This window comes from Elgaria multicarinata, chromosome 1 (genome assembly GCF_023053635.1).
Source record: "Elgaria multicarinata webbii isolate HBS135686 ecotype San Diego chromosome 1, rElgMul1.1.pri, whole genome shotgun sequence".
Classification (NCBI taxonomy): domain Eukaryota; kingdom Metazoa; phylum Chordata; class Lepidosauria; order Squamata; family Anguidae; genus Elgaria; species Elgaria multicarinata.
This window is the reverse complement of record NC_086171.1, coordinates 161,194,105-161,266,193: the sequence shown is the minus strand read 5'-3', so window position 1 is coordinate 161,266,193 and position 72,089 is coordinate 161,194,105. Positions and strand designations below refer to the sequence as shown.

The 72,089-nt window shown below is 45.2% G+C and overlaps 1 protein-coding gene across 1 annotated transcript; it reads right to left on the bottom strand.

Annotated features, from left to right (window-relative positions):
- Positions 1 to 36,529: 36,529 nt before the first annotated feature.
- On the bottom strand, positions 36,530 to 51,871 carry LOC134408845 (blue-sensitive opsin). The gene is made up of 5 exons (XM_063141336.1): positions 51,511 to 51,871; positions 44,654 to 44,822; positions 39,133 to 39,298; positions 37,435 to 37,674; positions 36,530 to 36,661 (listed from the first exon to the last, which is right to left on the bottom strand). The coding sequence occupies exons 1-5, from the start codon at positions 51,869 to 51,871 to the stop codon at positions 36,530 to 36,532; spliced, it is 1,068 nt and encodes a 355-aa protein (XP_062997406.1).
- Between the last annotated feature and the right edge of the window lie 20,218 nt (positions 51,872 to 72,089).

Genomic DNA, 72,089 nt, shown 5'->3' with positions numbered 1-72,089 from the left:
GTTTGTGGTCTGACACACATCATGACAAGACACTGTGGGTTAATTCATCTGTGGAGTTCCAAGATGCATGCTGGCTGCTATTTGCATATGCAAGCCATGGTGGAGGCAACATCACACCTTTTTGAGTCATGGCAAAGGTGGGTTGTTGGCTTAGTTAACAAGTCACCCACAACCCTAAAAGAATTGATGGCTTGTGGGTAATTTGTTAACCATACCAAAACCCCATCCTCGCCAATATTGCATGACACAACAAGCCACAGTGTACCCCCACCATAGCTTTTGCATATGCAAAATGGCAGCTGGCTTGCAGTACAGAGCCCCCGGATGAATTAATCCATGGTAGTTTATTATGTTGTGCGAACCGTGTCACTATCTGCTATACTGCATAGTCTGTCTGTCTGTCTGTCTCTCTCTCACACACACACACACACTTCAATATCAAAACCATTTTTAAAATCTCATTTTGTTATTGACCTTTGCCAAACCCTGTAGCAGAGAATTTTATCTTCCACAATTTCGCAAAATTATTTTTGAGTTTTGAATCAGCAAAATTCCCAAGCCAAAACTGAAACCGATGGTGCCTCTACTACAGAACACCAGAGGTTGAACTTTTAAGATCAAAATCCAAATTTCACAAATTGAAATTGACAGATCCCATCCTCACCACTCCCACCACTCTCTTTTAGCTCTAGTAAGTAAAGTAATGTGCCATAAGCCCTAGATAAATGTGTTGGTATAGCAGCACATCCATATTTATCCTGAACAATTAAATGTCTAATACTGCTATGCTACATTGCTGCTATCTCTTTTCAGCATAGGCAAAAACGCTCAACTCTTGGCTTTGATAGTCAATGGGAAACAGCATAACATGTGGAATGATTTTTTTTTAACTGTTTGTTTTGGGGGGGTTCAGTTAAAGGAATATATCACAGAGTCTTGTGCTGGGAACCTGATTAAACAGAATTGTATGACTCAGTCTGATTTGCTATGTCGTTATTACGGTGTAATCACTCAGACCATGTGACGTAGTGATTGATGGATGGGTCCTTGTGACCAATTCTGTCACTGCTGGCTTGATCTATTTGTGTGTGCCATGTTCATTCTGAGGCCTATCCACATATATTCAAAATCCAATAATCCATGTCCTCGTTGCTGTTGATTTGTATTATTACAAGTGTCATAGAAAGAAGTTTACAGGCTGGATTTCATCTGATGTGTGTCAGGCCTCCTGTGCATTTTCTTTTAAAGAGCCCAGACTCTGAGACCATGGTAGCTGCACATTTTACTCACCTGCTTTCCTGCTCAAGTGTAGAGTATCCTGAATCAGATTTCACAAACAAAAGGGGAGAAGGAGAGGAGCATGGTGGTTCCGATGTCAGTGGAACAGTGAATCCATTCCAGGTTTCAGTCAGAACTCGTCAGAACTCTAAAGGAGCTCTCCAAGGTGCTTTGGATAGCTCCTATAGAATTTTGTCTGAAACCTGGAGCAGATTCACTATCCCACTGACATTGGTGCCACCAGCTTCCATTGAGAAGAAGTCACCTTGGCAAGCAAAATCTATTTCTTTCTGTTTTGTCCAGGAGTAGTCAATCTTTACCTTAAGAAGAAAAAACAACAATATCTGAACTGTAAAGCTAAGGACTTCATCCCACGTAGCCATTTCCCTCGAATTATCCCCATAGCGAAAAGCTGTTGTTAGCTAAATCACACCATAGGCAGTGGCACTCCTAAGATCCTTTGCACACCAGGATAAGGGGTTAAGGGGGAGAAATGTAAAAAAATCATTAAAAAATCTACAGATGACCCAATCCGATTCAAATTTGGTATGCTTAAAGCCCTCCTTAATATCTATTACTGTGCCAATCTTGATGTCTTTATCTTTAAAACTTGCGCAGATGTAACCATTTGTTTAATTGGTAGTTTAAACATATCAAATCCTCCTCCTGCGCCCCCAGTGGCCGTTTGGAGAACAACAAAAGATTAGCTCTTAAAGGGGTGGTAAAATAGGATGGTTCTTTTAGCTAAGAAGCACAATTAAAGCAGGATGCATGGGAGTGCTTCACAGTAAAAGCAGATTATAAGCTGGAAAACTTCAGAGTCCTTTGCACGCAATTCACAGTGATTTCACAGTATAACACTGGTGTGATGAAGCTCTAAGCCAACGGGATATTCTGCCAAAGGTTTTCAAGAAGATGTTCAGGAGGGATCTGTTGGAGATAACTTACTACATTATCTGTTGAGTTCTTCCCATCACTATGATTTTTGTGAATCACCTAGAGAGCTTCAGCTATTGGGCTGTATAAAAATGAAATAAATAAGTCTCTACCTATAAAGCGGAAGGTAGGTGTGTGTGGTATATCTTAAAATATTTACCCATTTCAGATGAGTTAGAAACTTGAATTTTGGCATGCTGATGGGTCTGGCTGTACAATGTAACAGAAAAATCTAAAAACACTGAATTTGGGTTTTAAGTACTTTTTAAAGAAATTAATAAAAACTAAGGCTTACACCTACAACTCCCAGCATACCTTAGGCAGAACTCCCAACATGCCTTGGGTGAGAGGCCAGACTTACTGGCCTTTGGCAGCCATTGTGAGTGCATGGGTGGGTTACTGCTGTGTGTCTTTCACAACCCTGACCCCTAAGGTTGGTCTCGAGCAGTCAACCCAATTCCACATAAAAGGAAACTACCCACATAAATGGGCTGTGTCCATTTGCAGTGCCTCCTCCTGCCCTCTGTGTGGTTTTAAAATTGTAACTAGATACAACGGCATGACTTTGAGGGGCCAAGCATGCTCAAAGGCACTCCATCCTGATCTCACTGTTTTCTCAGAATCTAGGGGAAGCAAGTGCACAGCCTTTGCCCTTAAGAGTGAGGGAGAAAGGGGAGGCACTCTGTGCATGCTCAGAAACAGACCTGATGAAGGGGGGAAAGTGCCCAGCCCTGGCCCAGCCCTTCAGCACAGGCTCCTGATGGAGCACTTGGTGGGTGAGAAGCACAGGCCAAGGCAGTCCCAGCAGGATTGGCCAGAGCTGGGCAAGTCCACTGACAGCCGCTTACCTCCCCTTCTCAGCCATGCTACTCCTTGACACTCTATTGAGGAGCTGCACTGGCAGCAAGAGGATGTCTCAGAGGATGTGGGCACCTGCAGGCATCCAAAGGCATGTTGGGATGTGTAGTACCAGCATGTAGAGTGGTCGATTTAAAATAAAGTATGGTTGAGAAAATCAGGTCACTATCTCTCAATCCTAACTCAGCACACACTTTCTTGAACTCTCACTAACTGTCTTCGGCCCTTTCTACACCTGAATTTTCACCCAGGATCATCCCAGGATCATCCCTGTGCATCCAGATGATCCACAGGGAATCCCAGGAGCAGGGAGGGATGATCCCACCATTTCCCCAGGATTTCTGGGACCACTGTTATCCTGGTTTTACCCGTGTCCCAGAAACCACACTGTGGGGTTTTAGTGTGGTAAAGTGGCACCATGAAGACAGTGCCTGAGACATTTGCTTCAGCTGCACCCCACCATCCAGCCTAATTTGTGTTCTACCTTTAATCACCACTGTACCATTGATTTCAATGGGAAAATTGTCTGGTTGTCATCAGTGAAGGAAGGAAAACATTATTCTTGGGTGAGGGTGAGTTCATGGCTGCAAAACCGGTTTTCACCATCATTAAATGAAATATCAGTTTATACCTGTGGATGGACCAATGCCCTTGAGGCATTGACCAAGTAAGATGTTCGTGCAGGGCTCAGATCCTGCTGGGTGGGATGAAGGAATGTGCATGACGTGGAGGCAGAAGGACTCCTTTCCATCTTCTAGTGTGATCAGCAGGAGTCTGTCTAAGGTCCAATGAGTACATTGGATTCCCTGCAGCTGCCAGCTGTTGATATACAAACTGTCATCCCAGGAGGCTTTCATCATTGTCTTCCTGCTGCCTTGAAGGTACTGCCAGATTGGCCTTCCGAGGGGTGAATTACCAAGCAGGGGAAGATAAATAGGACTGTGCCAGACACATTGCTAACCTTCCAGCATCGCAGAGATGATACCTCTTCTGCTTTCAAACAAGATAAATACTGGGGCTTTGTGGGCAATTTGAGAAAATAACATCCCAATCCAGAATTATCCATCATCTGGCCAGGGACAGAGGGGGATGTACGTTGCTGGCACTAATATAGGTACCTCTGCAAACCAGTCCAAGTAAACAGCAGGATGAAAAGGAGCAAGAAGATAGGAAGGGAGGAGTGGTTTGGGAGATGAGAAGAGACTCTCTCAGGGGCTGAGCAAATTGTTAGAGTAAAGCCTGGGAGTTGAATAATCTTCAATACCCTGCTCTTTCCACTGGATGTTCAGTTTAGATCGATGGAGACTCATTCAGGTAAGAACTAGCCCCTGAAATGCACCTATGGCCATGGTTCTCTGGGGGACCCTAAGATTTTTCAATGGGAAGACCAGTAATGCCAGACAAGCTTCCCTGGAATATAGCTTGCCCTGTGCTAGTGATCTTCCTCTCTATGGTGCACAACCATAACATTTGTTCTAGAATGTGATTTCGGTTCACACATATTGATGGTGAAGTCCAACCAATCTAGTCTGCATGCTAAAACGCATCCCAAAATGCTCATGGAGACTAAGGCTGTTCCTACACCAGCCTGAAAATCAGGGCTGGTCACAGCTGAGTCTCTGGGAGTCCAAATGACACACAGGGACTCCTGGGGGCAAGGGGGGAAACCTGATTCTTCCCACAGACTGCGGGACATGTGGGTGCCTGCCCCAGCTTCTTCACTCCTCCCCGTGAGTAGTGGGGATCAGTAGAGGGAAGGAGCTGGGCAGGGAGAAATTGGGGGTGGGGGGAGCAGAGTAAGGGCTTTTTCTTTTTTTTCTTTTTTTTCCCAACTTACCTTGAGCCATAACACGAGTGTGCTCTAGCTCCTGTATCCTTAAAAAAAAATGGCAGCTGCGACTCGCACAACGTCCCTCCTCCCATCCCAGATGTCACGCTTCCTTCTGAACATGTGGGACGATCCCGGAAAAAGGTAAGTCCAGGATCGCCCTTCTCCCTCCCTCCCTCTACACCCATATGGTGTAGAAAGGGCCTAGAGGTACTAGTCATGGTGGCTACATATTGTTTGCATATACAAGCAATAAAAACAAAAGCCAGTACAATCCAGTGGGTAAGCCAGACCAGTGGGGGAGTTCAGCAGCACCTAAAATTATAACAGGCCTAATATTCTCCCCTCCTTAAGCAACATTCCACAATTATGCAGCCACACAAGGCTGTCATCCAGGCTATGGCTAGTCTCTCACCCTGGCCAATTGCCCCCACCCCTCAGCTCTCACCTAAGGGATGGCTAGGTGTCAGCCACACCAGCTATCCTATGCTCTCATCCTCTGACAGCTCATGCACACAGCACATTCATACGTACACACATACAGACCTGGCCCTTGTCATTCCCCTTCAGAGGTGCCCCCGACAGGTGGCGAACCTCAGCCAGCCAGCTTATATATCCCTTCCAGGAAGGGGGGCAGGTAGAGCTGGCCAGCAACAGCTGGCTCAGTACCTGGGGGACTAGTCCTGCAGGAGTGGTGGCAGTCTGCCAGGCAGAAAGTCCACAGGAAGAGTGCAGCACAGTGGAGATGATAGTGGTGGCAGCAGCCGCAGGAGCCATTGTTCTAAATGGGGGGGATGTTGTTGTTGCTGTTGTTGTTGTTATTCCTGAAGTTCAGAGCCCTTAACTACATTTTTAATTTTAAGAGATATAATGTGTGCTAAAAATACCTGAATACATTTTGGGTTTTAATTGTTTTATATTTATATATTGTAAGTCAAGGGTGGGCAGAAAGTACTAGGTCTGGGGCGTACAAAATGGGTGATACAAAATGGCAGCTAGGCTGGTATCATGGGAGTTCTGTTTCTGCTGCTTTCAACAGCAGCATTGAACAACAACTACAAAAGTAAAGGAAGGAAGGAAGAGAAGGAAGGACAGAAGGAAGGGAGGGAAGGACAGAAGGAAGGGAAGCAAGCTGCTGCTATTGCTGCTGGTACCACCACCACCCATGCCTGAAACTGTTGGAGAACTTTTTCCCCCACCAGAGAATACTTGGCAAAATCCCACCCACTCATCCCAATTTCAAGAATCTCTTTTCACTCGCCTTTTTAGAGCCCTAGAGAGCAGTGAAAATTATAGTCTATACAACCCAAAAGATGTACATCATCTGTTCCCTGTCCGCCAAACCCATGAGTGCTTCTTGGGAAAAGAACTAAGGGCCCATGTGTCAAGTCATGTCAAATGCGGTGTCAAGTCAAATAAGGGTCATGTTGACTTGATTGCTTCCTTATTAATCTTACAAGTATTTAGATGACTTGGTCTTGATGTCCACTTACCAGTCCCTAGCTGAAAGACTTTAGAATTAAGCCCCACGTGGGGCCTAAATCCTTCATTTCATGTATTCCTAGACAAATTTTGTTAATTTAGGGAGAGTAGCATCACTATTGAAAACAAAAGATGAAATGTCGCTTCTGATAACAGAGTGGATGTTTGAGTGCTCTTTGACATATGGAGATTCTGGCTTATCATGCTACTGAAAATAATTTTTCAGAAGCGTTTGTAATTGCACTGTAAATGGGGGACTCTGTGCATGCAAGAGCATTCGGACAACTAAACAGAGGACTTTGTGCATACAAAATGTGTGCCATGCACACATTAAACCTGGACTGGTGCAAAATTCAGAATGGGTAATTATAGGAAGTAGCTGTGTGAACCAGATGCAAATGTTCTCTTCCCTCCCCCCACCGTATATGTTCTAAAATGGCTGATTCATGTTATGTCTGTGGGGCTCCAGAGCCTGACTCCAGACTGTATTTGTGGATGGTGTCTCTCTGCACACTGTGTAGATTAGCTGCTCTGCAGCCTCTCCCGAGTGATTTGTGACCCTGACAGTTTGAATTGTGGGCAAACTGCACTCCAAATGGGCAGCAAATTGGAAAACTTTGGCTCCCCGTGGAACTGCCATTCATCATGCTACTGTGAAGCTGCTGCCACCCTCTAAACAGCCCTCTCTTGGGATTATGGAAGAGTGTAAGGGGGGGTTCCATAATTTATGTCATGCCTGTCACTATAGCAAATACCCACAACCTCCCCCTTGCTCTGATCTAACTCCCAGCTCTCACTCTCCCTTCTGCTCAAGAACTGATGCTGTGATACACTGAGCTATGGATGAGCATAATGGATAGAGTAGAGAGGAGAATCAGTTGCCCCAGGGCTCAGCGACCCGCCCACACCAACTACTGAAGTAGTGGGAAAGGGGCAGAACTGCAGGCCACCAGCCCAAAGGGCCAGTTATTTGCACCCTGATGCACACTGATGCTATTGAGTCCACCAATGTGCCCACACCATTCATTCATGTGCGGATGGAGGCTACCCCTGCAAGGGACTGTCTCAGATTCCGAGCTTTATCACACCAGCGTTATACTGTGCAATCACTGCGAATTGCATGCAAAGGACTCAGAAGTTTTCCACCTTATAATCTGCTTTGATTGTGAAGTACTCCCATGCATCCTGCCTTAATTGTGCAATAAAGCAAAAAGATTCGCCGTATTTAGCCCCTACTTTTTGAGCGTATCTTCTGAGCCGCCGCTGGAGCGCAGGAGCAGGATTTTAAAGAAATGCTGACATCTGCGTAAGCTTTAAAGATAAAAACACCAAAAATTGGGACAGAAATAGATATTAGGGAGCGCTTTAAGCATACCAAATTTGAATTAAATTGGGTCATCCGTTGATTTTTTTTATGATTTTTTGCATTTCCTCCTTAAACTCACTTCCTTAAACTCCCCTTTAAACTCACTTTCCCCTTAAACCCCCTTAAATGCAAAGGATCACTGTCACCTGGTAGCAAAAACAACAACAATGGCGAAAGCTTAGCACTACGGGGATAATCCGAGGGAAGCAGGTACATGGGATGAAGCTTTCTGTCTCCTCCAGGGCCAGATCTACACCAAGCAGGATATAACAGTTTGAAAACGGTTTGAAAACTGCATGTGGAGTGTGTCCTGGGCCTAAATACTTGTCACTACTGTTATAAACCATTATAAAGCAGTAGTGTAGATCCTGCCCAGAATTTGCAAACTGTGTTGTTGATCCCGGCCTGTTTCCTACAGCATCTGATGTCTGAGACAGGACTAGTTGGGCCCTCCCATGGAAGCAAATATTCTTGCTGTATTCCATTGTTGAAAGAATCTGAGTGCCCACTAGCCTGTGTTTTCAAGGATATGTCTATTTGGAGCTTTCATTTTTCTGGTTATAGTTTTTGTTTATTTAGCACTTCTCTGATGGCTCCAGTTCTAAACCCCTTGTCTGGCATGCTGCTAACCATGGTGGCCTTCCCCATTTCTATCAATACTGCAAGTTGGCATGAGCAGCTAATTCATAGGTATCAGCAGCACCAGGAGTGATGGCAATACTAACAGCAGCAAATAGTAAGTCCCATTGAACCCAATGGGCCTGACCTCTAAATAGATACACATAGGATTGCACTCTGGATCAGGGGTGGACAGAAAGCTGATAGCCAGGTGTTTTGGACTTCAACTGCCAGCATTTCTGACCATTGACCATGCTGGCAGGGACTTCTAGGAATTAAAGGCCAAAACATCAGGAGACTGACTTTCTGCCCACCTCTGCTCCAGATAACCCAATTTTGACAAGGAAAGATCTAAAAGCACATTCTAAATCTTGTACTTGCAATCTGCACCCCAGGTCTCCAAGCAGTGAGAACTCCAGGGGTGTGATCAGTTTACGAGAGTTTTGCCCAGGGTTTTACAAGGAGGTGTAAGCCTCAGGTCACTGTAGGCTTATGGTGTTTTTGTGATATATGGTTGATACATACATCTCAACAGATATTCCAAAGTTTGCTGCTACCACGTCAGACAAGACGCCACCCCAAAATGCTGTTAGAGGGCTCAAAATGCAACCCTCTGGCCATAGCCAGATGGGGCAAAATCCCGGGACGATCCCCGGGATCATCCCTGTGCATCCACATGATGCATGGAGGATCCCAGGAGCAGGGAGGGATGATCCCTCCCTTGCCCCAGGATCTCGCCCTCCCATTTGAGCCCACTTTTTCAACAGTCTCGGGCTGATCCTGAGACCGCAGAATGTGTGTGCGGGTGTTGCAGTTTGTCCCAGCTCTTCGCAGTTACTCGCAAGGAGCCGGGACCTGTGCCCATCGGGGTGGGGTGGGGGACAGGGAAAATTAATTTAATTTTTTTAAAAAAACTAACCTTTTGCGCACAAGCGTTCATGCGCTCTTCTTCTTTAACAAAAAACAAACAAAATGTCGGGCACAACATCCTCTCCCTCTGAGGTCGTCATGTGCTGCATGTAAACAGAGGGGGAGATCTTGCGGTAAAAATATTGCCAGATCCTCACCCCTCCGTCGCACCAGAACTGGTAGGTCTAGCGGAGGCCCAAGTCTGAGGGTGCTTCTAGATGAGGCTTTTATCGTGTGCTGGCCGTGCCTCATTCAGGAAATTTTACAGGGGGTTCTAATGATGCTGTATTCCATCTGAAGCTTAGGATGTATGAGGATTCCATTTAGGAGATGAAATCCTGAGCGAAGGGCAGGGAGACTGCAGAATGGGAGGATGGAATTGGCAAGTTCTTTGACTAGTACAGAATATGGCTCTGCTGGGCTAAAGGAAGTAATGTGTGGAGAGGATGAAACTGGCAAGGATATTTATGACAGGAACACATACTGGGCAGGTGAACTTGCGAAAGATCACCAATTAAAAAAAACAAAATTACTACCCCATTTGCACAAATTTAAAGACAACAACAACAACACATGTTCCCATTTGCACAAATTTAAAGTCCTAGAAAACAATTATTAAAAAGAAAAAAATAAGATCCCATTTGCAGAAATCATGGGACCCGGGGGAGGGGGGCAGAAAAGCATCCATTTATTTAACGTGCACACAAAAAATACAAACATTTCCAGAATCTGCTACAGTGAGCCATTGCTTTTAGCAATGGAAACACTGAAAAATCCCATTAGGCTTAAATGGAATGGAATTCCCAGCTTCACACATCCCTATTTGTACCCCTCCAGTGCTGCTTCTGTCTTTCTCATTACTACAAAAAATAAACAAACCCGTTTAGGAGGGAGCAATGGAATAGCTGTACAATGCCTTTGAACAGGAAGCACAAGGAGCCATCCAGCTGCAAACAACCTCTGTCTTCCACAAGAAATGTCACTAAGGGGCTTTTATGGTGCCTTCTCCCTGCCTATTCCACAGAGATTTGCTGGTGGGGGTGGGGGCAGTCCAGACCTAACCTTATTCTACTCATTAACCTCCCATGTTTTCTTACCGCTTCTTCTGTCTATCCCCCTAGCACAGAAAACCCATTAAGGAAGAAAAAGATGAAACAGCTGCACAATGCCTTTTAACTGGAAGTGCTAGGAGCTGTCCCTCTGGAAGCACCCTAACTCAAGCTGCTGCCTTTGTCCACACTGGACACCAGCCAAAATCAGCACATTTTTCAGAAAGGGGACAGGCAGCCCCCCTTCCCTAAAGGCTGTCTTGTGCCAGAAGAGCCCATCCTTTCAGAGAGTTTTCTTTAGCAAAAGCAGGGCACCTGGCCACCCTATCAAAGCCCTCCAGATTACCCTCAGTGGTCCTCCTGCTTCCATGAACCCTCTGTGGCCAATCTTGCAACCAAGAAGCATAGAGCTGTAAGGGATCCCTGAAAGGTCATGCATCAACTCCAATTCACCTTACAGTAAATGGGGGGATCTAAAGCAGGAGTGAGTGACTATGGGAGGTCTGGGGGATAATTTTTCACACACACATACACACACACACACACAGAGATTCCCCACAGTCCTCACTCCCCTCCACATCAGAGGTGGCATTTTTTTACCCCCACTGTCCTCCTGCCTTGCCACAGAATTCCTTTTAAAGGAAAAAATGGCACTCATAATGCTACAAAGTTGTCCAACGGTCAGACTTAGCTTGTTTCCAAGCTAAATTTGACCGTAGCAGCTTCAGAGCACTGCAAGGGCCAAATTCAGCTTGGAAACAATATAAGGAAATACTTCCTGATGGTAAGATCTGTACGACACTGGAATGCTCTACCTACGGTGGTTGTGGATTCTCCATCTCTAAAGGTTTTTAAGAAGAAGCTGAACTGCCACCTCTCAAACAGGTAGCACAGAAGTGCCAAAATGATGTCAGGAAGGCTAAAGCTGAGAATGAGCTGAGACTAGCGAGGGATGCTAAAAGCAATAAAAAGGCTTTCTTCAGATACATGAATAGTAAAAGACAGAGGAAAGAAATGGTGGTTCAACTGCTTAATGAGGATGGCAAATTGATAACAGATGACAAAGAAAAGGCCAAAGGGCTGAATTCCTACTTGGGCTCAGTCTTCTCCCAAAAGTGGGTTTATGACACACACCCCTGGAAAAAGTGAAGTACAAGCTGGATTGCCATTTGAGATTGATAAACAAATGGTCAAAGAACACCTAATTTCCTTGAATGAGTTCAAATCTCCAGGGCCCGATGAACTGCATCCTAGAGTAATAAAGGAGCTACCGGAAGAACTCTCAGAACCACTGTCTATTATCTTTGCAAAATCTCCTGTTCTGCCCTTGGTGGAATATCTGTAGGGCCTGCATTGGTGGGAACTTCTATTATCTAGAAGGGAACTTCTATAATCAGAATGTGGTACTCACCATACCTGTGTTTCAGAACAAACCCAAATCTCCAGATAGGGAAGGCAATAGTTCTCTCCTCTCCTCAGCTCCCTGCCAACTTGAGAAGATCTCAAATTAATTACACTGCGAGAGAGACAAGCCAGGAAGTCTGCAGCAAAATCAATTAATGATAAAAGCCCTTCAGCAAATACACATGCACACAGAGAGAGTGAGAGTGAGTGAGAGACAGACACAAAATCTCTGTGGCAACAGGTCAGGTATCTGGACTCTTGCAGACTGCTTTTTAATCTCCTATTAAACTACATATCTTCTGATTGCTTTTGTCAGCGCTCTAAATTTAATAACTGAACTAACCATCTTCTTTCACTGTTCGCATATAAATTAGTGTCTGATCGATAAAGAGCATTTTTAAAGCAGCAAGATGTGAAAAATGAGGTGTGCAGAGCCTGCCGATGGGTGCAAGAAAATGATGGCTTCAAGTCTCCAGTGCGGTGTTTAAAAACAAGACAAATCTTACATTAAATGTTCTCTGGCACTAAAGAAATCCCATCAAAGGAAGTCATAGGCCTTTGTGTCTACTTATCTGGAAATGACAACTGAGATGGAATGTACCACTTTTGCTCCATGCCTTTATGAGGCCTGTGGCAAGGCAGAAATTCAACAGGTGCAGTGTTCCAGCAGGATGGTGATGCAGCGATGATTCACATAAAAAAGCTTTTCACACTTGGCTCTAATACTATCCTGGAGTCTCATTGGAATGATTTGTAGACACATGGGATAGAAAGTAGATCTATTTTCATTCTACATTCTAGCTTATATATGATTTTTATTTGAGTAATCAAGTCAGAAAAGGCTGAACGAATCAAAGGCTCAATACTATGCATGTTTAGACAGAAAAACATCCTGCAACTCCCAGCATGCCCCCAGCCAGCATGGTTGACTGGGGGCATGCTGGGAGCTGTAGGACTTGTTTCTGTCTAAATATGCATAAGATTGTGCACTAAAGAAGCCTTCCCCAACTTGATGCCCTCCAGATGCATTGGACTACCACTCCCATCATGCCCAGCCAACACCTGGAGGACACCAGGCTAGAGAAGGCTGGATTAAAGCATCACTTTTTAATATGTGCCCTTCATTTTTATTTATTGCATTTTTATCCCACCTTTTTTCCTCCAAGGAACCCGGCGGCATACATAATCCTCCTCCTCTCCATTTTTCTCCTCACAACAACCCTGTGAGGTAGGCTGGGCTGAGAGTCTGTGACTAGCCCAATGTCACCCAGTGAGCTTCCATGGCCCCGTGGGGACTCGAACCGAGATCTCCTGACTCCTAGTCCAACACTCTAGCTGCTATGCCACACACCCTTGTGGTGGTAAAAATAAATGGTAATAACTTTAAAAATGGGCAATTTGCTTCCCGTAACTGGGCCCCGAAATCTACTGCTTCAGCAGGGCCAGCCTTGAGTGCCGCATGATCTTTGCTTCGTGGTTAGGATCATTCCAGCTGAATCTCTTTGTGCCTGTGAAGTACTTGAACAGAAGGGCAGCGTTTTAATACTCCCAGAAGAATCATACCTATTCAGAGTGTTTATTGGTGGGGAGAATATAGCCCCCTGGTGAGCCGTTCATCAGGATTGAATGCTGAAGAGGGAAATGGGAGAGGTGTCTGTTGGCCTGTCCGATCACTGAGAATAAATATGGCTCCTCCAGGGGATTCCCTCCAGAGCAGTCTCTTCAGCTCAACATGAATCACTCCAGGTCAGCTGGATACGTTTAGAACCCTGATAGTAATGGACAGGATAATTGTGACCTGTGCCTGCTTGGCGAATGCGTAATTGATTTATCCCCAGCTTTCCACCGGCATCCTCCGTGCATTCCGCTTTATTGAAACAAATCACGCCAACAGCTGTCCATTTGTCAGTGGCGAAGCAGTGCTGATGTACGCTTGGCAGGTGGCTGGTGGTGTAACTTGGGGACACACGGGGCAGCTCATGAAGCAGGAAGAGTGTTTCGGCCTGGCTGATAAGGCAGGGTCAGAATCAAGGCCGCGTGGGTGACAGTTGAGAAGTGGCTTTGGCACGGAGGTCAAGTTGCAGGGAGTTGAGCTGCATGGCTGGGGCACACAGCAAAGGACAACTTGCTACAGAAGAGACCTGGTACTGTGGTTCAGGTGCCAGCCTCAATCTTAGGACAAAGGTCACTGCTTTGGATGTCCCTGGAACAAAGGTCACTGCAGTAGGGGGCAGATACTTGGGGAGAGCAGCACTGCAACACTTTGCAAAAAAAAAAGTAGGCATCTAAGCCAATGGTGGAGGATCCTGGGATTATCTCCAGCTCTGTCCCACCAATACTCACCTTAAGAGGTATCTGGCCATTTTCTGACCATTCTGAGAGAGGAAGGGGGCGGTTATCAGAAGATGCAGGGTGGATGTGACGATTATCACAGCCTGATACTTAGCACTGTTGCTTGCTGATATGTCTTCCAGTGGGAAAGATGGCTACTTCCTGCCATAACCTCTCCATTTCCCATCTAACAACTGGAGATGTTGTACACCACCATCCTAACCTGGTTATGAACCTCCAGGAGGCATTTGCCTGCCATTTTGAACCCCACAATAGGAAGGGGTGCAATTTGAGGGGATTTGGAATGGAGAAATGGCTAGAGAAAGGAGTTAAGCATCCCTTCTCTGCACTGATTCTCTCCTCCCCAAATGGCTTTGCTTTGAAAAAGGAGGTTTCATCGCTGCTATTGGAAGGAGCATGTTGCATGTCTCAAAAACCATGTTGGGTTTTCTTTATTTATTTATTTTATGAAACACAATATAGAAATGCTCAGAAATAAATAAATAAATAAATAAATTTCCTGTATTCTTACCCTTCAAGGCCTGTCCTAAGACATGGCCATGTGCTTATAATGACTGGCCTTTTTGATATAATGCTCATGTGGCCCATAGGTGTGTGGGTCCTTACCATGGTCCAGCTTTCCCCAATGTGGTGTCCTCCAAATGTGTTGGGTTACAACTAGAGCTGGGCCGAATCCTGCCCCCTATTTTCGGGAACTCTCTCTCTCTCTCTCTGTCTCTCTCTCTCTCTCTCTCTCGTAAAGAGGCATTGGTTTTTCTGCCTGTTTCGCAGGGGGGAAGGGTTTACAGTAGGGGTGTGCATGGACCCCCCGCTCCGCTTCACTTCCAGATCCGCGATTTTTGGATCAGGCCGCTTCGCCCCACCCCCGCTCCACCCATTTCCGCTCCTCTCCACTCGGAGCTCCGGATCCGGATCAGAGCTCCGTTTTTTCCCCCATAGGGTTGCATTGAAAGCTAAAAAAGTAAACAACTTTTTTTTGGTTCAAGTTAGAAACCTCACGTTTGGCACCATGACACCTCATGGACGTATACCCACACATGCCAAGTTTTAAGGCAATCCCATCATCCCCTGATTTTTGGGGAATTTATGAAAATCAGGCACCCCATTCAGACCCCTTTCCATAGCTCTGTCAATTTGCACGTTAGAAACCTCAAACTCGGCACCATGAAAGCTTATCCAGGGATACATACGCACGCCGAGACTCAAGGCAGTCCCATCATCCCCTGATTTTTGGGGAATTTATGAAAATCCAACACCCATTCACACCCCTTTCCAATAGCTCCGTCAATTTGCACGTTAAAAAAAAAACCTCAAACTCACCACCATGACAGCTTATCCAGGGATACATACGCCGCACGCCGAGACTCAAGGCAGTCCCATCATCCCCTGTTTTTTGGCAGGGCTTAAACCTGCAAACCTCTCAATGGGGCCATTTCAAAGGAAATCCCAACATGCCATGAATTGGGGAGTAGAGATCAACCTATATGAATCTTCTTCCACACATGAAAAATGGATTTGGAACTTCCAAAACTCCAAGTGAGCGCAGGAAGGACTTCTCCCCTGAGTCAAAGCCAGACACACACAACATCCCTGCAAGGCGGGCAGGGGAGGAGAGAGGGAAGGCAGGCAGGCAGGCAGCAGACATTTCTGGGTGCATAAGGAAGTGAGCCAAGGATAAGCCAGTAATGCATATAAAATGGAATAAATAAATAAATAAATAAATAAACGAAGGAGGGGTGGAATTAAAAGCAGCAGTGTTGCTGAATAAACAAGAAGAAGAACTTTTTTAAAAAGGTTATATCTGTCTTTTACCAGTAATAGGGGGACGTGCCCTGGGGGGGGGGGGGAAGCAGCTGCCAATTTGACTGGTCCTAGTAGTGACCATTCTTTTAAGAAGCAAGGCTGTCAGTTCAACTCATGAAAGCCATTGCTCCACCGCTAAGAAGTGGAACTGTCACTTCAACTCATGATAGGCATCGCTCCACCAGGTTACTCTCTTTGGAAGGCTCTGATGGCCTTCCAAGTACAGGAGAGAGTGGGGGCACGTCCACAATGAGATGCCCTAGGGGAGCTCATCCCCTTGCACCACATCTTTTCAGTTGTTCCCCAAAGTTAGGGTGGGTAGCAGTGCTGTGTTTCTATCTCTTATTATTGGCTTAGTATATGATTTCACAGGTTGTGTTTGTGTATTTGGTGGGGCTACTGTTTTAAAAAACACTGGGAAAAGTCCGTTCAGACTAAGAAAGAGAAGTTTCCCAGAATCCCAAGTTTCCCGTTTTGCCTATCCCCTCCTCCAACTTTGGGATCATGTGATCATGACCGGGAGTTGACTCTGCCCCTCAGCAATCGAAAAGGTAATCTTTTTCCCGCCTTTACCCTACTTTTTAAAAAATTCTAGCGCGCAACCCGCACCACGCAGAGAGGTGAGAGTAGTCTCAAAATGACCCCCATCCACGACTGTCTAAGCACAAGAATTTTCAGAACGATAGCTTAAAAATCAACCCAGTTATCCCCGCTTCTTTTCCACAATGCAATCCTATGGGCGAAAACCGCCGTTTGACCCGCGCTGTCCCTGTTTGTTGACCCGATTTTTTAAAAAATATAGCACGCGACCCGCACGACGCAGAGAGGTGAGAGTAGTCTCAAAATGACCCCCATCCACGACTGTCTAAGCACAAGAATTTTCAGAACGATAGCTTCAAAAACAACCCAGTTATCTATGGGCGAAATGTTTCAAGATGGCGATCGGAGCGGTCCGCCTGAAAGAGGAGCTCCGAAAAATGGGCGCTTCTCTTCGCCTTGCTTCTAGGGGTCCGCGGTCCGCTTCTACTCCGCCTCTGGGCAAGGCGGAGCAGGCCAATTCGCTCCTGCTTCTGCGCTTCTAATAGGAGCGGAGCACATGCCTAGTTTACAGATACATTTTTAAGTGTAGCTGGTTGCTGAGGGGGCCTTCTTACTGTTTTTTTTTTAGTTTTTCAAACACACATACACACAAACCCCTTTCCTGGCATTTGGAGGAGCCCAGCAGTTCTAAGTGAATGCTATTGGAGACCATGTGACCTCACCCTCTCCAGTAAGCACTCAGGAAGAACTCCTGGGCTCTTGAAAATGCCAGGGGTGTTTTGAAAAAAAAAATAGAAAGAAAGAAGACACCTCACCAACTGGCTACATTTAAAAAGGCATGTGGAAACCCTGTCCCCCTCCCCAAGGAGAAAATTCTCTGAAATTCTCTCCTTTGCCTGAGTTTTCATTTTTCCTTCACCCCCAATGAAATGCTGGAAATGAATGGTCAACATTTTTGGCCCAGCACTAATTACAACTCCTGGCATTCCGCAGCCAGCCATGATGGCTTGGGGATGCCTGGAGTTTTAGTCCAACCCATCTGGTGAGCACCAGGTAGGAGAAGGTTGCCATAGTCATTCAAAACTGGGCTTCTTTGCCATAAAACCACTATAATGTAGCAGGCAGGTGGTTTGAAGTAGATAATTGCAGCTTCCCCATTGGCTCTGCCAGCGACTGCTGTAATGGCTTGCAATTGCTCCTTAGTAAATCCATCCCCTTCCCAGTGCTGGCAGTGATTCAGTAGAGTGTTGCTGTGGAGTGGTGCTCCAATGCAGACTGAGCCTCTGTCCTATTCCTGTGTGTGTATGTGTGTGTGTGCTTCTGCAGGCGAGCACATCTCAATATACCCAAGGGCTCTTATTTATCCTGCCACTTCTCAGCCCCTGTTATTACCTTCCTGTGGTGTTTGCTTTCCTGGTTATGAATTTCCCCAAAACACGCTGTTCATCAGGAAGCTGAACAGTAGCCCTCACCTGCAACAGCAGCGGTCTTTAAATGAGAAAACAGAGAGAAATCATTCTCCCATTCAACGACGGAGAAATCTGCAGGATGGGGGAGCCAAATTCAGATAATAGATTACCCTGAAAAGTCTATAGGGCAAGATAAACAATACTGACAAGGTCTCCTTTGAATGCTGCATTTTCAATCCCGAGACATAAAATAGCCTGATGGCACCTCCATTGCTTTGCTTGTCCCTGACTTCAAAGACCAGAAGAAAATATGTTTTTCCTTTGTAGGCAGAGTTAGAAGTTTCTTTTTAAGCAAGAGAAGCGGGGGGGGGGGGCAGGGGGCTGGGGCTGGACTCAAAGAACAACTCCAAAGAGAGAGCCAGGGAGGAATTCTATCTGTCTTGCCTATTGCCCTCTACTGACTCAAGACATATATTTACAACGGTAAACACACATCTGGAACTCTGCAGAGGGAAAACTGTGATGGTTTTGAACAGAGTAACAGCTAAATGCTGTTGTTCTGCTCAAAGTTGCAGCTATGCAAGGCTGCTTTTCAGAACACACAGCCGCCGCCACTACTACTACTACTGGAGCTTTATTCCATGCATTTATGTGTAATGCTGGGGTCCCCAGCATGTGGTCTGTGCGCACCAATGTGCCTGTACATGCCTTCCTTGGTGCCCACTATGCTCCCTGCCCCATTTGATTTATTTCTTTTCTAAAGTATTTTTATCTAAAAAATATTAACTGGGAAGCCAGCATACCACAAAGCAAAGTGCCTGCCTCCAGCATCATGCTGTCTTTATTTCCAAGAATGCCTCTGGTTCCCATGGGAGAACCAAACGCATTCTTACAAAATACAAAATGGTGAGTGGCTGCAGCCCGGAGCTGTTTTGAAGTGTGCCCAGCCGCCCAGAAAAAGGGGCAGAAATAAGCTGGGGGTTACAAGAGTAGTAGGGAGCAAAGGGGTGCTTTGCCTGTGTTAAGTGTGCGTGTGTGTGTGTGTGTTGCCTGTTTTTTAATGTTCTGTGTGTGGTAATTCATTTAAAGCTAGTCTACCATCCATTAACCCATTCTCACCAACAAAAGAATTGATGGGCTTGCAAGTAAGATGAGAGAGCCGTCCAGATAGGGGAAACTAACACTGGCGTTAGGGTCCAGGATGTGATTACCTGAGAAATCTCTTGTGGGAACTGAGCCTATGCAGGGGAGTGGGGCTCAGGGGTGTTACCCAGGTTCCGATGCCAACTGGAAAGGACGGAACAGAGATGCCCCCTCAGACACAGTGATGGTTTGTGAGCCTGGTTCTCCTGCCAGGAGAGATCATCAGAAGGGGAGCTTTAGCAGGCCCTCCCCTGTATTTAAGTTGGGGTACAGACTGAAGAAGCTCTGCTGAGAACAGCATCATCTAAATTGCTTGAAGTACTTTCTGGCCTGGATTTAATTTTATTTATTTATTTTATTTATTTATTTATTTATTTATTTATTATACTTTTATACCGCCCAATAGCCGAAGCTCTCTGGGCGGTTCACAAAAATTAATCACATGCGTAATTCCACTTGCACAACATTGGATTTTGCTCAGTGTTAACTCAGCTAGCATTTTATTCTGCTATATTTAAATCTCTGCCTTATGGCATTGTGTTTTTGATAAGCTTAAACAGCAGCAGAGCCTATTAGCAAATTCTTGATCTCTGCAAGATTAACATGAATCTTGAACCATTGTCTGCCTTGAATATTGTATCATTAAGACTCTGACTTCCAATATATTGATGGGACTCTGACTCTGTATGAATCCTAGCCTTGGGACTGTCTTTTGAACAAAGCAATATGCCAATAGCCTTTGCATAGGCTATTTAATTTATTGGGGGATTATAAATGCTGTAAGCTGTAGCACAAATTCTGGAAAGCTGATCTGTGTAACCTGAGCTACCGCAATAAAGTGTTTTGTTGTGATCTGTGTCGACTTGCCAGAGAGCATCAGAAAACCAGGCCTGTCAGACCACCACTGTTCCTTTGCTCAATATTGCAACTACATTTGCATTACATCCATTTGTATATAACACATCTGCTTTGGCCTTTAAAGCATCTTAGGTGCACATCCTAAAAATGTGAACCCGAATTCTCAGATTTCCACTGAACACTTAGCACTGTGCATTCGTTGGGAAACTTGTGCACAAATATCATGTGGAAAGAGAGAGAGAGAGAGAGAGAGAGAGAGCTGTTGTGCAATAAGTCCACTATGGATGTCAAGACCTGTTTGTTGTGACTGTTGAGCTCCTAGAGTTGAATGTCTCCCCATGCAAAGCAGTAGATGAGGTTGGGATCCTTATAGCCTCATCAGCCGGTCCTCCAGTCTAAGAATCACACTGACTAACATGCTTGGTCACACGCCTGCCAAACAACATGCTCAAAGGTTAATTACACACTAATGAGTCCAGCTACAGTGTCTTTCCAGGCACCTATGGCTTTCCCCCCTTTTGTTTAATGGCACAGAGAAGAAAACCAATTAATTAAGGCTGCCTTGCTACAAGAAAGCTAGGACCCAACAAGTTGTTTCACCTTGATAATGAATTTGTAGCCCTGTTAATTTATGAATGTCCTGTAGATTACAGCAACTGCCTTTCTCGGTAAATTCGGTCTGGTCAGGGGGTCTGACTGGCTTAAGGCATTATGAGGAAATGTCCAGATAGGATGCACGAGTGACTTTGCATCCAGTTTTTGCACTTCCAGGATAAAATCAGAATCATTAACACAAGCAACTTCCCTGAATTTATAGCATCAAAAGAATAACGTTTTGCCAGCCTGTACTACTTTGGTCTGTAGTCAAGGGGGGTGAGGACCCTCCCTACTAACACAAAACAAACAGGTTAGGAAGAAAAGTCCAGCCTACCTTTATTGACATTTTAACACACCTATGTGTGCCTTGTGCAATTTGTTGTTCTCTACTTCTAGGAACATAGGAAACTGCCTTATATTGAGTCAAGCCATTGGTCCATCCAGCCCAGTATTGTCTACACTGACTGGCAGCATCTCCCCAGGGTTTCAAGCAGGATTCCTTCCCAGCCCTACCTGGAGATGCCGGAGATCAAATCTGGGACTTTCTATAGGCAAAGCATGTGGTCTGCCATGGAACTATAGCCCTTTTTGTTATTTGAACTGAGGCCACAAGGAGACTAGTGAAAATCCAGATTTGGGCAACTGCTTCTCCATAGAAAGTCTTTAAAGCTGTGAGGAAAGGCACAGCATGAAGGGGAGAGCTAGTGGGCAGGGGGGCCGTGCTTAACCTTTCCTCTGGGCTTCTGCTTCGCTACTACCCTTCTTTCTCCCAGCCATGGCTTCTGCTTCTCATTGCTTCCTGCTCAGTGCAGCTGAGGCATTGCTGATCAAATGCCTCTGAACTGATCAATTCCTGCTCTGTGGGGAGATTTTGATTGTTTCTTCTCATTGCTATTGTTTTCTTATTGCAAAGTAAGCAATAGTTCACACATAAAACAAGACAAGGAAAAAAAATGAGAGGAAGGTAGTGATTAAAGCCCTCCTATAGGTAGCAGAAATGGAATAATTAAGGAGTAAAGTATTAGTTATGCCCAGCTACACTGAACAGAAAGCAATTAGAGGCAGAAGCCATTAGAAAGATGTTTCTAAATAAAAGCACACTAGCTAAAGTGACTATGTGTGCTACCTTATGGAGGACTGTCCTCTATTGGAAGGCATCCTCTATTTGGAGGGTCGCCCTGTCAAGTTCCAGTTTAAAGGTCAATGCCCATACAAAGGGAGAGCAGCAGGGGCTTTCACCTGGACAGCAGACTGAGCAGATACAAAGGTCGACTTTTATTATTTATTTATTATTTATTTATTGCATTTTTATACCGCCCAACAGCCGAAGCTACCTGGGCAGTTCACAAAAATGAAAACCATTCAAAGTATGAAACAAAAAGTATAAAAACATGATATAAAACACCCATTAAAAATTGATTAAAAACATACCATACATGATTAAAACATCTTTAAAACATTAAAACATCTTTAAACCATTCTAAGGGCTTTGCTAGACCTGCCGGTATAAGCCGGCAGGGAGGCGGGGCGATGGCGCGCTGACGTTAGCGCATGCGCCCGGTTCTTCCAGACGCCAGACGCGCAGGGACCTCGCGATCCCTGCAGCGTCCGCCATTTTTTTTTTTCAGTTTAAAGGGGCCATGTGCGGCCCTAAGACTGCAGAGAAGGTAAGGGTTTTTTTTAATTTAGCCCCCCCCACCCGCTGCTGATCCCTCCTCATAGGCCCCTGCCTGCTCGCTCGTCCTCCCCGCATCCGCCATCCCCAATCCCGTCCCCAATCTTCTCCCCCCCCTCCCTCGGCAGCCCCATCCCCGATCTTCTCCCCCCCTCCCTCGGCAGCCCCATCCCCGATCTTTGCCCCCCTCCCTCAGCAGCCCCATCCCCAATCTTTGCCCCCTCCCTTGCCATCGTCGATGTCCGGCTTCCCCCTCTCTCTCCTGGTGGGTCCGGCCTTCCCCCTGCCCCTCTCCCCCCCCTTGGGATCTCCCCTGGCCGATGGGCACAGCGCTCAGCGCTGTGGCCAGTCCGCGGCTTTCTGCGGCTACTCGCGAGTAAGCGAGTAGCCGCAAAAAGCCATGGAAGTAGCTAGACATTTCGCAGCTCCGGCCTGAGGCCAGGGCTGCGAAAAAGGCACGCCATAAGCGACTTTGCTTATGGCGCGTTAGGGGAGCCTTCAGCACAGCCTGGCGCCGGCTTCCCCTGTGCGTCATCTGGACGCACAGCAGGGAAACCGGCCCACAAAGCATGCTAAGGCCTCGTCTAGCAAGGCCCTCAAACTTTTCACTCAGTCTTCCCCAGTATTGTGAGATTATTGTGTTTCTATTTAAATTATAGTACATTTTTCTAAATGTGCATCCCTTCATATGGATGAGTATCAGCACTGGTGCAAGCTGTCTCCCCATCTGAGATAGGAGAGCATGCTCTCACTACTGGGCACTCCTCTCCCACCCCCTTGCTGTCACGGTCATGTCCCCCCCCCTCAACCTCTTGCAGTTGCCATCTCCATCGCCACCATGGGTACCCCATCCCTTGTTACTGCCACCTGTCCTCTGTAGAGCTGTGTGTTGTGGCCCAAACATTACGAAGACACTTCTTATGGTCCAACACATCTTTATTGATAGAAAAGAATTCACATTGCAATGGAGAGAAGATGCCCCTCTGCCAAGGAATACCCTTCTCTGACTCTTGCTGAGTTTGTCAGCTGTTTTATTAGCAATTTCTGGTCACGTAAGCATAAAACACAGAGCATGTGCAAAGTATTGTTGATGAAATAGGAAACTTAGCTAACAGCGGTTTCCTGTAATTTCTATGGCTAAGTTAGCTCTTTCCTGTTTGTCCTGTAAAAGGAACTTGCTTATCAATCAGCCACTTGAAAGTTCACCCACAGTGAATGTTATTTCTGCATAGATTTTTTTATGAACAGTTCACCTCCAGTGCCAACATGGCTTCGCTTATGCTAAGATATGCCTATGGCAGCCATTACATGTGTCAGTTGAGAAAGTGGCTGGCATGGCTCTTCAGGAAGCCAGCAAGGCCCAAATGTCTGGTTCTCAGGGGGTCCTTCCTCAGGCAGGAGATAGTCTGTCCTGTGCATGATCTCTTAGGACACTCCTGCCACAATGCCTGGCTCTGAGGAAGTACTCCATCAGAGCCAGGTATTTGAGCCTGGCCAGCTCTCTGAAGAGCTGTGCTAGCCACTTCCTCTGGCCAATCCGACTCTCCAGAGAGCCTGCCTGCCTGCCCTCTGGCTCACACAGAGAGGATTCTCAACGCAAATCAGAAGGTGAGTGGCTGATAGAAGTTGCCCATCTTCTGTTTTGCTCTGAGGATCCCCTCATTTTCCACAGCAGGAGAGCTGTGTCATTGTGTGGACAGCTGTTCCACAGAAGAAAGTGTTCTTCAGAGCACCTGCTGGAAGCAGGAACAGCAGACCTGCCTGGCAGAGGCAGGGGTAGTTTGCAATTCACCCCACCTCATGAGAGCGCCATCTCTGATTAGTATATGCAAATGTTGTGCAATCTGTACCCAATTCTGTCCTTTTTCTTAGTGATGCATTTTCTCTTTTTTCGGTGATGTGGAAGTGGCCACCCTAAGACTAGTCCTGGGTAAGCTGGTACCGAATTGGTACTTTGAAGTAGAGTCATGAGTGAGTTTTCACAAATCAAATCTGAAAAAGGATTGGAGGGCAACACAGAAAAACCTGGAATGTGACAGGTTGGCAATTACATTGTCTGGATTCTTTGTATAAACTGAGTGAACAAAGGATGGCAAATCCAGACCAAAACACCTAGTGTGGAAACAACCTAGGTGTCATGCCTCTACCACCAGAGGAATCCTCATGCTATGATCTAGAGCCTTCTGAGCCAGATGTTCCCAGGGGACAAGCCATTTCAGAGGTTCCTGGAGCTGCCCAAGTAACTCCTGGGCCCTCGGGAGAGATGGCTTCAGAACTTCCCCTTTGAGAGGTGGAAAGCTTGTCCCCTGGGAACATCTGTCCCTAAATCAAAAGTGGATGCTGAGCCAGGACTCAGCCCACCTGAAGGTACAAGCTAAGACCATTGCCCGGTGAAGGAGTGTCCACTTGCAGAAAATGACTCCTCAAGAATAAAGGTCCTCCTCACTAGTAAGACTTTTGCCAGACCAGGAAGATCTGAAGCTATCTCTCCCAAGGGCCCAGGAGCTTCTTGGTGAGCCCCAGGTTCCTTTGAAATTGCTTGTCCCCTGGAAACATCTAGCTCAGGAGGATCCAGTTCATCCTACTTACCTCTGCTTCTTGGACTGCATTCATATTTGACTACATGTTTGGAGCTTGGCCATGCATCCTACCTTTCTTTTGGATCACCCTTTTGCCTCGTAATACTGTGCCTTTGACCACTGCCTGTTAATTGACTACTCCTGCCTTGAATTGCTCTCTTGCTGGACTGATACATTTAAGGCTTGCTTGTTCATTGACTTACTATTGAATTTACCCCTTAATTTGCCCTTGTCATGAGAACCCACCCAATGCAGGATATTAGGCTTGTAGGTCTGGCCTAGTATAGCAGCTCCTTGTGTTTTGCAGCTCATGCCCCACAGTCCTGTGCACATATTTACTTGAAAGGAAGGCCCAGCAAAACCAGAGGGACATACTTTAAAGTATTTAGGATTGAAAGAGTTCATAACCTCTTTCCACTCTCTACCCCCATCTTTTCTGGCTTGCCATTTTTTGAAAAATAAATTGGTCCAGCCTTGACAAAGGGAGAATCCTGGGAAGACATGCATAATTTCAAAATCCAAGCAGAAAAAAAAAGAGAATGGGAGAGGAATGCAATGCCAGTCCATTCATGAACACACTGATGGGGCAAGAACGCCCCCACATGGAAAGTATTGATGGAAGTTCCGTCTTGGGTGCTGCTGCACATTTTTCAGGACTCTCTCTCGGATCACAGCTCAGATTCCCAAGAAGTGCTGGATTGAATTTTAAAAGCGAGTAAAGGATGGTTCCTTGCTCCTCCTCAAATGACATTAAAACTCCTTGCTCTGGGTGATACCTTATATTGTCAGCTGTTTCAAGGTGGAAGATGGAGGAGAGATAGAAGCAGCAGCCAAGGGGGGGGGGGAGAAGAGAGAGCAAAGCAAGAGGGAATGAATGCAGTGACTAACTGGTTTGATAACAAATTCACTGACACAGGGAACCGTCTTTTTCCCTGACGCTGCCAATTCCTTAATGATGCCGACTCTAAGGGCCCCGGAGGGAGAGGAACTTTGACTCCATGAAAAACCCTTTGCCGCAACAGAATTGCTTTATTTAAGGCTACGATGGGCATGTTTAAATATTAAAGGCTGAGCAATAATGGATGATGTTAGTTTAAACTGACTACGAGAAGCCACCTCTCAGAACCCACATCCACCAAAGGCTGATGGTGCAGCCCACACGTGTGTGTGTGTTTAAGAGGCTCGTCAGAACTCAACAAGAGAGCAGGGGACCAAGCAATTTATTCTGTTCTCGGTTTACGCCAGATACGCCAGATACCTCCTTTTTAGGGGAATGTCACTTCCATTGGAATTCTAGAGCTCTGTCATAGCAAAGAACATAGTAGTACCCGTCTGAAGTCCTGAGCTGGTAAACCTGTCACCTAGGTCCTAGGCAGCATCTTTGTGGATTCACACTGTACTAAGAGGAAACCGAATTTGTCCTAGAATTCTTCACTCAAGGATCAGTAAGTTCAGCTCTGCCCACACTTGGAACCTTGGGTCTCCTTGGAGATGTAAGGAGAGCAGGACACCACCCCTCCTCGAAGTAAACCCCTACACTGCCAGTAACTGTGAGAAGCCATGAGACCCAGAGAATCCAGCCGCAGAGCCTGGATTCCTGGCTGCTTCTCAGATCCTCCCCCATCATCTAGGTCTAGTGCTGCAGGAGCAATGAAGATGGCTAGCCAGGCAGGAGCTTCAGGGCCACTGGCAAAGTGTCTGGCTAGCTGCATGCAAGTCTTTTTGGTAGGAAGGGTACGCTTGGGTAATCACTCGCCTGCATCAGTGCGTGTCTGCGGTGGAGGCTGGTGGCTTTGATGTCAGTGAATCCGCTCTGGGTTTCAGTCAGAACCCTAAAGGAGCTGTCCAAAGTGTAAAGCAGCTTAGATAACTCCTTTAGATTTCTTGAAAGGAAGGCCCACTGAAACCAATGGGGCTTATTTTTAAGTTTTTAGGATTGTAAGTCTTCCCACCCACCACCCAACCCCATCTTTTCTGGTTTACCATTTATTTTATTTTGGTCCAGCCTTGATAGAGTTAAGACAGAATCTTGGAAAGTCGTGGCATCATTTCAAAATCCAGGCAGAAAAAAAAGGATGAGACAGAGGAATTCTGGCAGAATGCAATGCCAGTCCATTTGTAAATATACAGATGGGGAAGAATGCCCCCACATGGAAAGTGTTTATGGAAGATCCCTCTTAAGCTATTTGGGGTGCTGCTGTGCATTTTGCAGGTCTCTGACTGAAAACCGGAGCGGATTCATCACCCAATTGCCACCATCCTCCACTACCTGATCGAGAGTTAGGAAAGGGTGGAGCCTCCATGAACTCTCAGAGGATCATCAGATGGGGGAGAAATCATGTTTCCCTCCCGTCACTTTGCCTCCTGCTTTTGTCCCACAATAGGGAGGAGGAGCTTCCTCTTCCTTCACGCCTCGACCATGTGGCCCAGTCAGTGGGCGTTTTTGTAGCACTGCTTCTCCTGCACACAGCAAGAAATGGCAGCATGTTTCATTACAGCCAAAACCATTGGGTTTTCCAGGTCTTTTTGTGTGTGTGTGATGGGGAAATGAGCAGAAGGAGCGAGAGACATGTGGGAGGCGGACGATGGCATCAAAAAGACCTGCAAACATCCATGAGTGCCCAGTAACAAGTGTGCTCTAAAACGTTCATCTGATGATGTTCTCAGTCTAAGCTGAATCGTTGCTGAAACAACAGCCCCCTTTGGAGCTCTGAGCTCCAATACATTGCTTTTCCAGAACTGGGAAAGCAGACACACTGAAACGGGCGTCTTACCCATATATTTCACCATGACTTATTTGTGGTAGCATATTCATTGCAATTGTATCATTTCAGTATGCCACCTCTGTCTAAGATGGCATCTCCCCCCTCCCCCCACCCGGGTTGACTGAGATGGGGAAAATATGTTTCAGGAATATAGGCCTTAAGGTTTGATGCTGTGGGCATGCAAGAGGAATTGCAAGTTAGTGCAACTGTTTGCCAAGACATCGTAAGGTCCTGGTTGGCAGCCACTTTCTCCAGAGGGCTATTTTGAAGAAGGGATGATGACAAGTCAAGTCCAATCCCATCCAGGAAAATGGCCTTTTCCACATGGCAGTGACTTGGCTGTTACATTCTCTGTTCTGGCAACCAGAGGGCCTGGATGCCAACCAGTTGCTATCCCCTATTATGAATCATGCTCTCTTTTTTAAATGGTGGATGTTCAGCACTGTGTGTTACAAACACTGTTTTGACATCTGAGCTCTCAGGTGTGTTTTCATGCCTTTCTATTATGCAGAGACTCCCTACGCTTCAGTCATGTTCCTCGATCACTCCCCTACATGCACTGGGGAACAAGAGCACACCTTCCAACCATCTACTTTATTTGAAGCTACTGGATCTCCATGCCAGCAAAGAATATCTGAGACAGACCTAGGCCTACACACATTGGATTTTTATGCTCATGCCCTGTTAGAATATTCTCCCTCCCCAACATCAGGGGCAAAGAGGAAAAGCACCCCCTCACTCCCCACCATGCATAGGGTAGCAATCAGGGATCATATCATAAACTACAGCCCATTGTTGAGGAACAGTGGTCATTTATGCACTGTCTGGTCACTTTCAAAATAATCAGCTTCTGAAGCATTGCAGTGAATCACATTTAGTTTGGGCACAGTTAGGGGAAGTTTCTTTTTGCAGAGAAACTTCCCCTAACCTAATTGACCATTTTTCCTCCCATATCCTATCATAATCTCTCGTGTAGTCCAGCCAAGAGTGATGTCATCATGTGCAGCTGAGAACAAGGGGAGACGGAAGGGGTTGGATAAATTCCTGGAGGCAAAGGCTATCAATGGCTACTTGCCCTGATGGTTGTGTGCTATCTCCAGTATTCAAAGCAATGAGCCTGTGTGCACCAGTTGCTGGGCATCATGGGTGGGGAGGGTGCTGTTGCACCATGTCCTGCTTGTTCATCCCTGGCAAATGTCTGGTTGGCCACTGTGTGAACAGAGTGCTGGACTAGATGCACCCTTGGTCTGATCCAGCAGGGCTCTTCTTATGTTCTTATGTTCTTATTCCCAGCAGCTGAGGCGCATGCTCCACTCCAGCCTAAGCATCTCTCAAAACATTGCAGAACCTTTTTATTCAGGCTGGCTTTCATCATCCAAAGTTAAGCCAACTAGCAGGAGTGAGGTCTCAGGATTGTTTATTTTTTGCTAATTTTTAAATTAGTATTTCTGTTAGATATTTTAGCTTCATTTTGCAATCTATTGTTGCCTGCTTGGCATTCCCTTGGGAGCTCAGGCCATCATTTGTGCACCTGACATAAATTACTGCAGCACAAGAAAAAGGCAAGGTTCTCAGATGTAATGAAGGCCTCATGTGCAGCTGAGCCCCTGTTTTAGGTTATTTTTTTAATTTGTTTATTAGATTTCTACACCGCCCAATAGCCATCAGTACATCTTGCTCCCCCCTGCCCTTCTTTTGCTTCTTGGTGATGCTTGGCAGGCCTTCTTTCCCTTTACTTAGTTTCTCAAAGAGGTTGAGCAATAGCCGAAACAGCAGTGTTGTGATCTCTGGTCACCTTGAAGAAGACCCCAAGGCTTAGAGCACATGCCCTTTTGCCGGCGCATTCAGAATTTCAAGACAAGGCCAAAAAGTGTACTAAAGGAGGAATTCTTGCGTCATGCTCTGAACTTGCACATTATTACTGAGTATAATCACCCAGAATATCTTTACAGCTGCAGTGGAGGTGAATGCTCCCAACAACAATGTGGACATGTCAGGGCTGGCATCAAGGGTCAGCATTGCTGGGCACTTGCCAAGGGTCCATGCTCCAACAGAGGGGCCACTGGCAAGAGCCCCCTGGGCCTGTTCTTCTGCTTCACCAGTGCAATGGGCTTGTTCACCTGTGTCTCATTTCTGGTTCCAACAATGGTGGTTGTGAGAAGCAGGAACTGCCTGCTTGCTTCCACCTGACAAGCAAGCTGGTGATAGCAATGAGAAGCAAAGGTAACAATGACAGAGGAAAATGTAGACACTAAGGATGAGGGCCCATTAAAGGTGTCTTGCTCAAGTTCCCCCCAAAACCTGGAGATGGCATTGGTACATGTAGTAGTCATTTGACATGTATGTGCCTGCTGCTTTTATGCCTGCAGCCAGTTGCTCATTGTTGGGGTGACCATATGAAAAGGAGGACAGGGCTCCTGTATCTTTAACAGTTGCATAGAAAAGGGAATTTCAGCAGGTGTCATTTGTATATATGGAGAACCTGGTGAAATTCCCTCTTCATCACAACAGTTAAAGCTGCAGGAGCTATACTAGAGTGACCATTTTAAAAGAGGGTAGGGCACCTGCAGCTTTAACTGTTGTGATGAAGAGAAAGTTTCACCAGGTTCTCTATATATACAAATAACACCTACTGAAATTTCCTTTTCAATACAACTGTTAAAGATACAGAAGCCCTGTCCTCCTTTTCATATGGTCACGCTAGTCATTGTGAACATATTACTACAACACATAGGTGTGAGACATCTCCATCCCACCACACATGGTTTTTCCAGCACCTGCAGTGGTGCACCTCAAACTCAATCCTGTGTGTGGAAGTGGATGCAAAAGACCAGCTTGCCATGGGCGCCTCCCCACCTTCCCATTCGTCCTTTATGCCAGCCTTCCCCAACTTGGTGCCCTCCAGATATTTTGGATTTCCATTTTTTTAAAAAAAGGGGGAGGATCAGTTTCAAAGTTGCAAGCAAACACCATGCCTACAACAGCTGGGGTATCAGAAGAGACATCTCCTTGTGCCACATCATGTCCTTGAAGCCTTTGGTGTGCTGACTACTGTTGAAGACGGAGTGGTGAGTTAAGACACTGGGTCTGATTTAGTTATGCCCACATTACAGTCATGATGTATGATCAATTGTTGCTATCCTGTTTGCATTGGGGGGGGGATGTATTGAAGCACTTCGAATCTAACAGAAAATGTATTCTTGTAAATGGGAGAATAAGTGTCCCAAGCAACAATTAGCTCTTAGTGTAATTTCCGTGATTCCAGTGGAAATCAACTGGCGGGTAACAGAAAAGACAGTGCATTGAAATTTTAGTGAATTGGAGTGCCTCTCTGACTGCTGTGGGAGATCCTTCTATCACCTAAAGTGATAAAGATCATAAAATCTTAGTGCCGATGCAACAGCAAAAGAAATCTCATATACATCGACCCTGAAGGATCGGGCAGATGTTCAGGCAGCAAAATAGAAATATTTAATTATTGCACATGTGACTACATTTTCCCTGAAAATCAGAACCACCTCCAGCTAATACAGTCAAGATGGGGCCTGGCCATCCCATCTGTCAGGGATGCTTTAGGGTGGATTCCTGCATTGAGCAGGGGGTTGGACTCGATGGCCTTGTAGGCCCCTTCCAACTCTGCTATTCTATTATTCTATGATTCTGTGCATTCACACCTCAACTCTGTGGGTGAGTTCACATGTCACACTGAGCCATTCTGAGAACAAGTCACCAAGAGTTGGTTGTTCACACCCTGTCCTGATAGACGATCGGGCACTCTGTGGCTTTCCATGGTTTGTTTTCCCCCTCAGTTCCCCTTAGTCCTCCCACCGGCTCCCAGCATGTATCCCAGGCACTTTTGTGGCAGAACTCCTCATTTACTCATTTCCTAAATCAGCACCGTTTCTGCACTTGATCTGCTGGAAAATTCCCTCAACACATCAGATTGCCAAAAGAAATTAATTTCCTAAGCCCTTATGAACATGGTAATCCATTTGCAAACTAAAAAAAAGCCAGGGTCTTGCACAAGGGTGCAAGACCTCCTGCGCTATTTAGGCCTAGATACCGATATCTCCCTCTTGTCAATGTCCTGGTCAATTTCATCCTCCACTTTAGCTCTTGCCTTGCTAGCAAACATCTTTTCTTTTTCTCCTTTCCTTTCCCCCCCCCCCCTGGTTAAAGGCTGCTTCCGTACTACCAATTACACCCACCCCAAAAAGTTCATTTTTTTCTGCAGCCACCAGCTGCTTTCAGCTCCATCCACCCCTTCATAAATGTCACTTCCCTCCACTGATCTCTGTTGTTAGCTGTGAGATGTACGGATGGCTTACAAAGCAGTGATGGGGATTGGTAAAGTTATGCAAATTTCAAGGTAAAGATATGCAAATTTCAAGGTAGACAACTGAGGGGGATGGGTAAAGATACACAAATTTCAATGCAGTGCAGTGAGTGGGAGCATAACTATATGCAGATTTCATGGCAGAGCAGTAAAGCGGAGGGGAAATTATGCAAATTCCATAGCCATGAACTTTTGAATGTGTGCACATGCGTAAGACTATTTAAAAAACAAAAAACACGGTTATGAACACATTTGAGACACTCTCCAGTGTCCTTCTTCTTGATTTTAGGAGGATAGGGCAGGCAGCAGGATGAGAGAAGATGATGGCAGCACTAGTGAGATTGCAAGGAGTGGCAAAAACTCTTGCCAATCTTGCAGGGTGAGTTTCTAGCCATTCCCAACAACCTACAATGAAGTTGCCCTGCCAGGTAAGAGCAACACCCAAGATGGCTTGTCATGTAGTGCAAACGGGTCAGTAGCTGCTTCCCCTATCCTATTCTTGGAACTGGCTCTAGCTCTACTATTATCCCTCCAATATATTGCAATCATTCCTTATCCATACCACCATTTCTATCAATGCCAGTGGTAGAAGAAGATGGATGCTTCCTTCAGGAAGGGAACATAAGAACATAGGAAGTGCCCTGCTGGATCAGACCAAGGGCCCATCTAGTCCAGCACTCTGTTCACACAGTGGCCAACCAGCCATCAGCCAGGGATGAACAAGCAGGACACGGTGCAACAGCACCCTCCCACCCATGTTCCCCAGCAACTGGTGCACACAGGCTGCAGTTGTCCAAGGCGAGACTAGGGTTGCCACTTGCACATTGCCAAAAAAGAGAAAAAGCATCAGTAAAAGAGGCCAAAAAGGCAGCAATTTACAGGGGGGGGGTTGCATGTGTTCATTTATATGTATAGATGCAGGTTAAGAAATAATTACTATCATGTAAATAGAAATACAGTATATCTTACTATAGTGGAGAGGACTGTGACCTGCATATCTGCTCACCAGGTGCTAACTGTGCATGGGCAAAATCAAGGCCTCTGCTGTTCTCCCTTCTGATGGTTCTTTATCTTTAAACCAAACTTGAACCAGGCAGCCTTTCGAATAGAGAAAACAAGGAAGAGTCTTGTGACACTTCGAAGACTAACAAATTTATTATGGCATAAGCTTTCTTGGACTACTGCCCACTTCATCAGGTGCATGAGGTGTTATCCTGAGTTCCAAGTGTACATATACACACAGACCTGTGGAACGCAGGATGACACTTCATGCATCGAATGAAGCAGATTGTAGACAATAGCAGCTTATGCCAGCCTTCTCCAATCTGATGCCCTCCAGATGTTTTGGGCTTCAAGCCTCATCAGCCCCAGTCACCATGGGCAATAGTCAGGAATGCTGGGAGTAGTCAACCAAAACATCTGGAGGCTACCAGGTTGGGGAATGCTGGTTATGCCTAAGTACATTTGTTCATCACAAGACTCTGCTGTTTTTGCTGCAACAGGCTAACGTAGCTACCCCTCTGGAAATTCTTCAAACTGGGATTGCCTTCAAATAGAGGACTAACCTCTGATAGCCCTTCAATTAGGGGATTATCTTCTGTAAAGTAGGACACATAGCCACCATAGGACAGACTGCCAAATATGTCCTTCAGAGGTTCAGGTTGCAAGTAAGCTCTTATTTGCCTTTTACCTGGGAGATGGAAATTGACAATCTCTTCCTACAATGTGCTCTGGCATTCACACATGCCAGATCTATTAAGATCTCCCTCAATCTCTCTCTAAAATGCCTGCTGTGGTCTAATACTTTCATCCAGGATTGCTGAAGCTCACTCTAGTTTATTCATCCCTGCTTATGCCCCTCACCTAGGGGGAGGTGTGCATGTGCGCACTCCGCTTGAAGAGACCCTTGTTTAGTTGATCATAGTAACAGCTATTCAAATGCATGCTTTTTGTGTAGACTGAGCAAAATCAAATATATATTGTATACTTGTTCACATCCAGAGTATTCCACAGATGTGAAAGGTTAAGCCCTGTAAAGATATTCCTAGCATAGAGTCCAAAGAAAAGCTGATCCACCCACTCACTGCATATGCTTTCAACATCAGATGTTCTTTCTTGCTCTGCCCAGGAAACAGGCAAACATTCTTTCCCTCTTTGTGCTGCTGGTGTTTATTCTTTTTCCAATCTCTACTTTTCAACTTTACGAAGTCATCACATTGATATGTTATTTATAAAATATGTACAGAAAATTGCCACAGCAGTCATTCCGCCTTTATAGTCTGTTGGGCTCATAAACCAAAAGTCATAGTAAAAGACACTTCCTCTGCCTGGTGGGGGTGTGGGGGGATAAGGAGCTTGCGGTTGAAAAACATAAAGATTTCAAAGTCTGCAAGCAAATATTTACAGGTTCCAAGACAAAAAGTTATCTGTAGTGTCATTTTGAAAATATAGCCGCTTGTGCAAGACTCAAAACCTCTCACAGTTCCATTTGTTATAATGATTTATAAGTGATATGTACATTGATTTCCATGGTCCATCCACTTAGCAAAATGCACAACTCCGATGACTTTGCGTTCACTTGTGCTTAGGAAGCAGGGACAGTTCTGGACATGGATTCATTGCTCAGTGTTTTATCGATACAACAGGACGCCTTCAAAATAGCCCCTAAATCTTGTGTGAATTCAGAGACACAGAGAATACACTCCAGAAAGAAAAAGAATCAGTCCAATAATTCTTTGAGACTTTCATAATTTGTATGGGAATGTGTGCCTTCAAAGGGCTTTAGTATACAAAGTACCTAAACTGGACATTTTTAGTCCAGCTGGAATGAACTCTACAAACTCTCTATCCCCCTGCCCCCCACATGCAAACCTATGAAGTTATTTTTTGTACTCATCATCACCTATAAACTATCTAGTTGAGAATCAGAAGTGCCTTCTTAATAGGATTAAATGAGTCACAGTGGCTTGAGTGAAGACAATGCGTTTAAGCACCCAATAAAGCTTAGTTAAGCAGGGATGCTGTCAAAGGGCAAAGTCCAAGAATAAATACTGTTCAGGCTAGTGTTTAAGTCCTGTGTTTTGCAGTTTCATTACAGCTTTTGCTTATAGCCCCAAAGCAGCTATTCAGAAACAAAGTCCACTGGGGAATGAAGAACCACTGTGATTTGAGCAGGGCCAGAATTAATTAATTCTCTCTCTCTCTCTCTCTCTCTCTCTCTCTCTCTCTCTCTCTCTCTCTCTCTCTGTGTGTGTGTGTGTGTGTGTGTGTGTGTGTGTGTGTGTGTGTGTGTGTAGGCTTTGCTGAAATTGTGGGAAGTTGAACCTCCACAGCCAGGGTGGTTGTTCTGAACTTCATGCTCAAAGCATAGAGAAAGCAACTCATACAGTACCTGAGCCTCAACACCCATTGAAGGGCGGGGATAGCTTCTTGATCTGATAGCCAAGCCTTCCTGGGTGCTGTTTTGGTTCCACAGTGAAGTGACCAAAAAAGGGGGGACAGGCTGCCATTCAAAATCCTCGAACCATCACTGCATTATGAAGAGGGGATGTCTCTTTCGAGTGTGAGAGTGAGGAGAATGAGGGATTGAAATACAGACCTGGGGGCACATGCTAGTTCCTGCCAAAACAGTGTTATGCTTAGGCCAGTAGCTAGCTATATAGAAGATAACTATTTCATTGGCTAATACACATTAATACAGTCATATTCCCATAGAAACATGCCCATTTTCACACCAAGAACCACTGTAAAGACAGACATTACACTGTAGGTGAGCTAGTTTTTCAACCTTATTTGCATCCCTCAACCACGGTCTACATTTTCCTTCTTTGTACTGAGATATTGTTTGTAGATTGATTACTGCAGTGCACTTTCCCTGCTGGACAACTTTCCCTGTAAACAGAGCCTGTTCGTTGTATAACTCAGTACCTAGAAATGATCCTGTGTGGCCCCTTGTGTGATCCAGTGACCTGCCTATAAGACTGGTCTTCATTCAAAAACCTCCTGATTCCTACTGTCAGCTTCAATGCAGGCAGCCACTCCAGCCTTTGTTCCAAATGGAAATAGTTATTCACAAAACTAAAAGCACTGAAGCAGTGCTAAGAAGGCAGGCCTGGGTTGCATGCCAAGCTTTGATTTTGGCCAAGCAGCACCACTAAAGATAGTCCCTGCACTGTCATGTACGTTGTTCTGCAGAGTTTGACCCCAGCTTGCTTCAACTCAGCAAGTCGGTTTCCCCACCACCACCATCCATCCATCACCACCATCTAGCGACCTATGTATGAGTTTTGTTATCTCTTTTCCATTATGGGCAGGCAGGGTTGTCCTGACACATTGTGTGCCCAAGGGGGGCATGTCCAAGGGGGGGCGTGACAGTGCCCTTGTACAAGTGCTGTAGGACTGATGCACAACCACCTGCAAGGGATGTGATGAGGAGCATTCCCACTTGCAAAGGTGGGCATAATACATGTGCAGGTCTTTGCCCAACGGAATACTTGTCAAATGGTTGCAGAACATGAACAACTACTGCAGAGGGAGATTATATACAGTGTACAGCTGGGGGTCTGCGAAGGGGAATGCTACATTGTGCTGTTCTGTATGTGGGGGGGGTGTTGTATGCAACAGTTGTGCATAAAGGAAAAATTGCATGAGAGAAGCTGGTGGACCAGTGGCCAGGTGGGTGAGCACATTTCTATTTCCAGGTCTCAGGGAGTGGCAGGTCACCAAAGGTCAAACTGTCCATAGCCTATGCAGGCGAGACTTGGCTGGAAGAGACGGAGGATACCTCAGTCTTGCTCTGGGATACAGTCGACGAGACGTCATCATCCCCAAAGGGGTTCTTGCCACAGCAGATTGTGGTAACCATGCAATTACGGAACTGGAAAGAAAAAGAGAGAACAAAGATGCCCTGGAACGATTCATGTGAATTCCACAGTCAGGGAAGCTCAGCTCCCAGGGAGACACTCTTGTACAAAGCAGAGGGTCTCTACATGCCTCATTGGGTTGTCAGTTATAGGCACGTTAACCTTCATCACAGTGCTGCAATTTCTAAGAAGCAATTTGATGGCCAGTATGACATTCCAAGTAACTCTAAATAGCAGATTAGAATAGACTCTCGTGTCTAATTGGGCTGTGGATTTGGGGCCAATAGTGTGAGCTGGCGTGACGGGTTTTACAGGGATTCCTGTTGCACTAGTTAACCCTAATGTCGTTGCATTAGAGGTCCCTTATGCTTGCACAATGTACTTTATGTTAATGCTCATGGTGCATTGCATACTGCTCTTGATTAGAAAAGATTGCTGTTGGCTAACACAGATTTATCAGCATAGCCATGTTGACATTCACAACTGTGGTGCCAGGATTGGGGTCCCTTCTAGAGTTGGGCTGATGATACAAGAAAGCAGAGGTAAGCAACTTACGGCCCTCCGGATATTTTGCCCTACAACTGCCATCAGCCTTAGCCAGCATTGCCAATGGTGAAGAATTACAGGAATTGTAGGCTAAAACATTTGGAAGGCCACAAGTTGCACACCTCTACAAGAAAGGAATATGCCATGATTAAGTACAATGGGGTTGGCAGTGAAGCCTCCTAGGACACCAGTAGCCAAAGGTGGGGGTGGGGGTCCTCTCCTGATTCAGGGGGAATCTCACCTGTTTGTTCATGAGAACATAGATGATGGGATTGTAGAGGGACGAACTCTTGGAGAAGAAGGCAGGCACTGACATGAACGTAGCAGAGAAGTCTGCTCCTTTGTTAGTGAAAATCCAAAATGCCACCAAAGCATAGGGGGTCCAGGCAAGGAGAAATCCAAACACCATCAGGATCACCATGCGGGTAACTTCTCTCTCTGCCTTCTGAGTGCTGGCAGACTCCTGCTGCTGAGCAGCTGCCTGGGGACATGGGAGAAGAGCATAACTCAAGAAGACTCTTACAAGCCAACTAGCTTTATTCATTACCCTCTCAATGAAGAAGAGTTGAGCTGCTGCCACCATTGCTTGTCTGGACTAGGGATGTTGGAGAAATCTGCAATGGATTCAATTGAGTTTGAATTTTTGGAATCCAACTTGCAGATTCCACAGTGGACTGGCTTTTTTCCGAGTAATGTAGATTCTCAGATTTACTGACCTGCTGGTTTTTTGTTTGTTTGTTATTTTGGGAGGGGGGATTTGCACAAATTTGCATTTGTGCTAATATGCACTTGCACTAATGTGCATTAGCACAAGTGAAAATTAACACTAATGGGTGTTAGCACAAGTGGAATTAAATTCTCGTACATCCCCCCCCCAAAATCCGATTCCATCAATGAGCAGATGACAGAACGAAAGACACTTGGCAATCCACAAAACACAGAAGGAATGGATTTAACAAAATCCATACATCCCTAGTCTGGACTACCAGAAGAAGGCAACAGGCTTCCGTCTTCCACCAGCTGAGAAAGTGCAAGTGCAGGTTGGTCCCAGCATCTACACCGACCTCTTCTTTTCTTCTACCCCACCATAGTTTCCATTTGTCCAGACCACCAGACTACAACAATCTGCTTGCTTCTCCTTATGGTTAAGACAAGTGGTGACATTGCCTGGGAACTGATCTCAGGACCTACTTGCCTTCTGAGCATGTGGGAAATCAAATGCTCAGAGCAATCTCTGTTGCCATCCATCTTGGCTGCCCACTGCCTTCTTCCAGTGGCCAAAGCAAGTGGTGGCAACTGCCTTCTTCCAGTGGCCAAAGCAAGTGGTGGCAACAGCAGGAAGGAGATTGGTTGAAGGCATGAACTTATTTAGAGAGTAATGTCTTAACTGGCCTTGACATGGAACTGGGTAACTAGAAGAGTTGGGAATGAGAAGCAGCAGAACAGAGACAAGCAGCACGTATAAAGCGAGACCTTTGCAGATGTAGGGTTGGACCCAGTTTTACAGTGGTGGAAGAGGACTTCCCTGCCCCCTCCTCTCCATGACAGCCCCTACAGCCCCCTGAAAAGGGTACCCAGGAAGTCAGGAAACCCTGCTGAATGGGGTGAGTTGTAGTGTGGAGAGACAGATTCCCAAAGTTCCAGTAGAGGGACCTGCTGTGAGCGAGCCCTTCCTCTTGGATTGAATCCAGGAAGGCAGATCCTGGATCCATCCTGCAGTTCCAAAGACACATATTAAAATTGACTTACGACCTTGCATTTTTGGAGACTGTCCCTGCTTTTCTCCATTAGAGCACAGATAAAGACTAGACATAGACAGTACTCAGTATCTTTGTGACACACACACCAAAGCTGTGTTGATAAAGAGCATCTCATTCAACACCTCCTTGCTCTCAGCCTCTGCATCCCCATATCCTGAAAGTGGTGAAAGATACGTTACCTCTCGGACTTTGCATATCAGCCGTCCATAGGAAAAGAAGATGATCACCACGGGGATCATGAAGTGGATGACAAACATATAGACAACGTAGGACTCATTGTGGTAATCCGGGTTGAGAGTGTAATAGTCTGGGCCACAGGAACACTGCATCCCCTCAGGTATATATCTGTCAAACAAAAGAGCAAGTCAATGATTTTTTTATTTTACATAAAGCCTTGGGAACAAGGCAAGACTCACTGTTTTAGAGCCCAGGAATTGATAAAAGCAATGGTAAAGTTGCCACCAAATTTAACCTAAACTACATATTTCAGCTGAACTTGGAGGTTCTTTCTCAGGTGAAACATTGGAAGCAAAAAAGAATGCAGTTAGATAAGACTAGCAAGATTTCTCAGAGGATCCCATCCCTAAGTTGCAATCAACTACATTTCAAGGTCAATTTGGAAATTCCAGCTTAGGTGCAGCCTCTGTTTTGGGGGAAGCAGAATAGGAGTTTCCACAGGACTAGCAATTGTCTCAGAAGGGTTCCACATATCTCTAATACAGAGCATTAGCAGAACTCATGGATGTGCTGAAATGCCTTTGTGTGAGGTCTCCCTTCATCAGATCTCTGTCTTTGCACTCCCATCAACCCGCCCCCTTAATTGGTGTTTTGGGGGACGGGAGTGGAGCCATCAGGGGAAGTCCATGGTGCCAGTTTGGGAACCCTGGAAAGCCAGATTTGACTCCAGGCCTGAGCTTTTGCACCCCAGCTCCAGTATGAATGGTCCTTTCCAGAACAATTGGGGTCTATGTTCATTGTAGGCTAGGCAATGATCCTATGACCTCTGTGGAAGAAGATCACTCACCTTCCTAGATCAGCTGTTTCTCCAGAATACAGGTGGGGCTACTTGGTGAAAATGCCCACTTCCTGTGATGTAAAACCATTTCCTGCTTACTCTGAAGCAAGGAGGCAAAATGCAATGGTCAGAGCATGGGATGACTATAGAAACCAGGGCAGTAATGTTTAATTGGTTAAGCAGTTAGATTTATCGATTAAAAACTTTTGACTAAGACAATGCCCCCAATTAATCAGGCAACAGAGATGGATGGATGGATAGACAGACAGACAGACAGACATTGCAAGTGCTAGTTTGCTGGGACTGCATACCTAAAGGTCAAACTATACGATGCATTAAATACACACCATGCAGCTGATCCTCTTTCTTTCTTAGTCTAAATTATGCACATGTGGCCTGATCTGGATCAAGATTACCCAGCGCAGGTAGAGGTGGATCAAACTTTCTTCCTGCCACTTGTTTTAGCCCCTCACCCCATACAGGGGCTAGAAGGGGAGGAAACCTTCAATTGGTGGCACTGTAGACTATTTTCTTTTTTTAGTTCCTGCATGTGTGTAGAGGAGGAGGGGGAGAGGGAAATTTCAGAAAACAAGTAACATCCTTTACCTGCACATAGTGATCTTGACCTGGATCAGGACCTTGCACACTTATTTTAAAGTAACACAGAAAGCAAGGATCAGCTGCACATGACGTATTTAACATATGATATAGTTTGACCCTTAGTTACACAACCCTTCAAAAACCGAGGAACAAACCAGACATTACTTTAATTCTTTTCATATGGCCTGCCAAAGGCTGTGCAGGTGGTGTTGGGGTTATCGTTTGCCAATATGCACAGGCCAAAATAGTGTAGTCAGTTACTATTGTCTTTTTCTGAGTGACCAACCATGCAACTTTGACCTAAACCCACATGGAAAGGCAGGGACAACAGAGGTGGGGAAACTAATTGGGCAGGCAGAGCCAACACCCCCAGACCCCCTCCATGGGTCAGATCGGGGGGGGCAGGCAGGGAGTATTGTCCAATGTGGAATCCTGTGATCAGGATGAGGTTTGCACCGTGCCCTGCTCTGCCACTACCCAGTCCTCACTGTCAGCCCTCCTTTCCCAGGCAAAAAGCCTTACCTGGAGAAAGGGATAACGAGGCAGCCCAAATTCTCTTGGGTGGTAGTGAGTCCACCCCCTCCGCCTGTTATCCTTCCCACTCCCTATTCCACCCTGGGAGAAGGCAGAGATTGGCAGGGAATGGGATATGGGGGGGGACATGTTTCACCCATTTGGGCTCTGCAAGCATTCTGGCCAACCTCTGGAAAAGGCCCTCATGGGTTTTTGAGCCTTCAACAGGAATGCTTTAAAAGCCCAAATATTTTTCAGGATTGGCCAATGGGAGCTTGCACATCCCTGAAGATTTGTATTGGCATGTAGTAACTTCCTCATCTGTGGCTTGAAAATTGCACGCGCGCACACACACACAAACACACACACATCTTGGAAGTCATAGCATTACCTGTCTTAAGCCACCGATATAATTTCCTGGGCCTTCTACTAGGGACCATAAAGAAAGTGATCAGAATGTAATTAGAAGGGGAATTACAAACAATGCTTTGGAATCAATGCTGCAGAAGCTCAGAGTTTAAGGGCTCACTTGAGCTTGTGCCTGGTACATACACAGTGCAAGCCAGATCATTAATGCCTGATAAGGTGCTGATGCATTATGTACCATTCCTTTCCACTTGTACGTAATGGATGGGATCAGCCTGTTGATCTGAACACCATTAAGTACGCCTGTGTGCCAGGACTGCAATATGATTTCCCACAGATGATAAGGTTGTCGTAACTGGTTACTGATTTTGTGTTCCCAGATGGAGGGCTCCTAGTGTACTGGCACTGGGCAGCCGTTCCATCTTTTTTTCCTTAATGGATTTTCTGCAGTAAGGAAAAAGATGGAAGAAGCAGCTGGTGGGAAAACATGAGAGCATCACGCACAGAAGACAATGACATCTAGACCCCATAAATGTACATTAAAGAGGCAGAGTCATTGCACCACAAAAGCCTCATCTGAAATATTTGCATTGATCAAGAGCAGTGACACATGGGCGAGCGGGGGGAGCTCGTTGGCTGGGATCCAAAGAACAACACAATGATTCCTACTTGTCCAAGGGGGGATTTCACTTGGGCTTCTTGAACAGCAGACACCACCACCACCACCCTGCCGCCACTTCTCAATGCCACATGGGAAACTCCCATTGAAACTGAAATGGCATTTCAAAGCAGTTTGTGATACAGCATGAAGGTGTGCTGCTAAAAGAAAAGAAAAAGAAAAAAAAATCACACTGGGCATATGCCCAGGCTGAGTCGCTCTTGGGATCCTGACCCCTGGCTATAGGAGAAAATTATGGGAACCAGTCCTTATCCCGGGGTGCAGAACCTCTAACAGCTCACAAGCCAAATTCCATTTTGGAAAGTATTATTCTTATTTTATTATTAATTAGTGCATTTGTATACTGCCCCATAGCCGAAGCTCTCTGGGCGGTTTTTAGTTGCTTAAAAACAATATACAAAAATTAAAAACCACAAAAACATACAATATACAGTACACATACATTTAAAACCACTATAACAACTTTAAAACTATGAGAAGCTCTCAGGGGCCACATTCCCCTGGTGGGTGGAGCTGGAGGCAAAAGGGGGAAGGGCCAGAGACAAATGGGGCGGGGCCAAAATGTGAGCATATCTGAGCTGAAAGCTCTTATTGCCAAGAACTCAGCCTTAGCAGGGGCATTTCGACCTTTTGGAATGCAGGGGGGCGGGGACTTTACAAAAGCCAGCAAACCACCAAATTATTGGTGGTTAGGAGGAAAGATGTAGAGCCAAGAGAAGGGGTGTGGCCTTCCCCGAGGCCTAGATGGTGACCCCAGGCTTGTGGTTCTAGACCACTGCCTGACATGGCAAGAGTATTCTTTGCTTATTTTCAGCAAGTTAAATGGAAGGAACAGAGAAGATTTATCTCTTGAAAGGCTGGGAATGTAGACACCGAATGGACAACCCTCTGTGGTAGAGGAACCGCAAGGCTTGCCACTGGACTCTAAGGAAAAACAAAGGCAATGCCAGCTTTTCAGCACTGTCCCCCAAGACTGATTATCACCCAGCTGAGCTCCTTCCCAGTATTGCTATTCAGAAGTAAAACCAATACAGAGACTTCTTGTGGCACCTCAAAGACAAACCAATTTATTCTGGCGTAAGCTTTAATAGATACCGTCTACTTCATTAGATGTATGAAGTATTAACCTAGAATTGGCAAATCTATATATTCATGCTGTGGGGAGATATAAACTGTGTTGTTAGAGGGAATTGAAATGGAAAAACGTACAGGCGGCGATGATCATCTTAACAGTTGCCATTCACAAAAGGTTTTTGAGAGATCAGTAGAGAGTGGCATGTGAGTAAGCGGCCCTACTCACATGAGAAAACCCACTACCATTCAGAATTGCTCAAATACATTGGAATCTTCTGGTGGCTGAAGGCTGAGAAAATGGCACTCGCAACAATTTTGCTAAAGATAAGGTTAGTTTGTAGCAGATGCTGGAGGAATATATGGGTGTGTGTGTGTGTGTGTGTGTTCAAAATAGATGCTGTGTGTGCTCGTCCACGCGTGGATGAAAGCATGCACAAGTGTGCCTCTGGCTCTCCAGAGGGGAAAGCAGCTGTTAAATGGAGCACAGCAGGTGGAACATGGCATTAGACAATTGCATTACAAGCAGCCCGCACTTCCACTAAACGCGCAGCTTAGGACAGAGAATCCCCCCCCCCGTCTCTCTCTCTTCTCCCCCCTCCCCCACTGCTTAATGGCTTGGTCTTCTCAGATGAATAGCAGGTGGCTCAGAAATGCTCAGGTTGAATTATGAATAACTCATATGACAACTTCTATGACATGCCAAATTTTGCACCCATTTACTCAGTCCACATTCTCAATGCATGGACCAACTGGCCTGAAAACAGATAGTTTAGGCTGCAATCCTATGCACACTTACCTGAGAGTAAACACTGTTGAACTCAATCGGATTTATTTTATATAGGATTGCGCTGTTACTGTTTACACTGAAAATCGTGACACAAAACTAAAACCCGAGATGCCTCCATTGTCCTCCATGAGTGAGACCATGGTGAGGTATTTGGATGCTGGCTGAAGTCATCAGTTGACTGAGCCATCATATCAATAGGTTCCCAAATTAATCTGGGATTGGCAGGGAGTTGCATCTGTGTGATTGACATTTGGAATGGGGGGAAGCTGCACAAACTATTGTTAGAGGAAATTGAAATGCTATGGCTATGCAATGTATTCTGATTTACAAACCATTGTGTCAATATAGAGGAACTGCATAGACAGGCTGCCGCCATTGTTAGTCCTACATACCCTTTGAAATGAATGTGACTTAAGTTAGATTAACATTGGATATCCAGATGTACAGTCATTGCAGAACTGAGTCCCATTCTGCTTTCTGATCTGCTGCTCTACACCAAGTCAAGTGACAGCCTAGGTAAGCAAATGGAATCAGTGCCAATGAAAACAGAACCATCCAGTAGCTATTCCCATAATTACTGCACAATCCAGTGCTAGTTGGATTTCAAGACTGTGTAAGGGTCTACCCCAATGCTCATAAATAATATAAAACTATCATTTTACTTACCTGGACCAGCCAACGAGAGGTGGGCATGCACAAGAGAGGGCCATAACCCAAGTTAATGCAATGCCCAACAAGGCATGGGTGGAAGAGAAGCGGAAGTTGCCCATCGGTTTACACACCACAATATACCGCTCTATGGCTAGGACCACCAACGACCAGAGGGCAACCTGCCCTACAAGGAGTAAGGGTGAGAGAAAAAGACAAAGCAATATAGGTTGGTGGAAGGACTCTCTTCATGACAACGTTTCCCAACCTTGTGTCCTCAGACATTGGACTACAATTCCCATTATCCCAGCCAGCATGGTCAGAGATGATGGAAGCTGTAGTCTAACAACATCTAGGGACCCAAAGGCTTGCTTTATGACAACCTGCCTGCTTCAGGTCATTTTCAGGCAGTATAGAGGTATGGTATGCTGGTTCCAGCATGGGACAGGGAGTCAAGGGACTTGAAGTTTACTTTTGCTAAGAGCTCATCTGAATCCATATTCAGTAAGACAATGGTCTATAGGACCTGTCATGCATGGCATGGTGATGTAAAAGCCACTGGTAGCAATGCATAACACTGATGAAATGCCAACAGGGTTACAAGTATTATTATCCTTTGATTGTGCACATGAGCATCTGGGTCTATTAATCTCTTTATCAAAAGTAATCACAACTTTGGGGATTATCTGAGTCTAGGCTGTGCCATAAGCCTGTTAATGCCCCCAGCATGTGATTATCCAATGATAAGTACACAGGGTTTCATGTTGGAAAGACAGCTGTTGCTTTTAAATCTAGACTGTCTTTTTAACTTCCCACCTGTAACAATGGGATTTTTCAGAGGCGGTATCTACCCTACATTGTTAAACAGCATTGCATTCTAGTGAACCACTATTATGTATGAGAGTTTTTTAATCACTTTAATGTGATTACATGATACATTATGAACATAAAACATGGCTCTTTTTGGTTTTATAGTTCCACAAACATCCATTTTATATGTCATCTAATTCTGTTGGGACCTTGCAACAGAACATTCTCTTGATGCAGAGACTGTTCATTTATGCTCATTTATAATTAACTCATTCATTCTAAAGCAAGAGTAGGTATGAAGACAGATTCATTCCAGGAAATATTGAAGCATAATTACTGTATGGCACGTTTGATGTTCTTAACTCAAAGTGTCTGATTTGGTCAAAAATCCTGGTTTACCTGCATTGCTAATCAATCAATCAATCAATCAATCAGAGCATCTTCATTTCTTACTGTACTCATTTCTTCTCTAGCTCCATTGTTTCAGTTCTGTTCATGTTGGTTTGTCCCACCTTGTTTGACATTGACCCTGTTCAGATGACACCCTAACCCACGGTGGTTAAGCATTTTGAGCTAAACATTATGGCTCATTGTGTCATGTGAACCAAGACTTAGCATGTTTTGTGAACCATTCCAAACCATGGTGGCTACATAACCATGGTTTAAACACACTCACTATCCATTTGCTGCAAAAAGGTTAGTGCCCTAACCAGGCCCTTTGTGTCTCATCATTACCACCACACATACACATAAACAACGCACATTTCTGATTGATAGTGGACATTTCTTTACTGTTCAGGTTGGGTTGATTGAGGTTCAGGATGTAACTAGTATTCTTCCCCTGCCCTATTGCAGATTTCCCAATAAAATTGTTGTCCCTCCTCCAAGCCTGCTACTTTTCCTCTGGAGGAAATTGTACAGGTATCATGTGGATAGCTGTATGCTTTCTCCTGCAATGCAAATAGCAGCTTTGGAGGTGGTGGGAGAGAGGGAAGACAAAATCCATTGAGAAAACTAAGTGAAGAGTGAAGTGTTAAAAGGAAAAAGGGAACCCTCTCCTCCAGGGCCTTGTCTACATGATGCCGCTTTGTGTACTCATTCCCCCCAAATCCTGGAGCATCGCTACTGCAAAGTGGCAATGATAGGGTTATATGACAGGAGCGAGCATGGGAGATCCAGGGAGGAAAAATCACAGTGCCGTTGTCAGGCAGCCATAATCAGTAGCAAATATTGGAGGACTGAAAACTGCAAACACCTGTTTGTTTTCTGGCAACTCTGCACAACCTTGAAAGCCTGTAGCAGTGCAGATGCGCTACTACAGTTCATTGAATGAGAGCCAGTGTGGTGTAGTGGCTAGAGTGTCAGACTGGGAGTCAGGGGATCTGGGTTCTAGTCCCCACTCAGCCATGGAAACCCACTGGGTGACTTTGGGCCAATCACATACTCTCAGCCCAACCCACCAAACAGGGTTGTTGTTGTGGGGATAAAATGGAGAAGAGGAGGAAGATTATGTACGCCGCCTTGGGTTCCTTGGAGGGAAAAAGGCAGGCTATAAATGCAATAATAAATAAATAACCATCCCTGGACAACCATCTGTCAGGGATGCTTTAGGGTGGATTCCTGCATTGAGCAGGGGGTTGGACTCGACGGCCTTATAGGCCCCTTCCAACTCTGCTATTCTATGATTCTAATAAACGTATGTGATTCATCATAACTACCCTTACTTTTGTTCCCCAGACTTTAATATCGCCATGGCAGCCATTACTAGGCTTGTCAAGTCCACCTCCTACCCCCTGCTTGCATTCCCACACCTACCCTGCACTGGGATCTGCCCCTAACTATGTCTACTCTTTTAATCCAAACCAAAGCCACCACTGACAGACCAAAAAAAAAAAAAAAACCCCCCGTGGTGCCATCAGAGTGATGTATAAAGTCTTGGTAAAACAACACTTCAAAAAAAGTGCAGTTTCACAGGGAAAAGTTCGATGTAGCTGAGAATTGATGTCTGAGTCATATAATCAATGGGAAGTGACTGCGCAGCCACAATGGGTAATATAGAGTGTATAGACAAGCCCCAGGACTGCAGTCACTGTTTGAATGTTCCTCCCCAGAGCTGATGTTAATTGAACACACATCTTCCAGGTCATATCTAGCTGCATCCTTAGGAATTGCTCCTCAGCCTTGCCCTGCCTTAGTGTGCAAGCTCACCTGAGAGCACTTGGGTTTCCCTGTGGCTTCAGCCTCCCAGCAGTCCCTGTAAAAGGAAGCAGGAAGAATCTACTGGCAGGTTGGTCAACAGCTCCCATATAGAGCACTTGGATGTGCCACGTTTGCTCTTTCTTCTGTTGCCTTGGCTATGCTGTGCTTCAGCATTCCCCAAATTGTGGTCCTCCAGATGTGTTGGACTGTAGCTCACATCTTCCCCATCAATGGCCATGCTGGCTAGGAATGATGGGGATTGCAGTCCAACAGGTTGAAGAAGGCTGTTTCATCTACTCTTTCTGAATCCTACCACCTGCCTGCTGCCTGCTTATCATTAACTTTACCCTGCTCCAGCTATGCAGCCAATGTCCTGGCTTGCCATCTTGAATCTCTCTTCAATGTGGAATTCTATTCCTCCCTGGCATGGCATGGATGCTTATCCAAAGGATAACTGCCTTATATTAATGCTTAGGCAACTTGTGTAATAATAATGAGCATGTATTGTTGTTCAAACGGCCATGTCCGAGACATGAAAAATACCCAGTATTACTTTTTGTGGTGCTTCAGATTTAAACTAATGTGGGGAATCACATTTTTCACTTCTTCCAATTGAAATAAATGAAACATACAGGTGCTAGATCTCTTTGGGTGCCTATCAAATAGGGATGAATGGAACTGACAGTCTTGTTCTTGCAGAGGTTGTCAGTTTTTCAGGATTGTGCTCATTCTGTCCCATTTTCATATAAGTATGTACATTTTTTGTTTTTTAAGTCAGCATAGAAATGTGTATGTATTGTGAACATTTTTAAATATATTCATTTTTTCAAATAGGTTTCATTGATATGTTGCAGCTTTCTGCATATTTCCCTGAAATATTCACATTTTATGCAAAATGTGTGATCTTTTTGCACATTTTTCCCCAATGAGCTGTCTCTCCAAGCTTGGAAAAGTGCAGATTTCAGGACATAACTCTGTCTCAACTCACATATTTGTTTGTGACGTGCACGTTTGCTAAATTCACATGGAAACTTCCACATAATGAATTTCTTGCCCATCCCTGGTATGATACAATTCTCAGCGCCTTCTGTTTCAAGCTATAACCTGCATAAAATTGAAGGCCATATTCTTAACATTCTGAAAGGACAACATATAATGTTACCTGTGCTCCAAGGGCTCATTGAACAGCAGCTTTCTATACTCTCATTTCAGCACATCAATGTGCAACTGAAAGCATTGGAAACCTTCCTGAAGCAAGCAGGTATTTTCCTCCCAGGACCACAGTGACAAAGTCATGGACACAGCAAAGTCCAGTTTGGTCCAGCACTGGCCTTTTTATGCCATGTAGATTAGAGATGGTTGAGAAACTCAGTCCATCATGATTATTTTTACGGTTTCTCCCATTTGTACCTCCCGGAACCAAATGCAGACCCAAACACAATTTGTTGCAGTCAGAAACCTGTAAGTTTCTGAGCTTGCGATGTGTTCCTTAAAACTTTGGCTATTGAGCAGTATAAAAATGTAATAAATAAATAAATAAGACAAAATGTATGCTTGGGAAATGTGCAAAGAAACTTGCATACATTTCTAAAATGTGCACAAACATGCTTTGGTCAATGGGTGTGCATGTACAAAAATGCATATTTTTGCTGTTTACTGTGTAATCTGTACAGCACCATGTACATTGATGGTGCTATATAAATAAATAATAATAATAATAATAATAATAATAATAATAATAATGAAAAATGCGCACATATTAATATCTATGAATTTCTGTAAGGGGGAACAGAACAGGTTTGGCAGTGGGAAAATTAGAACCCCGTTGAGCTTGAGCTTGACAGATTCCCCCCCCCAATCCTTAGGGAGCCCAATTCAGGATGAAGCCCCCAGAGCATATGGCTTTTAGGGACGGTGCTCCGCATGAATGCTTCCAGTTCCCATCAGAGGTGCTGTGCAGATGTGGTCTGAGAGTTCCATTTTGCGGCGTGAAGGATAACGCTGCACCAGCTGTGTCCTTTCAGAGCCCCTTTTGGAGATGTGTCCAGAAGAATAAGAAGTGACATTTTTCATCTATTTGAACATTAGGCAAAACTCGAGAAAAATGTGCTGTACATGAGACCCTTCTCAAGCAGAGGGAATAACAAGGTGGCCTTGCTTCATAATCTAGTTAGGGGAGAGGTTTTAATTTATCAATGGTAAATTTGCCTTCAACTGAATAGTTCCCCATTGTCCGCCTGCATCTCCAAGTATTGAGAATTGTAGATATTTTATGGCATCCACATAGAAAAATAAATATATGCTTTTATTTTTTGTGTGCACACATGCACACAGAGGCCTAATGTGATGGAGGTTAAAGGCATTTTACCACCCTTGGTAACGCTGCCAATTATATTAAGACCTGGGATTGGTTTAGCCCTGGTGTGAGGTTGATGCAGTTGCACTAGGGATGCACTTTTTTCCACGTGCCCAAACAGGATCTGATTTGTCCTTGAAACTGAAAGAAACGTGTACAGTCTGGAGAGTGAGAAGTGAAGATGCAGCATCACTTAGTTTGTATTCTCTCCCTATGTTAGGGTGACAATGGAGCATACAGGCTCCATACGAAATGCTGCTCATGAGAGTACTTTGAAACTTGCAATGCAGAGAAGCATTTCCTAAACGCACTCTGATAGACTTGCTAGAGGACAGAGTTTGACATACTCAATTCAGTTTTATGATGTTGGGAAGCTATAGGCTACAGTCTACTGACAACATATGGTAACATCTCATCTTATGGGTTTGGGATGCTGGAATTACCTCCTGGACCACCTCTCTTCTCATGCGATGCAATAAACTCTTGCCAATAAGAGCTGTTAAGAAAAGTGTTCCTTGCAAGCAGAAATGATGGAGGTATAAAGTCTTATATTAATTCCTTACTACTGATAGAATATTGTAGGTCAATGAGGATAGTACTGTTGGGGGAACACACACACACACACACACACACACACACACACACACACACACACACCTTCACCAGATTCCCAGGGTTGGGAAGCAAATTGCTTCAGGGATGTCAGAATTCCTACACTTCAACTTAGAATCATAGAATAGTAGAGTTTGAAGGGGCCTCTAAGGCCAGGAATCCACCTTAAAGCATCCCTGATAGATGGCTGTCCAGCTCTAGTGTGGAAGAGCCCACGACCTCCCTAGGTAACTAGTTCCATTGTCATACTTTTCTCAATGGAGGAAAGGTAAAATGAAGATTGCCATACATGATGATTGCACACACATATGTTTTGGTGTGTGTACTATGCTGTACAGGTAGGAATTTTTTCAAGTTTGAGAAGCTGTATTTTACGGTCACTATCTCTCAATCTAACCTATCTCTCAGGGTTGTTGTGAGAGCTCCTTGGAGGAAAGGTGGGTTTAAAATGTAATAAATACATAAGAGAAAGCTCCAATATTCTGAAAGACTTTAGAATGATAATGTGTAGCCACAAGAATGAACTGCCTCTCCCCAGATCTATGGGCCATTATTCCAGATGTGCAGTGGAGGCTGGCGTCTCTGATGTCAGTGGGGCAGTGAATCTGCTCCAGGTGTCAGAACCAGCTGGAACTGTGAAGGAGCTATCCAAGGCGCTTTGCTTTGCACCTTGGATAACTCCTTTGGAGCTCTGACTGCATCTGATTGAAACCCGGAGCGGATTCACCGCCCCACTGACATCGGAGCCGCCGGCCTCCACTGCAGATGTGCGATGAAAAGCGAACCCAGGTCACACAGGACAAACCAAGTCTGCAATGCCGCCATTCCCCAGTGCCAGGCTAGCCATGGGCCGCTGCTTCCTTGCAATGATGCTCGCTGTTTCCCTCATGGATCTTACCTCCCAGTGTTGCCATGAAGCCTTCAATGGCACAGCCGATGGGACCAAATACGAAGTAGCCATTCCAGGATGTGGTGAAGGTGACGGAGAAGCCAAAGCAGGCCATGAAGAGGTCTGCTACTGCCAGGTTAACCAGGATATAGTTGAGCGGCTGCCGTAGCTTCTTGTGCTTGAAGGTCACAAGTAGGGTGAGGATGTTGATGGGCAGCCCGGTGGAGATGAGGAAGAAGATGTAGCAGCACACAATTTTGAACTTCCAGGGCTCAGCTAGGTAATACTGGGGATATTCGAAAGGGCTCCGCACCAGCCCTGTTTTATTGGAGAATGGCACATAGAAATTGATACCTTCCGTCCCATTCATGATTTGCTTATTTAATCACCTGCTATTTTGTTGCTTGTCGTTCTTATTGCTCTGTTTTAAGCCAATTTAATTTTGGGGTTTCCCTTCCTGCCCAACCTTAATTATTCTTTGGGAAATTCTAAAACAAAAAATAGCAAATCCCCTAAGGGAATGCAGAGCTGGTGCGTTTGCCCTCATCTACGTCCTGGGGCTAGTGGAGCCAGGAGCCAAAGGGGTTTTTTATACCCTCTGCCCAGTTCTGTTGGAGGTGAGGAAGGAGGGCGGATGGGAGGCGAGGATTAGGGTCTAGGCTAACTTTATATGACAAGGGCAATGGGATTGAGAGGGGCTGATGCTTTAAGCATCCTCTAAGCAGCTAGTTGGCCCCAAAACCTGCCCTAAGGCGTATTAGATTCTATTAAGTGTTTAATATCTTTTAAGGGGGGTTGGTTTATTTAGAAATGAGGGAGAGAGGTAGGCTGGCAGGTATCTGATACAGAGGGATGTTAGGGAAAGGAGAAAGGGAAACCTTTGCATCCATCTGAAATAACACACAATTGTTTTCTTGTCAACATCAAACAGGTGTATTATTTATTGCATTTCATACGGGTGTGACATTCACAGCTGCACCTCCAAAAGAAACACAATGTGTTACATCATATCCTTAGTTCTAAAGAAGAAACTGTGTATGGTTATGCCAGTGGATCTATACTTATAACCTAGTGGTTGCAACCTTGCACAGCATTTGAGAAAAAGTGGTGGTTTAATAGCTAAGCAGTAAACTGTGTGTTGGGTTGGGTCTTCAGCTTAGAACTTAGGCAATGCACTTTGGTTTCAACACCACCACCACCCACTCACCCATCCGTCACCCCGGGCATGGCTAGATGAGGGGGTCGAGGTGGATGATCTCGTGATTTTATGATCGCAAGATCATCCCCCTCGTCTACAAGCAGCGCTCAATGTGGCACCCGCCATTTTGGATATTTCTTTTTAAAGGAAAAGGAGCGCACGAGCACTTGAACAACAATGTAAGTGTGTGTGTGTGTGTGTTTTAAAAAAACATAACCTCATGCTCACCCCACTTCTGATGGGCACAGAGCTCCTGAGGAGCTCCATGCCCCGTGCCTGGTTCCTGGCTCCTCACATTTACTCATGAGGAGCTGGGACAAAACAGCAATGGTGGGCCACACATCCCACGGTCTCGGGATCATTCCAAGACCACAGAAAAATCATAATTGAAGGGTAGGGCGGTATCCTGGGACAAGGGAGGGATCGTCCCTCCCTGTTCTTGGGATGCCCTGTGCATCATGTGGACGCACAGGGACGATCCCCAGGATATTGCCCCATCTAGACATGCCCCCATCTGCAGCATGGGTATGATGTTAATAATAGTATCAACCTTACAAGATTATAAGGGTTATTGAGATAATGTAGATGTATCAACATCGTCAGGCTGCAATCCTATGCCCATTTACTTGGGAGTAGGGATGTCAGAGAAATCCACAAAGGAAGCAATTGAGTTTGGATTTTTATTAGGGCTGTACTCCATTTTGCTTAGGAGCGTAGAAGTAATAGCGAGATGGCCTGATTCACCTCCGACAAAGGCAGAGACGAAGCGGGTCGGGGGGGCTGCAGATCAAGGTGAAGAGGATCAAGAGCAAGCGGATACTTCGCCTTGATCCGGAGCTCCGGAAAAAAAGGTAAGTGGGGGCTTACCTGGCGCTGCTGCAGTCCGTGTGGCAATGGCAGTGAGCCAGGTAAGTGGGCAGGGGGGAAGGGTCTTACCTGCGTCCGTTGCGTTCCGACAGCGGCTTCACCTGAGCCCGAGGACTCAAACCAGAAGACCAGGCCACAACTGCGGCCTGCCCTTCCGCTTTGAGCCTCGGCCTCAGGTGAAGCCGCTGCCAGAACACGACGGATGCAGGTAAGGGGGGAGGAGGGGGGCCTTACCTGGCAGTGGTGGCGCAGTCCATGCAGCAACAGTGGCGGAGCCAGGTAAGGGGGAAGGGTCTTACATGAGTCCGTTGCATTCTGGCAGCAGCTTCAACTGAGCCCAAGGACTCAAGCCGGAAGACCAGGCTGCGGCTGCAGCCTGGTCTTCCGGTTTGAGTCCTTGGGCTCAGTTGAAGCAGCCACCAGACCATGATGGATGCAGGTAAGGGGGAAGGAGGGAGGGGGCCTTACCTGCCACTGCCGCTGCGGAGCTCTGATTTGGATCCGGAGCTCCGCAGCAGAGCGGAGCGGACCATAGGCGGATCAACGCGGGGCGGAGCATACCCAATCCGGAATTTGTGGATCAGGTGCGGAGCGGATCGGGGGTCCGTGCACAGCCCTAATTTGTATGAATTCAACCTGCAGATTCCACAGTGGACTAGCTTTCCTCCTGTTGGGCGGATTCTGCAGACTTGCAGACTGCTTTTTCTAATACTTGAGGGGTTGCACAAATTTCATCATAGAAAAATATACAAAAAACATTTTAAACAACCAAAAATGCACATTGCCTTCATAGGCTAAAGTGTGAAAATGTACATTTAGGGGGAATTTGTGCATTTGGAGTGGGGGGTTGTGCATTTTTGCACATGCAAATTTGTGTGCATTTATGCAAATTTGGAAACGAAAAAAATCTGATTCCATTGCTGGGCAGATGATGGAACGAAAGTTGCCTGTCAATCCATGAAACATGGACAGAACTATTTTTAATCCATACCTCTCTACCTGAGAGTACACTCCACATAATAGGGCATACTTTTAAGTATGCATGTATAGGACTGCACTGAAAAGTGCTATATAAATGCTAGATATTATTTTTCTTTTCTTTTTTGCCTACGTTTCAGTCCTCGATCTAGGATCAGAGTGATAGTTTAACCAGGTTCTGCCCTGGATCCAGCTTAATAAAATTTTCACTTTTCCAGTTCAGGTTTCAAAAGTTATCCAAAAAGTAATTCTTGAATAGTTTATAAAAGTCTTCAGAATTACTCCAGCCCATGGGGATTTTTGCCCCTCTCTTTTCACCTTACCCCACCCCGTAAATGTGCTGAAAACATTCCACTCAGAACTTTTGGCCTAGTGCCACTCCCAACCCATCGTTCCTCCGACAGGTGAGGAACACAGAGCAGGATCTCAAATGCTGACAGGCAGCTGTATAGAGGAGGAGATTGCTCATATGGATCTATGAGACTGCTGTGTGCTATCTATAAACAGAGCAAATTGAAAACACAGAGCATGATAGGAAGTGGTTTGGGGGGAAATAGCATCAAAAGATAAACTAGCACTGCTTTCTGCGCAAGCATCTAAAGAAATCTTAACTTTCAGAAGGACATATTTCAGCAAGTAAATTAAAAACAAGACAACAGGTTGGTACCTCCATCCCTATTTCACATACACAACATTGTTTACAACTTGCTTATGTCAAAGCAAAACCATCTCCTTGTTTTGTCCAATGGGGTAATAATGGCATCTTCTTTGCCTTTATACATGAGCTTTCCTGATGACCTACTTCAGCATTTCACCACATGTTGCTGGCAAGGATCAGCTGTTTGCTTATTGGGGATCTGCTTTCCACTTTGTAATCTTATGCTTTGCTGCTTAGTATAATGTGATAGCCTAATTTAGTAGTAGAAGTTGAATCTTTCATGGAAGACTATAGGAAGTATGTCAGAGGTGGGTCATATTAGAGATGGTTCTTCTGAGGCTGCAAGAAGGAATGGACCATCTAGGATTACTGCTAGGTTAGTAGTGGTTTAAAGCAGTGCTACTGACTCCAGGCTTTGGAGGCCCCCTCAATAGGCCCCCTCCTTCAGTGAGTCTATCTTCTCACCACCATTGTCACCAGCTGCTATGGCTCCTTATCCTTCTTTCTCATCACTGCCACCACTTGCTTGCTTGACAAGCAGAAGCCAGTAAGGACATAAGCCGTGGCATCTACTGTGCTTTCTCCTCACCATTACCATTATATGGGCCAGAGCAAGGTGAACCAGCAGGCTGCAATGGTCAAGAGAAGAAGCAAGAGCAGGGGGTTCTTGTCAGTGAGCATTTGTCAGTGTATATCAGCATTTGTCTGATCATACCTACCCTTTAAATAAATTTAAAAAGTGAATTTCAACTAAACAAAAGAAAACCCTAAAACTTTTTTTAAAAAAAAAACTTAATAATTTTAAAGTATCAGTTTCAATTGATTACGCTAGAAAAAGTAAATTAAAAGCTGACCAAGGGCATGACTACACCATCCATTTATCCCGGGGTCTGCTCGAGGTCATCCCTGTGCATCTAAATGAGGCACAGGGGATCCTGGGGTCAACCGGGGACAACTACTCACTTTCCCTGGGATAAAATGGACTACCTCTATCCCAGGTTTTCCTGCAGTCTTGGGACAACCCTGAGGACCACAGGAAGTGGGGCATGGGCTCCTGGGTCCTCCTTCCTCCCCATGAGTAGTGGGGCTCTTTAAACAGACATGGAGCTGCACAGGGTGACTCGATGCCCATCGAGGGTGGGGGGGAGCATTTTGCAGGCAATTTTTGGTGTCGAGTTTTAAGGTGTCTGTTTTTATACTTACTTTCTTGGAGGATCAGGGCTGCAAAATTGCGCAACCAGCTCATTCTCCCCCCCCCCAAAAAAACCCACTCTGCGCCGGAACGTTCCTTTTGGCTTTTGGGATGTCGTGCTGGCATTTGGATGCTGGGGGAAGATCCCGGAAGCTGTAAAGCCCATGATCCTCCCCACACACACACATCCCAGAAGGCTCATAGGTGTAGAGGAGCCTCAAATATCCATATATGTATCCATTTGCAAGTGGCATTCATATACCAGCTGTTGAACGTTCATTGTAACATGTTAGGTTCTCAAACCATTGCATTATCAGAGGTGAGCATTTATCCTTCCATAGTTGTAATGACAGTCTTTTAGCTGTCAAAGGGCATGGAGAATCCATTGACATTGGCCTTGTGTTAACTTCTAGGAAACAGATAATAATTTAAGAGGACATGTACATCAGTAAATATTAAAGAGTGTTCCAATAAAACGTTTATCCATATAATAACCTCCTCCCAGAAGGAGGCAACTATTGATCATTGCCCAAACATATGGGCCAGATCTACACCTTGTGTCAAACCATTACATATGTGGAATAAAAAGCAGGAAATAACTCTGTGAAAGTGATATATGGAAGGTATCAGCTATCAGTGCACTTCAATGACAATATAAATCAGTAGTGTAGATCTAGCCACGGTTAAAAGAAACATTTGGGAGTAACTGAAGCATAGGATACTTACTTACTTATTTATTTATTTATTTATTTATTACATTTCTATACCGCCCAATAGCCGAAGCTCTCTGGGCAGTTCACAAAAATTAAAACCATTCAAAGTATAAAACAACAGTATAAAACCATAATATAAAATACAATATAAAAGCTCAACCAGATAAAAACAGCAGCAATGCAAAATTACAAATTTAAAACACCCAGTTAAAATTTATTTATAGACTGTTAAAATGCTGGGAGAATAAAAGCATATAATGTAAGTGCCAAGCGAACCTCCTTAGGGAGCTCATTCCACAGCTGGGGTGCCATAGCAGAGAAGGCCCTCCTCCTGGTAGCCACCTGCCTCACTTCCTTTGGCAGGGGCTCGCAGAGAAGGACCCCTGAGGATGACCTTAGGGTCAGGCAGGTACATACGGGAGGAGGCGTTCCTTCAGATAACCTGGCCCCAGGCCATTTAGGGCTTTAAATGTTCATACCAGCACTTTGAATTGGGCCCGGACCTGGACTGGCAGCCAATGAAGCTGGAAAAGGACTGGTGTAATATGGTCTCGTCGGCCAGTCCCTGTTAGTAAATGTGCTGCCCTGATTTGTACCAGTTGAAGTTTCCAGACCATTTTCAAAGGCAGCCCCACGTATAACGCATTGCAGTAATCCAAACGAGAGGTTATCAGAGCATGGATAACTGTAGCTAGGCTATCTCTGTCCAGATAAGGGCGCAGCTGGTATATCAGCCTAAGCTGATAAAAGGTGCTCTTTGCCACTGAGTTCACCTGTGCCTCAAGTGACAGTTCTGGATCCAAGAGAACCCCCAAACTACGGACCCGATCCTTTAGGGAGAGTGCAACCCTGTCCAGGACAGGGCAAACATCACCTCGCTGGACAGAAGAACCACCCGCTAACAGTACCTCCACTTGTCTGGATTGAGTTTCAGTTTATTAGCCCTCATCCAGCCTATTACCGTGCCCAGGCACTGGTTCAGAACAGCCACTGCCTCACCTGGGTTTGATGAAAAGGAAAGGTAGAGCTGGGTATCATCCGCATATTGATGACACCTCAGTCCACATCTCCGGATAACCTCCCCCAGCGGCTTCATGTATATGTTAAACAGCATAGGGGATAAGATAGAGCCCTGTGGAACCCCATGGCTTAGGAGCCACGGCACAGAGCAATAATCCCCCAGCAGCACCTTCTGGAATCGGCCATCCAAGTAGGAGCGGAACCACTGCAATGCAGTACCTCCCACTCCCAACTCAGACAACCTATCCAGAAGGATACCATGGTTGATGGTATCGAAAGCCGCTGAGAGGTCCAGGAGAACCAACAGGGTCGCACTCCCCCTGTCTCTCTCCCGACAGAGGTCATCCCACAGGGCGACCAAGGCAGTTTCCGTTCCAAAACCAGGCTTGAAACCCGATTGAAATGGATCTAGATAATCTGTTTCATTCAAGAGTGCCTGGAGTTGTCCTGCAACCACCCGCTCAAGCACCATGCCCAGGAAAGGGATATTAGCCACCGGCCTGTAGTTGTTAACATCCTTCGGGTCCAGGTTAGGCTTCTTCAGGAGTGGTCTAATTACCACCTCTTTTAAAGAGGCCAGCACCAATCCCTCTCTCGAGGTATTTACAACCTCCTGGACCCAGCCAGCGATCCCCTCCTTATTTGATGTAATGAGCCATGAGGGGCAAGGATCAAGCACACAGGTGGTCGACCACACTTGGCCAAGCGCCTTGTCCACATCCTCGGGCCTCAATAACTGAAACTCATCCAATAAAACTGAAACAGATGGCGCTCTGAACGCCTCTACTAGTGGAGCTGCATTAAGTGTGGTGTCCAATTCATGACGAATCTGAGAAACTTTATCTTCAAAGTGCCGTGCAAACTTGTCACAGCGTGCTACCGAGGGTTCCACCATCTCTCGCCCTGGCCCAGATTGTAACAGGCCACAAACCACACGGAAAAGCTCCGCCGGACGACACTGAGAAGATGAAATGCTGGTGGAAAAGAACTTTCTCTTTGCCACTCTCACCGCCACAGAATAGGCTCGATAGTGAGCTCTAACCCATGTTCGATCAGACTCAGCACAAGTTTTCCTCCACCTGCGTTCTAGCCGTCTCCCCTCTTGCTTCATTGCCCTCAGCTCAGGTGTATACCAAGGAGCTGACCGGGCTCTGCTCAGAGGGAGAGGGTGCTTGGGCGCGATCGTGTCAACCGCCCGAGTCATCTCTGCATTCCACAGAGCAACCTGGGCTTCGACAGGAACACCAGCCATACCAGCAGGAAAATCCCCCAGAGCCCTCTGGAATCCATCGGAGTCCATTAGCCTCCGGGGGCGGACCATTTTAATACCCCCCACCCTTGCAGAGGGGAAAGGCTGCAGAAAGTCTAAACCTCAATAGGAAGTGATCTGACCATGACAAGGGGGTAGATGTTAATTCCCCCACTTTCAGATCACCATCCTCCTGCCCAGTCAAGAAAACCAAGTCAAGTGTGTGTCCCTTTGCATGTGTTGGGCCAATGACATGTTGAGACAGCCCCATGGTTGTCATGGTGGCCATGAAGTCCTGAGCCGCCCCGGATACAGGAGCCTCAGCATGGAAGTTGAGATCCCCAGAACCATCATCCTGGGGGTCCTCAACACCAGATCCGAGAAAACCTCCGTCAGCTCAGGCAGGGAGACTGTTGCGCAGCGGGGTGGATGGTACACCAGCAGAATCCGTAATCTGTCTCGAGTACCCAACGCACAGTACAGACACCCAAGATCAGCACTCAACTGAACAGGAAGCCTAGAGAGGGAGATTGTATTTCTATAGACTATGGCAACCCTCCCTCCCCGGCCCTCAAGTCCGTGCTGGTGCTGCACCGAATACCCAGGAGGGCAAAGCTGGGTGAGAGTAACCCCTCCCAGTTCACCCATCCAGGTCTCTGTAATACATGCCAGGTCAGCCCCCTCATCCAAAATCAAATCATGGATGAGGGAGGTTTTATTTTGGACCGACCTGGCGTTCAGCAGAAGCACAACCAAACCCAAGGGCAAGCTGGTAAGGCTGCCAGGAACCATTTGGTTGGGGGGGGGGAGAGAAGAGGGGATAGCTGTAAGAAATCTAGTCCCTCTTCTCCTCATCTGGCCCCCATCGCCATACCTCCCCTTACCGGTGACCACAGCTATGTGAGCACCCCCTTGCCCCTCTGAACTCCCCAGGCACATATTTAAAAATACAAATAGTAAAATAAAATAAAAAGAGATAAAATGCCACAACTTGCTGCTGTTAATCTGGTTGTTAACCAAAGGTAGCAGGACTGGTGTCTTCTTTCCTCTGCTGCTGCTCATTGCGATGCTAAGTGCGACACCAAGTGTGCACTTAGCGTCGCACTTTGCGTGACGCAGAGGCACTGCCCCTGGCAGCCTGGCCCTTATACCTGTTGGAAAGGAGAGGCTAGTCAGCTGATGGTGATGTCCGTCAGGTGGAGGGGGTGGCAGCAGAAACAAGCTGCAAGAAAGGGCTTTTCCCCAACCCCAAACACACTCCCCTTCCTGGCTCCAACCTCATAGCCAGGAAACCATGCTCCCCACCCACCCCACCCCTCATAGCCAACACAGAGAGAACCGTGCCTGTGATCTCTCCATAGTTGGAAAACATAGCACAGAGACAAGGAGAAGAAGGTGTTTCAGGGGGCAGGTAGAGGAGGAGAGTGGGGTGGCTGTGGAACACCATTTCCTATGGCCACTCCAGCCATCTTCCTTCCCTTTCTGAGGCACCACTGCTAGATGGGAAAAATCACCCATCTAGCAGAAATGCAGGACAACTGGGGGACGGAGGCAAAAAATCACCTCCCCTGTTCTCCCGCCCTGGATTGGATGGCTGATCCTTCAGAGAAAGTCTCTGTTCCATATTCTGATCACCCCTCTCAAAACATAAAGAAGGTCGCTGGGTTCTCTGAGGCAACCCCTCCCCCTGCTCATCTTCCCTTCACAGACAAAACGCCCCCTCCGGAAGTGGTATGACAATCCATCTCACAGCTTTGCAGGGATTGGGGGTGTTAAAGAGGCTCTTCAGCTACTGTTTCTAAAACCGTCTTGACAAGATGCCACGAAATGTACAAGAAGGAAAGCTCTTCAATGACATTTTGTGTACCACACCCTCTTCTACCTGTCATGCGTTTCTTCTATATACATCTGAGCACTTCACAAACTTCAGGATGTCTGGGGGTGGTTTTCATCCTTGCAGCTATCGAGACAGTTGTGGCTGGATCTTTCAATCAGATCAGCCTTCCCAACCTAGTGCCTCCAGATGATTTGGACTACAACTCCCATGCTGGCTGGAACTCATGGGAGTTGAAGTCCAAAACATCAGCAGGGCCCCAGGTATGGGAAGGCTGAATTAGTTTGTACCATACTGCAACAAAACAGGAAACGTAAGACAACCAATGCTGAAGACATGCTAACCAATATTAGAAGGGGCTTTCAGGGGTCGGTGGGGAAGGAAAGACTGCACTGAATGGACTTGAGTCCCCCAAAAGAAGGCAAAATAAAAGTCTCAAAATGGTGCTTGAATTTGAGAGATTTATAGGGAAACTTAGTATGCCCAATGGAAACTTGGCGTGCCCAATGACTATTCAACAATTTCAGTAGTAAAAATGTTTTGAAACATGCTCTCTATCTGGAGTACCCCAAATACAATAAATTGAACAAGATCTTTTCACCCCTGATGAAAATAAAACACCAATATGTACTGAGCATTCTAAACAATCAATCTCTGCATTGCAAGCATCACTTTGACATGTTGCCTGCTTTTTGTTTAGCCCCCCATTCTTTTTCTTTCTTTTTTCTTTTTTGCATCCATGGCCTCAGCTAGACCAGGTTTTTTTACTGCAACTGGTCTACATGTGGCGCGCAACATCGCGGTCGCCATTTTATTTTTGTTTTAAAGAAGAAGGAGCGCACAAGCGCTCATGTGCAAAAGGTAACACTTTTTTAAAAATAATAATAATAATAATTTTTCCCGCTCACCCCACCCCACCCCTGGTTCCTCGCAAGGAGCTGGGACAAAACATGATGCCCAAGACCACAGAAAAAGTGGGCTAGAAGTGGAGGGCGATATCCTGAGGCAAGGGAGGGATCATCCCTCTCTGCTCCTGGGATCTCCTTATTTATTTATTTATTACATTTCTGTACCTCCCAATAGCCGGAGCTCTCTGGGCGGTTCACAAAAATTAAAACCATTCAAAGTATAAAACAACAGTATAAAACCATAATATAAAATACAATATAAAAGCTCAACCAGATAAAAACAGCAGCAATGCAAAATTACAAATTTAAAACACCAAGTTAAAATTTATTTATAGACTGTTAAAATGCTGGGAGAATAAAAAGGTCTTCACCTGGTGTCTAAAGGCATATAATGTAGGTGCCAAGCGAACCTCCTTAGGGAGCTCATTCCACAGCCGGGGTGCCACAGCAGAGAAGGCCCTCCTCCTGGTAGCCACCTGCCTCACTTCCTTTGTCAGGGGCTCACAGAGAAGGACCCCAGAGGATGACCTTAGGGTGTGGGCAGGTACATGTAAACGCACAGGGATGATCCCGGAGATCGCCCCAAGGTATCGCCCCATCTAGCTATGGCCCATGTCTCTGCATACCACAGGATCACTCACTCTTCCCTTCAATGTTAGAGATGGGTGGAATTGCTGGCTTCCACCACTCTAAAAAGCTTTGGTGGAACTCCCTCCCCCTCAAAAAAATTAGCTCCAGTCCTTCCAAACCCTTGGATTTGGCAATTCACTAATCCAGCCCTCCCCAATCTGGAACCCTCTAGATTGGGGCCATGCCATCTGGGGATTATGGGAGTTGTAATTCAACACATCTGGAGGGCTCCAGGTTGGGAAAGGCTGGATTAATGCATGCCAAACTTCAAAATTATCTTCATAAAGTTTCTAGCACATTGAAGGGTTAATGATATATCCAAAGAGCCTTAGAGAATTTGCAGGGTGGCCCAGTGTTTAATATCAAAAGACAATCACCTCACCCCATTAATATTAGGGATAAATTGATCTGGAATCCACCTGAAATTGGCAAGTTCCAGATTCAGCCCTGTATAATCAACTCATCCTCTCTGGAACTCCTGAATCCAGCCTGAAATCTGGTTAGAGAATAATCTTGCAACACCATTATTTAATATTGTAGCAGATTAGTAGGCACAAAACTGCCAGTGTCTGGACCACAAGGCCTACTTCACAGTCCAGAATCCAAACCATGTTGCTGTTTTAACAATAAGAGTCCTTTTCCCAAGGTACTGAAAGATATGAAAGACAAGAAAAAACATGAGATGCTCTATAAAATCCCTAAGTATGTGTTTCAAAGTTAAGATTCCCTAAGTCTCAAGGGCTTCATTTTTACTTGCTTCTTCAGTCTGCCCCATAAAAGCCTAGTAAATTCACATCTGCGCAATTGAAAGGAAATAAACAGATGTAATTAACCCTGACGAGACTTTCCTGAGCTCTCTTAACTCAGTTTCAAGATTTCTGCTACAAACTGATCATAGTTTAACACAGAAAAATGATAGCATTTTCTAGTAGAGAGGCTCACTGTTTATGTCAACATGTTTTCTTTTCTGTGTTGCACATCTTCTGACATGGGGATTTGGCCACCAGCATTCATAGAAATCCAATTTAGTTTCATAAATAGTGGATGTGGATTGTCACTGATAGATGACATTGGACATTCACAGCTCCCTGTGGGTAACTACCCAATATATACACAGCCAACTCAAAAACGGAGCCCCAATTCCCATCTAACAAAATAGTAAAAAAGATGAAGGCCCATTTGGATGTTCAGCCAGTCCTGTGGCTAGATGCTGTTTTTGTTGTGGGCATATGAAGCCAGAGTAAAGATGAATGAATCTGCCTATTTCTGTTTCTGTAGCAATAACATTTTTTCAAGCACAAGTTCATTCCATCCCATTTCCGCATATATATATATATATTTGTATACATGTTCTTGTGCATATTTATACACAGAAAAAGTGTAGGTGTTTTTGTTTACAGTTTTCATGAATATATACATTTTTGTGCCTAATTTTCCCCCAAATAACATGTTTTTTCAAGCAATTTCCCCTGGTTACATGTCTTTTTACATGCTATTTTCCCTAATGTGTTTTGGATTTCAGAAGGAGTCCCCCAGGGATCCTTCATGTCCCCCGTGCTGTTTAACATCTACATGAGACCATTGGGAGTTTTTGTGTGGAGATCTGGGATGCTGTGCCATGTTTAGGGATGTCGGAGAAATCTGCAACAGAATAAAATTACTTGGATTTTTATGAATCCAAAGACCGGATTCTGCACAGAGTGACTTTACCCTAGTCACACAGATTCTACGGACTTGAGGACAATTTTTTATTATTATTTTCCAGAATTTTACACAAATTTAGTTATAGAAAAATGCATCAAACATTTTTTTTTAAACAGCTGAAAACACGCATTCTCCCCCAGGCAAAAAAATGCCCACTCTGGAGGGATTTGCACACTTGGGGAGAATTTGTGCATTTTCGCAAGTGTGAATTTGCACAAATGAAAATTTGCACGAATTCAAGAAATTGGAAAAAAATCTGATTCTCTCCATGAGTGAATGACAGAATGAAAGGCACCTGACAATCCACAAAACACCAGCAAAACAGATTTCACAAAATCCTTACATTCTAGACATGCTTTGGTACCCAACATTACCTATCCTATCCATCAGAATCCAGAGAGGATGTGAAAGTTCTGATCTGTTATCAGAGTACATATTGGCAGAGATGTTCCCTTAGATACTCTGGTCCCAAGCTGTTAGGACTATAAAGATCAACACTAGTGCTTTGGATTTGGTTCAGAAATAGACCAGAAGCCAGTGCAGTTGATGAAGCACCAGCATTATGTGATCATATCCCAGTTAATAACCTAGCAGCAATGTTATGAATTAACTGAATTTTCTGAACCATCTTCAAAGGTTCTAATGAGATGTTATAGGGATGCATGACTGAGACTGACATCTTCCCGGTAATATCTAGTAAAAGAAATATTTAACTCCATTGTGCTTAGCATTTCCCTGCCCCCTGCAAATGGCAGCCAATGACTATGAGGACTGGGGAAACTCAGAACACATTATCATGCCATGATTTCTTTTACTGGATGTTACTAAGGAAACAGGTGGGGGAGACATGATTCAGTGACAGTCATTCACACACATACACACACACACACACACTTAATGCTTATTTAGGCTCCAACAGAGAATTCTTGGCTCCATAAAAACTACAACTCCCAAGATCCTTCAGGGTAAACCATAACATTTAAAGTGTTATAAAACTATTATACATTTATAATATAGATGGAGGGACCAATGCTAAGATGACAATTAATTGGAAACGAGTATAGAAAACAGCTCTGCAAATGCACCTCTTCTTAATGCCAGTGAAATGCTTGCACAGAGAATCGGGATAAAGAAGAGGTGTTGATATTTTCTTTCAGGAGCATTTTTCAGTTTGGAGCATTTAGGCACTGTTCACATACAAAAATACTAGCACATGATTGCTTATAATATGATAGACCAGATGCTGTCCCAGATGGCAGTTTCTTCAAATGAAGCACCTCACCAGCAATTTTCAACACACTACTGCAACTACACACACACACACACACACACACACACACACACACACACACACAGAGAGAGAGAGAGAGAGAGAGAGAGAGAGAGAGAACATTACCATATAACGGGGGGGGGGGGACTTCTGGAACTATGTGGCCCCTGCTTCAGAGGAGTGACTTGAAACATGCAACAGGTTATACAAAGGTAAAGACATTTTGTCTCAGAGATACCCTCCAACATTTCAAAATTGACAAGCATTTAACACGCCAGTACTCATGACTTCAAAAGTCCCACCTCCTCCACTATGCCACATCACTGAAGGTTCTGAATGACCTCTTTTCAATTATTGTGCAAAAATTATTTATTTACTTTTTAGTACGTTGATTTCTTTCTTCCATCTTAGAACTCAGGTGGCATTGTGTGGAGTTCCCAGTTAGCTTCAGCAAGGTGGCTGCATCGTATGCCCTCAAACTATGCCATACATCTCAGTAGGTGCAGTGTGTGAAACGCCAGGTTGTGGCACTGTGTGGTAGCTTATCATTCATGTGCAAGCATTTACAGATATGTGCTAGAGACAAGATGTGTTCACAGATATTTAACTTCTGGGGAAAGACCTGAACCCTGAAGAAGGACGACTCTAACAACCCTCACTAATAATCACAATAATCGTAATAACGACCCTCAAGGGGGCGAATAGGGAGATCATTTGGAAAGGGACTTATAATCAACAGGGACCGGGGGGGGGGGGAAAGACAAATGTTCCTGGTGAATAGGGACATTTGGAGAGTACTTAAGCCTAGAAGCAATTTTGAATTACCTAGATGGTCCTTGGAACAAGGGCTAGACCAGCTTGTTCAAAGGGCCATCTAGGCCCTCCCCTTGGAGGCCCGACTGGCGCCAATGCTGACTTTATTCCGGCGCCAAGTAAAAACATGGCTTTTTAACGAAGCCTTTGGTGGTTAAATTCACCAAGCGCCCACATTGTTTTAACTGTTTTGATTGCTTTTACTGCTTTTAAATTCTATACTGCTTTTAGCTTGATTAATGGTTTGATTTGTTTTTAGCTGTGTATATTTATTGTTTTATATTGCATAATTTTATCTGTATGCCACCCTGAGATCCTAGTGATATAGGGCAGGATACAAATGTTTAAAATTAATCAGTAAATACACACGAATCAACAGTCCCAAAGTAACTTGCAGTGCAATCCTGCGACTCTCTATTTCAGAAGGAAACCCCTTTGAGTTCAATACTTCCAAGTCAGTGCGTATAGGGTTGCAGCCCTTTTCACTGTAGGCTGGTTGTAATAAATCAGTATAGATCACCCACAGAAAAGATGGTAACCAGCCTGTCTCATTCCTCTCTTCACCGTGCTGAGCCACCCATGTTTTTCTCTTTCCTTCCCTTTGAGCCTTGTAAAGCTGGCCCTACCATTAGGCAAAGCGAGGCAGCCACCTCTAACAGCATATGCTAGAAAGTTATGGGGAGCAGCAGTGAGACATTGGGGAACAGAGCTGTGTGCACCCAAGGCCTAAGCTAGCCTCTTTCCCCAGATGCACTTGAAGATGCTGGCCCATTGCCAGTTTTAAAGTAAGGTTCAATTGTCAGTGGAAGGAGTGCCATCTTACTCTTTGCCTGAGACAGCAGGTGCCTTTGGCCAGCCCTGCTCCCTTGGTCATTTCCCATAATATATTTTTCCATTTGTTTTTAAAAATATGCTCAAGCAATCCCTGTATCACTCTTTGCATGTGTGAACCAGGCTTGAGGGCCTGCCTCAAAGTTATCCGCTGCCTGCCTGCTGTTTTTCGTTGCAGGCATTCCTGCAATGGGAGAAGGGGTCCAAACCTTTTAAGTAGAGCTCTCCCTCTAATCTGTGGCATATGCCAGCTTGGATTGCCCTGATCTGATAATTCTGTAAGCTCTGGCCCCTTTCCTCTCCCTTCTCCTCTGCCAGGAGGAGGGAGATGGAAAAGTCAACGTCATGGACATGGAAAAACTAGCTTGTCCCCAAAGCTATGTGAGCATTGAGCAAGGATGGAGGGAGGTCTTAGCAGAGGTTGGCATTAAGAACCAGAAGGCCAAGGGGTAGGAAGGATATCTTTATCAACTGCATGTGCTGATCCTTTGGCCATGGTCTGATAGGATAGAGAACTAGGACACCGCTGATAAAGTACTGATTAATCAGGCCATGCCACTCAAGCATCAGGTTGCACCCATGCGCCACGTACATTCCATGCATAAGAACATGGGATATAAGGACTTTGCTCATATGAATATGATGCATACCTGTCCAATACGTTATGCTCAAAGGAATGTGAGAATACAAGGATTCCATGCTCTCAGTGCAAAGGGTGCATGTAGCTATCATGTCTAAGAGCCATTAACAGAATCACAGCTCATGTATTTGTCCAATCCTGTTTTAAAAGTCACCTAAGTTACTGGCCATCACCCTGTTGCAATGAATTCCATATGTTGATTGTCCATTATGTGAAGACATGCTTCCTTTTGCTCATCCTGTACCAGCTGCCAATCAATTTCATTTCATTAGACAGCCACATGCTTCATTTGCTCATAACAATTTTGGAGATTTCCATGGCAAACATTAATTTTGTAGGAAAATGCCATCCTCCACATTTGTGCATTCAAATTTCGGTAGGGAAATTCAAATCAAAACATCAAAGTGCTACCCTTGAATAGCTCACCTTGGAATCCATTATCATTTCACCCTCTCCTTGCAGTGAGTCGCACATGTTTGGCCTGCAGTTACACAACCTTAATTTTTTAGAATGCTCCGGTCAAATAATTTGTTGGAATCCACCCATGCATCCACCATCTTATTGTGTGAGCAAACATCCATGGGAAGAGGTACAACAAGATCCTATGCATGTTTACTAGGAAGTAAGTTGTATTGGGTCCAATGTGCCAATACTCATTGGGTCCAATGAGCCAATACAATCCAATTGGCTCCATTGTTAGTGTGCTTGGAATTATTGCCTTCATGCTACACCCCAGACACAGGAACACACACTGAATTGTTATCTTCTCTGCTTATTCATAACGTCTGTGCACCCAAATCCCTTTTGATCAAATTCTGTTCTGTAGTTGCACTGACTTCTTATTCCAGTGTTCTTCCATCTGACAGAGTTTGCATTCTAGGTTCTTCCCATATGCTCAGTCTTCACTTACGAAGAATAACATAGTCCTCATTTGACATGGATTTAGAGTTCTCATCAGGTCAGTAGTAGACAGTCAGTAGCTGAAGGCCTCAGCTAAACTCAGGGGAGGACAATGATACAGTGCTGAAGACTGGCTTCCCAGTGCATGTCTGGGCATGAACTGGGTTTGCCCCCATCTTTCTCTCCACCAGTAACAGAGTTGGGAAGTGATAGCTTTTATCTGAAGCTTCTTGAGGCATGCCCAGGTGTGTATTTTAAAGAAGCCTGAATCCGCTCCATCCCCCAATTAAAACACTCTGGGCATGTTTAGATGAGTTATTATCCCAGGTATTGCCCCGGGATCATCCCTCTGCGTCCACATAATGCACAGGGAATCCCAAGGGCAGAGAGGGATGATTCTTCCCGTTCCCTGGGATAACTGGGAAGGCTATAATCCCAACTTTTCGCAAGGTCTCAGGGTTGTCCCGAGACCACGGGAGGTGTGGGCAGCCATCCCTGTTTTGTCCTGGCTCCTTGCAAGTAAATGCGAGGAGCCAGGAACCGAGCACTGGGCATGGAGCTCCTCAGGTGCCCCGACATCGACGGGGCAATCCCTGGGATGTCGTGAGGCCACGTGAGCACTGACGGGGAGGATCTCATGATGAGAAAATCGTGAGATCCTCCCCTTTCCCTCCCAGAAAGCAAGGAGGCTTAGACATGGCCTCTGTATGCCTCATGCCGAAACAGGTGCAACCCTTTGAACATTTGCAGGCTGAAGATTCTTTTTTATTTATTTATTTATTTATTTATTTAAGGTTTTCTATGCCGCCACTCAGCCAAAAAAGGCTCTCACGGCGGCTTACAAAAGTATTTCTTGACAGTCCCTGCCCACAGGCTTACAATCTAAAAGACATGACACAAAAGGAAAGGGGATTGGGAGGGAGGAGGAGGAACATGTATTTTTAAACATGTATTGACAAGAACAGGGGAGGCACAGAGCATTGGAGGAAGGACGCCAACCCACCACTTCTGCCTTCTTTGTGATGCTGTATATGTAGACCTGAATTGTAATATATCTCCCAGAAACAAGAGAGGCCAGCAATGAGAGCTGGGTTTGGGGTGGGGGGTCTCTGGTTCTTCATACGCTCCACTACATCCATACCAAAAGAACTGAATGCAGGAATGATGGGGAGGGGGGAACCACACAGGGACAGCTACAATTCTTTTACCCCTGTTCATTCTCAAACTCCTGCTGATCCATGTACACCAGGCATGGGCAGACTTCCTTTAGGCTTGCAGGATCTACTCTGCCTTTTTATAAGAACCCAAATAAGCACCAGGCAGAGTCTGATGCAAAAGGAACGTACTGAAAGAATTCTGAGTCTAGGGTTTATTTATTTTTGAGTATTAGAACTGAATAGAGCTCAGATTCCTTCTACCCCAAAATCCACTCCTGATTACCCAAAGGTTACTTCATTTCAGCAGTGTAATTTGCAGTGGGGAAATCACTTTGTTGCTGCAATTGTTAAACAGCTGAGATTCAGATGTTCCTAGCCATATACTGCAGATCACCCAGGGCTTGCCTATACACTCTAAATACCCTGTCGTAGCTGCGCAGCTGTGCCCCATAATTTATATGACGCAGCCGCCAATTTGAAGCCACATTGGGCTTTCCCCCTCAAGACTGTGCTTTTTCTAAGGCCATAGTTAGACGGGGTGATATCCCAGGGCGATCCCCAGGATCAACCCTGTGCATTCACATGACGCACAGGGGATCCTGGGAGAAGGGAGGGATGATCCCTCCCTTGCCCCGGGATCTTGCCTTCCACTTCTAGCCCGCTTTTTCCGTCATCTTGGGCTGAGAGACCAGGGACCCACAAACAGGACACAGTGCAGCAACACCCCATCCATGATCCCCAGCAGCTGGTATATATAGGCTTACTGCCTCTAATACTGGAGGTAGCACATGACCATCAGGACTAGTAGCCAGTGATATTCGTCTCCTTTTAAAGCCATCCAAATTGGTGGCCATCACTACATCATGCAGCAGTGAATTCCATAGTTTAACTATGTACTGAGTGAAGAAGTACAGCAATCATCACCTTTCTTGGTTTTCTCAAAATCGAGATAGGAGAGACTCAAAATGGAACATTTCAGCCTGCAGACCAAGCACTGTTCCAGCCTAAAATTCAGGATGTGGTTAATGTGGCCTCCACAGAAGACACACTCAAAAGAGCCAGAGGCAAGTCAACGCAGCACTACCAAATTTACATCCCCATCTTTTTTGGGGGGTGGTATTATCATCTTACCAGGTACCATGAAGAATGGGCTTCTCAAAAGTCAGAAGTCATGAGATAGTTCTGTAGAGTGTACCTTTTAAAATTCTTGGTACCTACTGTAAAGGCAACTGATTATTCAGTTCCATTATCCGATGTCATGTTGATGTCTTCTCCCATGATGGGCACTTTGTAGAACACTCAAACCAGATTCTTGCCAAGTTTAATCTATGCTTATTTATTCATTGATCTGAATTCTTTCACAGCAGCCTTTACTAGTGGGTTTTAGAGTTGATTAAGCTATTGAAATTGGAACCATATTAAAGTATTACACTCTAATCATATTTCTGTATGTCTTACTGACATCTGGGAGATATTTCTCAGGCCTTAGAAATGTAATGCTTTGATTCATAAATCTTTTCTACATGAGGCTGTTAATCGTTGAATCTGTTTTGGGTTTCATTGCAGAATTGTGATCACAGCTCTACGTAAACAGCTTTTCCTTTCCTGTTTCTACACTAAATAAGTTCTAGGTGCCAATGTGCTACAGTGGAATAGCAAATACACAAGTAGAAAAATACCTTTTCTTTCATTTTAAGAAATAATACCTTATTTTCTCCAGTCTTCCCAAAAAAAGAATGTGGAAAGTGCTCTTAAAAACAGAAGCAAAACTGGAAGATCACAATGTCAACTAAAGAAACTGTAAACAACCATGAGTAAGGAATCACCATGGGTCACAATAAATGCCTCACGTAGAAAACTTAATATTCTATTATATGTGCCTGTCTTGTGCTCTGATCTATTCTTCGTTTTTAAAATCCTTAATAAATTAGTATGGGTATGAACAAAATTTCTGGATTTCTTTTTCAAAAGCTATGTGGGAGAACATTAGAAGATGAAGGCAAGACCTCTCCATATGAAGCATAAA

Excerpts from the sequence above, each read along its gene's own strand:
- LOC134408845 (XM_063141336.1), bottom strand. The coding sequence starts at position 51,871 with ATGAATGGGACGGAAGGTATCAATTTCTATGTGCCATTCTCCAATAAA. Across the intron at positions 37,675-39,132 it reads TGATATGCAAAGTCCGAGAG|GCAGCTGCTCAGCAGCAGGA; the intron begins GTAACGTATCTT and ends CCATGTCCCCAG. Across the intron at positions 36,662-37,434 it reads ATGTTCTCATGAACAAACAG|TTCCGTAATTGCATGGTTAC; the intron begins GTGAGATTCCCC and ends TTTTCTTTCCAG.